The following is a 72,089-nucleotide window of genomic DNA, read 5'->3' as shown; positions in this document are numbered from 1 at the left end:
GGCAACTACTTTGAAGGCAGTAAGATTCACTAAGATGCCCATTCTGGTTTGACTATTGTCTCCTTTGGAAGTCCTGTAATGTTTACAATGTCTAAGTTTTATTGGTCTTGTTCTCTACTGTTTTGTCCAACTTTATAATATCTAATGAGATAGACAAATCTTTTTAAGGAAACAAGAGACAACGTTGATAACTATTGTTAATAACCGTATACTCTGTTCTACATCATGTGCTAAGTCTATCCTTGGTTTTCACTGACAGCTTTGTTCTGCCATATTTGACTTTATTCTCCCCCCCCCCCAAAAAGTAATAAGAACTAAGGAGTAATAAAATCTAAAATGTGTAAATTTTGTTGTAAAAAGAGAGGAAGGGGAAAAAAGAGCTCTAACGGATATAACAGCAAGTGTGTATAGGGATGTTGAATAGCTGACTATATTAATGTTTTTGGATCATTGAACACAGCTGTTTGTAGTCTCTCTGTTTGAATGTCTACTTTGTATTCTTTGATACTGTGATTTGAGCAACTATTTCCAAGATGATAATATGTAATCTATTAACAGGTGATTTCTTACTGTTATGCTTTTTTTGTAGTTCTGTATTATATGTAACCTTACACTGCTTTGTTTTGTTTTGTGTTTTTCTCTTTTTCCTCTTAAATAAAAAAAAAAAAAAAAGAGAGACTTGTATGAGTCCTTGTCTTGGGTTCTAGATCTCCAGCTGGACTCATGGGAGGCATGGTCATGGGCTCTAGGTCTTCAGCTGGACCCATGTGGGACATTACTGTGGACCCAAGCCCTCAGCTGGATTTTCTAGGTCTTAAGTATTGTGGATAGATTTTCTGTATCTTCTTGTGTTTAACTCTAGGTGACCATCATAAAATAATACTATAAATTCTGTGTCCTGTATGTAATTGTTCTCCTTGTAACCCCTGACTACAATACCTAGTTTCTGTATAATATTAAATGAGCCCAAACTGATGCAGAAATTATCTATTTTTTCTATTGGGTCCAGATGTCCTACAATGAAGAGAGACATAGACTGCCCAGGGAGACATTGGCTATTCCTTTTTAAAAGCTGACCTCTAGTCTGGTAACACAATAGGAATTATAACATAAGAAATTGGATGGCATTGCAAGATCCCTGTCTAGTTGCTTTGACTTCTACTTCCTAATACTAGCACCTTGATATTCCATTTAAAAAGTACCTCTCCACCAGTCATTCATATAGACTGAGTGGGATTGACCTCACTTGAAATCCCCTGGTGGGCTCTGATTATCTCATCAAAGTATTCTCTCTTTTGGGCTATTATAATTGGTTTAGAAATTGGTGCATGATTCAAGCTGGCCCAATCAGAGTGAAGCTCACCATCAGTAATGCAAATGCATGAATACTGTCTTGCCAATGAAAGGTGATCATGTGAGGAACCTAGCATGAAACTGCCTTCACAATGTGGGAAACACCTGTAACTGCTAGCTGGTCATGCTGAGGAGCTTGAAGATGGGGCTACCTAGACTTTATCCTGGATCCTAAAACCAGACTTATTCTTTGAATTATTTAGCATGTAAACAAACAAACAAACAAACAAACAAACAAAAAAGAACAACTCTCCTCCCAAAACCACAATAAATTCAGTGTGTGTGGATCTTTTTCCTGTTTGTTGTTTAAGCAGAGTTGGGGTCTCTATTGCTTGCCACAAATTGGTAGTTGACAGAAGCAGTTAACATAGTGGAGTATAAAGAAGATGTCAGTGGAATAATGAAATTGTGCTTTAAGATCTAGGATCCTATTATATGATGTCTGATTTGTGCTTCCCCAACTGAAGAAGGTGCTCATACAGTGCAATCCTCCTTATAGGACTGTTGTGAGGAGGAAGATACACTATTCCTGTGCTCTACGCTGATTTGAACTTGACTTCCTATAGACTAAAGTTCACGTTACTCTGTTCACTGTGGTACAGCAAACCCTTCAGAGATTTCTTAGTCTTTTTTCCTTGGCAATTGCACAATCCTCAGATAATGGAATTTGTGTATTGATTTGAGAGACATCTCACTTTATTAATTTTCAAGAGTAAGGATTCTTTGTATAGTTTTTCCAAGTATTTTTCTTTAGGCAGAAATGGAAGTCAAAGAGTAAGAAAGTGAACGAGGTGAATGTCATGAGTTTCATATGGAAGTGATCGGGTGGAGATGGATGATCACATATTAGAAATGCATTAGAAATGCTTGGAGAATATATCTATAGCTGCACCAGCATGAGCTCTATACTTATTTCCAGGTAGAAATTTTAGGTAATCAGCAGTGTTCTATTAGAATAGGAAGCAGCCAAGCTGTCTGAGTAATGATGGGCCAGTAATTAAATGAATTAAGTTTTTAAAAGTCTCACATTTTCTCATCTATTTAATGGGCATCTAGTACTTTCCCTGGCAAGCTCACATTGCTGATATGGGAATAAAATGAGAAAATGTCAGTGAAAATGCTTTGTGTTTGCAGAAAGCCCAAGTAAGATGCTAAATTTGCAAAAATTCAGAAGCTGCTCGTAGTTTTAAACCTGGTTTCCCACTCTCTGAACTATTTTGCAAAGGGAGTTCTTACTTGATGAATTACATTTTCCAGTGGCATGTCTCACAAAGTGTGATAACTGTTAAGCTCCTGAAGATGTTCTGTATTCAGTGTGTACATGTAGCTGTGTCTAGAGAAGGCCTGTGGATTGTTATCACCACCGTCATCATCTTATCTGTCTGAAACTGTACCAACATCAGTTTCATTCATCAAATGCCAAAGGCAGGTTTAACAGTTGATGCTTCACATACACACTTTAATTTAAATCTTACAAAACCTTTGCATGTTATTACTCTCTTTTTGCATATGAGAAAATCAAGATTCAGAAAGGTTGAGTTTTCAAAGCTCAGATAGTGGAGAACTTTGCCATAATCCAAGCCCTTGCTCTTTTTACTGTAGCGTATTGCCTCTACTAAGAGGAGTCTTGGAATTGGACCTGGAAGTTCTGATCTCATTCCATTGCTTTAGCAATTCAACACAAAGGCTCTGTCCCACCCTTTCCCTTTTGTGTCTCAGTAAGTAATATTTCATTCCTCTCCCCTCTGATCCCACCCTCCTTGCCAGATTCTGGAACTGTCTGTTTGTTTCTATTCTATAGTTCAGCTTCTCTCCCCAGGCATTTGAGAAAAGCACTCTCTACAAAAAAGGAAAACACATTTTATTAAAGCAAACATGCAGTCCTCAGCACTTTTACTTATCTTATTTATACACTGCGGTGCAGCTTTCTATGACCTAGTGATTACCATTTCCCAGAGCTATCATCATTTTAAAGCTACCTGTTCATCCTGCTTCAGCAGATGGTAGTATGCCAGGAGGACTGTAAGTGCTTTAAAGAAAGGAAAACAAATAAACAAAGGAAAGATGTGTGGCTGGGTCAGTGAGAGAACTCACTTCATTGTCTCCAGACACTCCTCCCTTTTAGCTGGGACCATGAGTGGTAAGACCTAGAGGTCTCTAATCACTGGGGAAGTTTATGTAGTTATATTGTCCCCATTGGGAATGCATGTCATAGAGAAGTGAATTTGAAAACATTTTTCAAAGCTATCCAAATCTTATGCAAAATGCAATATGTGACACTGACAAAAGTGATACTGCAGTCAATGAGAAAACAAGTTCATCTCTTAGTAATCTGCAAAAAAGTAAATATGAAATATAGACAACTTGACCCAGTTAAATCTTTACATTAGTCAGTTTTTTTTGTCTCTAGGACAAAATACTTGATTTCTGTAACTTGAAGGAAGAGAAGTTTATTTTGGCTCATAGTTTCAGAGGGTTCTGTCCATGGTTGACTGACTCCAATATGGAAACACCATGGTGGAAAGGTATCGTGGAAGAAAATGCTCAACCCATGGCAGCAAAGATATGGAGAGGAAGAAGATGGAGTTCAAGCCTCCTGTGATGTGCCTCTTCTAACCAGGCTCCACCTCTCCCAGCACATTCGATCACAAACTCATCAATCCATTAACGGTTGAAGAGCCCCTGAAATTCAGTCAACTTTCAAGAACCTCACTTCTATGAGATTTTGGAGACAGATTGAACCATGAAGTCGCTCCTTTATTCATTCACTCATTTCACTCACACTTTGTGAGTATTCGCTGAATGGAGGGTGCTGTTCTTGGTTTGAGTTCTGACTGACACAAATATTGCTAAGTCCTCAGATCCTTTGCTTCCCGGATCTCAAGTTTTCCTTCTATGAAATGAGTGGGCTGTCTCAGACTGCTAATCTCAGAAACAATGGGTTAGGAGTATGCAGACACCTTTTACAGATAGAAACTTTCAGAGTAGCAAACAAGTGAGGCTTATTCAATGGGGTGGAGTCCAAGGAGAATTCCCCACGGTGTGACAGTTCAGGTAGTGGGCAGCCCAGGCTAAAAAGGGACCAATATGTCTCTCTTCTGTACTTAAATTCTTTGAAATTCATAACACTCCAGAGCTATGTTTCAAAGCTTTTAAAAATTATCTCTCTCCATAAAAAATCTTTTAAAGAACCTTTCTTCTAATCTCTCTTTCATGAAGTTTTAATACCACAGAAACCCTGGATACCTGATTATATGGTATGACTTTTGTGGTAAGAATAACAAAACATTGTAATATCCAAATTTCACTCATTTCAGAATTACATTGTCCCCACTGAAAATGTATGTCCTAAAGTGGTGGTTTCTAAAACTCTTTCAAAACTACACAAATTCTATGCAAAGTGCAATATATGATATTGACAAAAGTAGTACCTTAATTAGTCAATAAGAAAAAAAGTTAATCTCCTGGTACTCTCCAAAAGGTTGACATGGAATATTGACAACTGGAACGCACCTGTTAATATTTTCATTGTAGTTTTAAAGTATATTTTGAGGATTGCAAAAATAAAACGCGTTTTTGAGAAAAAAAATTCAAATCGAACGTTTGAAGAAGCTCTACCAGTGGAAAAGTTTTAAAAAGCATTTCTATGCAATCTTCTGGGTCTTAGTTCTCTGGAATCAGAGTTTAAGTTTATTCCCACCTGTACCAACATGACCCCATGGGCCAGTCGTTGAGTCTGACTCTCATCATGGGAGAAATGGGTATAAGAATGAATGTCTACCTTATGTGCTCTTTCTGAGGACTGAAAGAGTAATCGGTGCAGTATAAACAGGCACCCCGCAAAAATTTAGCTTTATTTCACTTCACTGTTGTGTCTTGGTATTTTCTTCCATCGATCACAAACCCTTGTGTTTGAACACACAGCAAACAATAGCTGCTGAAGGAATTGTGGCCAAAGAAAACAAAGGACTCCAGTGTCACGCTGAGTAACTTTGCTTTCCTTTTCCTGGACATGAAACAGAGAAGAGTATTATTACTCTGCCTGACATGTTATAATCCTGTCATGAATCCTGACTCTTTTTAACAAAACTGGTGGACCCAGTTAACTCTCTATATTCTGAGCAAGGTAAATTTTGTTTTATAAAAATCATTTGTTAGGGGCTGGGGATTTAGCTCAGTGGCATAAGTGCCTACCTTGTAAGCAGGTAGTCATGAGTTCGATCCCTGGTACCGATAAAAAGGAAAAAGACAAAAAAAAACCCCGTTTGTTTAATTGATACTGTTAGTTTCTTTTGCTCACTGAAAAAAAAGTTTTGTCTTTTTGTTTTTTCTTTGTAAGAGAGATTTTTTTTGTCTGTTACTTGTACTCTGAATGACATTTTAGCTATTCTTTTGAGATCATGATATACCATATATTTCATTGTTATTTTCTGTTTATTATAAAAATTTCTTTTATTTTTTTCACAGACATGAGTGTTTTTATATTTCCTGTATTGATATCTGCTTGTATTACATTAAAATAAAAATCATTGAAAAATCACTTATCATATATAGTTTTATAGGTGGAAACATCAAATATTACTTTTCCTATTGTGGTACTACGAATCAAACCCTTAGCTTCATGCATGCTAAATAAGTGCTCTACCACTGAGCTACATCCCCAGGCCCAAACGATGTTTTATAATAAATGCAGTGTACTCCACTTTAATAGGATTTAATGATACATACTATTTTTTTCTTTAGACATAGGAGCAGTATATGGCTTTATGAGTTTGGTACATGTAGGATGTGACTATAACCATTAAGTATTAATATCCACATCCTCATAAAAGTTATAGTTGGAGTTGTTCTCTATAAATGTGGGAGATCTCTATCTACAGTTCACAGAAAGGGCTGCAAACTTGTCTTGTTTCCATTGCTTCTGGGATTTTGCTGTGATCATTAGCAGAAGAAATAATGGGGTTGATGTAATATGCCTTCTTTCTGATGTGTCAATATAAAAACCAGAAATTCTTATCCTGATGTCCTGTCTTTCTCCCACGAATCATGTTTTCAAGAGGAAGATGCTATAGAGGGAATGAGGTGCAAAGCATAACTGGTTCACTGGGTTAAATGTAAAATTTCTGCTGGGGGAAAATTGTCTTTTTTGTATGTATATTGACATCAACGGCTGATAAAACTGAAGTTCTACATCATAAATTCCCATTTGGACACTCAGTGCTGAGAACCTGTATCAAGCAGCCTTATCACTTTGAAGTGAAGTCGCAATCACTAATGGAATCTGCTAGCTTTTCGTATGCTGAAATTAACTTTGATTCTTCCCCCAAACATACGTTTAAAAGCCACATGCACGTTCTGTACACTGACCCATCAAAGCAATCCGTGCCTTGGAAGAGGTTTGTGGACTCATCTACTGGGGTTGAGGAAAAAAAATTATTTTCTTTTAGGTGTAGGAATAGAATTTCCTTAGTCCTCATTTGGCTCCAAAGAAGGAAGAGCCTCCCTACTTCCCTGTGAAAGAAGAGAAAGAAAATGCCATTTTCCTTTGTGACTGTGAATAATAATATTTATGCTCCAAGATCAGTTTGCTTCTTTAACATGAAAAATGATATTCTGTTCAGATGAGAGATTTCCTTGAATATTTAGCATAAATTGAGCCTGTAAGCTTTAAGCAAGAAATTCTGGGCTGTCTTGCATGAAAACTCTGGGTGGATCTTGGAAACACTGCAGGTTTTTGATATGGTACAAAAACTAGTCTTTTCCATGAGATTACTGATACACCTGGCTTGATATTCGGGAGGAATCATCCAAAATAACTGCCACTTATCCAGAGTAACTCTCTTCTTCTCTGTGATTCCATTGCCTGTTTCTTTTTCCCTCCTTCCATCCCTTCCTTCTTTCCTTCCTTCCTTAATTTCTTCCTTCCTTCCTTTCTTCATTATTTCCTCTCCTTTCCATTCTCTTTTCTCTTCCTTTCTTTTCCTGCTCTCTCTCTCCCCCCGACCACATACCACATGTTTATGTATATGCATATGCTGCTCTTTCTTTCTTTCTCTCTCTTTCTTTCTTTCTTTCTTTCTTTCTTTCTTTCTTTCTTTCTTTCTTTCCTTCTTTCTTTCTTTCATTAACATAAGGGACATGGGCCCTGTTAGGGATTACAAATTTGAAAGGTAAGCATGCTGAAGAAGGAAATACATTTTTGTTACTCACAATGACAATTAAAATGACACCAACAAGGGCAGGTTCCTCCATCACTGGTTTTAATACTGTCAGCACTAACTTTACTAGGATTATCTTATCTGATGCATGAAAGGATTTAAGTCATTTTCTACACTGTGTGATGGCAGGGCTGCAATATGAGTAAATAAGTCTCCATCTCATTTAAATAAGCATCCTAAAAATCTTTCCTGGTAACATATGACTTTATCCAAAGAACACAAATTTGGTGGACTTGGATGTGTTTACAGATATAAGAAAACCTTCTTTGTAGTACAGATGATGGTTTAAATTCTGCTGTGAAAGAGCAAAGGTATTTGGTGCACCACATTTTAGCTCCCTCGGAGTACTCAGTGAGTACCTTGTACCATTCACATTGGGATTCTAAAATTCTAGAGAGCACATAGAGAATGGCAGGGTCCTTCCAAGAAAATGTAAATGGTAGTTATTTCTCAGTCTTGTTTGTGCTCTAGGACCAGACAAACCTTTCCCTCTGTGGCCTGGGTTCTCTGCTGTGCTTCATTTTCTTGTCTAGTTGACTACAGACTGAGTGGAGTCCATCCAACAGGGACCTGTATCCAATGACTGCAGTTGCCAAAAACACGGAGAGTGTTATTCTTTGAGTGGTTTTCTGGAAAGGCATTGAGTGCAGAAATGACTGCCAGGCAGAGGACAAGGCCACTAAATCTAATGCAGGGAGACTGAAGTCTAAGCTTTTTTATGTTTAATCCTCCAAGATAGGCTCTGGTGTGATATAAATCAATTTTTGAGCAATAGAGAGTATGGATAATAGAAACCGAACAAATATGACCTGGTAAAGCTGACATATTTTTGTGTTCCTACAGGTAACTGTATTTTATAGTGCATTTATTATATTGTCTAGAGATTTTTCAGTTTAGGTCTTCTTTCTTTCTTTCTTTCTTTTTTTTTTTTTGTTCCTGTTTCTGCAATGGTTAATCTGTTTAAGGTTCAGCTCAGATGGCTATTTTTATTGACACCAGAGCTCCTGGGTGGTCTCCCCTTTACAATGATCTCTTTGTTTGCACTTACTATATTGTATTCTAGGTATTGTTTTTATTTCTGCCTTGTACAAGATGTTAGCTTTCTGAGAAGTAAGAATAATGTCTCCCTCATCTCTGTGTCTCAGTATCCAGCACAGTACTGGACTATTCTAGGTGCTGGTGAATGCTGAACACATTTTCCAGGACAAATTTGTGAAAAGATTTTAGGAAAAAGAAGTATGATTTCATGCTCTTGTGCTAAGCCTTTACCAGCCTTAATTTAGGTGTGCATTTGGAAAAATTCAGACACCATAGAAGGAAGAAGGGTTATAAATTATTTAAACAAAGTCAAAGGATGTTGAGCATCCCTGAGAACTCATCAATCCTAATTTAATAGGAGTGAGAGATGTTTCACGTTTCAAATTCTGGCTTTCTGGTTTTTGAGGGTAATGTCGTATTGACCAATTGTTCATGCTCAACATTTTTTCCCTCTTTTTCATCTGTGAACAACAATCTCATTGATGTTGGGAGATGTTCATGGACATTGAAAGCATTTCACTTTGTTGTTTAAAGAAGCTTTTGTCCTGAAGGCATGAGATTATTCTTTCACATGATGTGGAAAGGAAAATAAGAAAGCCTCCTTCTGTCCTTGGGTTCACATTGTAGGAACTCTTTCTTGCAGCAATAAAAGCCTTTGGAAGAGACCTTTCATTATAAGGGTTTCATGTTAAGTACTGCACATGGGGATGGAAGCTAAATCCCAATTTGCTCAGCTGTATTTCCCAAGATTTGTTCCCTTGCTGCACAGCTCTGTGTAAGCTCCATCAGGCCACTGCAGACCTAGCTGGAGGATTTGAATATTAATGCCATTCAGGTTTCCTTTTAGAGGAAGCCCACTTAGCCACAATAGTGAGACACTGCCTGCAAGTCTAGGACTGAACATGGAAATAAAGGGTTCAGAGTATATCCATAAAAGGAAGAACCAGGAAAATAAACACAAATCATGCCGACTGCCCAACCTGTTTCACCTTCTCTCTAGCAGGGTGGAGAGGGAGGTGTTCACTGCACAATGAAAATGTGTCATTTGAGAATCAAAATAAAATTTGTTTCTGGTGTAGTCAGATACATTCTTGATGAGATTCTGAGTCTCACAAAAGAATGTTGCAGATTCTTTGAATTCACACCAAGCATCTAAATGTTGATCTGGAAAAACAAAGAAATGGAAAAAGAATAATGAATTTGTTGTCAAATTGAAATACCACATTTTTGTATTGCTGGCTGATGTATCTGTAATTCTCATCTGCCATTTCTTCATTGTGTGTGTGTGTGCGTGTGTGCGTGTGTGCGTGTGTGTGTGTGTAATTTTCTCCTTCCAAACCTGCAAAACATTGCAAAACTAGATTTAAATATTTCAGGCGGACTTCATCCAGCATTTGCATTCCTCTGACTCATTCAGAGAAAAGACATCTGAGCAGAAATACTGCAGATAAAAGAGAAACCATTAATCCAAGGAAGATTACTGGCACAGAATCTTTATCCTGTATCCTTCCTGAAATGAGACAAAGATCTCACTATGTACATCCCTCTGGCTTAGCTTCAGATAGTAAGCAATATAGAAGTGTAGAGATGGTCCCTTTTAAAGGCACACTGCATTTGTCTGAATTCTGAAGCATCTTCTTTTTGTTACATATTTCCTTTCTTGAGTACCTCGCTTTTCCCCTCCAGATCTTCTGTCCTTATTCTTTCCCTGGTAGCTTTCTGATTGGGATCTCCTTCTTCCTCAGATTGTTAGGGACTTCTAAAATATCAGCACATACAGTTCAGGGTAACACTAAGTGCTCTGAACAATAAGGTTTTAGAGCCAGATGTAGGAATTGCAAGACTTTAGGTATAACATTACTTTCTGTGAAATGGGCAAATTCCTGGCCCTTACATTATTCTTGACACACAGAGATGTTCAGTTTATTTGAAAAGCTTTGGGACTAGAAATGTAAAGATACAAGCTATGATTTTTAAAAGTACAATGTTAAAAGTGTGTTGAATACAAAATTAGATCACATGGGACGTATTATCAATTTACTGAGGACATTTAAATTAGTCTTTCTTAAGAAGGACCTCGCTTTCCTTCCTGAATGAAGCCAAACACAACACACTAATAGTCATTACCATTACCATTTTTTGAGCATATACTGCATTTACCAGATGCTATTCAGGAATTACCTCACTTATTTCCTAAAACAACTCTTAAAATTATCTATTAGTATTCTATTTTGCAGTTGAAGCAACTGAAGCTTAAGGGAGTATAAGAAATTTGCCCGATGACACATAGATTATGGGTTTCAGAATTTGAACTCAGGTATGAGTCTAGGCTTAAATTATTTCCAATATACTATCTGCTCTTGCAGTGTCCACGAGTCCCATTAAGTTAATTTTCAACTTCGATGTTTATCCGCTTATATCTTTGCTCTCCAGATGGATGAGAATGTGTATGGTTATAAATGTATTGCACATAAAGTGTTTTAATAAGCAATTTCCAGGTTTAACAGTGCTCGCTGTCATTTACTAATGAGCCATCCGAGTCCATGGGTCAAGTTCAAGGCCTCTCATTCTTTCTGACAACCAGAAGCTGACTCTCTCTCTGCACATAAAGTGATAGCTTTACTCTAAGTGTCCTGTGATACATACAGTGCTGATTCCAAGTCTTCCATGAAGTGAAACTGGTTGGAGGCGCCTCTGTCCTTTATGAACAATAAAGGTGTTATCGAATATGTTAATATGTATTAATGCACTTAGACTCTCCATGCTTTATGCAAATGGAAGGGACAAAAGTGCTAAGTATGATGATAATTTAAAGAAAGGATTGATAAAATGAAGAACTAGAGAGTAACATTTTAAACTTTGCAGGCCACATGATCTCCATCTTTACTCAACTCTGTCATTTTATTGAAAAGCAAATATTATATATCATGTAGATAATACATATATGAATAAGAGTAACTGTTCCAATAAAGCTTTATTTAAAAACACAGTCAAGCACTAGATTTGGATGGGGGTATAATTTGCTGACCTTAGGTTTAAATATAGGTGAGGTATGTATTTTGGGCAGGAATGATCAGGAACTATTTATCTTATTTTTATTTCACTGGTCTTCTTTAACTTAAAGAAATATTAGGCAGCATATAGTATTCCTCTCTAGTTATTGTTCCTCTCTAACATCACCAGAAAAATATAGAACAGAGTGATGATGACGGTGATGATAATGATGGTAATTATAAACTAGTGATGCTATTTACAACTATCTGAAGTTGATGTGAGCAACTCTATCTCAAGAAATAATTGGAATTCAACTCTTCTCTGACCATTATGCCACTGAGCTGGCAGTAGTCTTGGGCTATTTTTACAATAACTTATTTTCATGTTGCAACAATAAGTAAAACCTACTGTGTCCAATTAAATCTTCACTTACAGCCACACAGGGGGTGTGGTTGCTTTCTGGAGATAGATCCGTGTCCCTGTGACCTAATCTCTCTATACTTTGCATTCAGTGATGAAATTAAATTGCAGGAAATGATTTAGTTTTGAATCATTCCATTGAAAAAGGCAGAACCTAAAAGTTCTCCTTATGAGTGACAAGCACATAGACAGCTTTCTGGACAGGAAACCCTAGGTACCTTAAGAGGGCTCTGTAAACTGGGCCGGGGGCTCTGGAATCTCTAGCCCTGGTGGGGCTATGTTTTTCTTATTCATTCCACCGAGATTTTATTTTCAGCAAAGGACCTTATTCAGGTAAAGGGCATTTGCCTTTCTTGTTTACTAGGAGGCTTTTTTTGGTTTTGTTTTGAAGTACCCTAGTAAAGAATATTCTTTTGAAGTATCCTTAATCTAACTTCAGGTTAGCAAAACTGAGGGACAGCATTACAAATGGAGCGGGTAGACAATGATGCCAACTAGTACAAAATTTTGCTTTACCCATAATTTAGAATCTAGGAGCCATTATGGCTCTGCCTGCTCCCCACTGCAAAGTTCAAATTATCTATTCAGAGTAATTTGATTTCAGTTTGAAGCTGGAGATCACAGTAATAATCTTTCTCAGTATGAAGCACTTATTTACCGAGTAGTCTTTGCCATTTTTAATTGCACTTTCCCCTCCTGCCCTTATTAATTATCTCTCTAGTTCCTCTTAGGTCTTGTCACTATGCCAAATATTGAAATAGAAAGGTTTATTTATTGCCAAAAAGCATACAGAACAGGACAGGTTTTACAACTTGCTGTTTTGACTCTCTAAGGGTTACACTTTGAGAAGGCAAATTGTATCTCCCTTCAGGACTTCCTGTTGGTAATGCAACCTTAGGACTATTACTTGCCTGGAGCATCCTTGGAAACATCACAAAACTGGGTGATTTGGGAACTTAGTAAAGATGCAATTTCCAGTTGTGAAACTTCTTTGTTTGATAATGGCAGTGGTGCTCAAATACTCCAGGGCTGAAGCACCATTTCCTCTAATAGGACTACAGCAGTTTTTCTCTCTACTTCCCTTTTCTCAGCTGAACAAATCTCTTGACTATGCCCACGATGGAACAAACACTTTTCTGTTTCAGTGTTCATGTTATTTCTTACGCTTGGAATGTCAACACATGCTTAGTGTTGTGCTGTCTTACACACAACCTTTCAAAGTTCATCAAATTTTACATTTTTATAGTATATTTGTAAACTAGTCTTTGATTCTGCATAGCACTTGGAGCATTTTTGTTTTGTGTTGTTATCTTGTCCAGCTCTATCTCATAACCACTGGTAATCTTGTTTTAACCATTGCAACTTGACTGTAATCTCTTTGAAGGTGAGATAATACTGATCCCTTTTTGCAGGCCTTTAGCACCTTGTAAGTTTGTGTTGTGTAGTATATTTCTCTCAAGTTAGATGAACTCGATTGGAATAGATCATTCCAGTTAAGTTCTTGTAGATCTGTTGTTCTAGGGAAGGTTGGAAATAAGAAAAGTCTTTTGAAAGAACAGGTCTGATGTCTTTTATGGGCTTTGAAAGCCCTAATCAATTAGATGAAATCTGAAGCCAGCTTGATCCCAAAACGTATTGGGAGCAGTAACACTAGGTTCAAAAATTCCTGTTCATCAGCTCTGGGTGACAGGAACACGAGGGAATGAGACAATCATTGACAGTAACCACTGTGACTTAGAAATAATGTGGGCTGAATATATGTGACAAAATCTTTTAATTTGAAATCTGTATAAATTATAGAAGAACTATTTTGAAGCTCTATCCGTATCTGTTAGAGATTGATTATGAATTTCTTGTATAAAAATATCTTTTGTTATGAGTGTTAAAGATGAGTGCTGCTCAGAGAAGCAGCTTTCATGTTTTGTTCTTTAAGAATCCTTCCCATTCTCAAATTTATCCTTCTCAAACTTGTAGGACAGTTGAATGTCTTCTAACTCAATTATCTCCATAGGACATTCTGAGCTTGTTAGGAGGTTAGCATTCTAGCAAATATTTAGCTTATAAAATTCTTAAAACAACATGTAGTGTGTCCTCTTTTATCTTAATCTCTTTCTTTCTTTTAATTTTTTAATAAAAAAAAGAAAACCAACATGTAGTGTGAAAGCATTTAAAATTTAGGAAGCCAGTAGAAGCAGTGGTGTGTGTTTGGTGTGTGTTGTGTGTGTACTAGTGTTCTCTCTAGAAATTTGCTTTTCTCTCTCATGCTGATTACACTCTCAGCCTCTATGTAGCAGAGTATGTATTACGTTGTTTTAAAGGAAACAGAATATTTCTTACCTCATGAGTTAGTTTCCTAGATTTGGTGTAGAAAGAAGTGGCCTCTCTGAAAAGCTGATGAAATGAAAAACAGTTTTTTAAATGGATTTAAGTTTTCTGCAATATTCTATGCTTGAATCATCAGCCGAGTAGCTTTCCTTTATATATGTGTATTTCAAAGTACCAGTCATGGTCGAATGTTAATAATCGATCTGGCCATTGATCTCTGAAGACATAGAGTACCTTTCAAAATGTGCTGACTGTTTTAATGCAATTTTGATTTTGTTCTTGATGTGGAGAGGAAAAAGAGGACAGTCACACATGTGCAGGATTTGTTTTTGGTATTTTGACACTTTGTTATCTCTTCTTAAGTATTTCTCTAAGCATCATCCTTCCATCTATTAAATATTTAATGAATACTGTGTGCCAAGCTTTGTGCTAGGAGCTAGGAAGTGTCTGTGAAAAAAAAAGAGAACTCACAAGAGACAAATAAAGAACAATTTCCAAGAAAGAAACAGCTTCAGCGGTCATCTGTTAGCTGCCCTTACAGAGCCACTGTTGCCTGCCACTGGCCTCATACAAACCTCCTTCCCTCCTTTTCTAACCCTTCAGTACCAAAGACCTTTGTGTGGCTCAGGGGTCAGCTCACAGATGTGGCCCTGGGACACGCTCCCCTTTGTCTATATTGGACTTACAAGAGGTAGAGGCACATGGATCTTTTATAATTTTTTCCCTTTTTTCCTTTTTGATTAGCATCTGCACAAATGGCCTCAGTTCATTGCTTTAAACTAACTAATCCGGCTTGTTAAGAAGGAGATTGTCACCCACAAGTTGTTATTTGCAGGCTTCTAAAGGAAGAGGGTCCCAGTCAAAGCAGGGCAGGCTTGGGTAAAGGTTATATAATATAATATGTTCTTCAGGCGCCGTAGGAGAGGGAGACAATGCTGCCTCCCAGGGCCTGTTCTCAAGTGCTACTTTACCGGCTTACATAGTCCTGCCTATTCTACCTCATGAAAAGGGAGACCCAATCATTGCTTTCTGGAAACTATTCTCCTCATCTCTTTGGCTGTCATATGTATTTAACAGTAGTGCCCTCAAGGACAATGGGGTGGGTAAGCGTGCTAGGGGGCTTCAGCCTCCAGCCTGTAGTTTTTCATTTCACGTTGCCAGGTTTGCTGAGAATGGTTGTCTTTGTTTCCATTTTGAGTCATGGCTGAATTCTTATATGTTGTCTGATCTTCAAGCTCAAAGACTCAAGGGACCAGGCAGCTGTGAATCAACCCTGTGTGTGTGTGTGTGTATTTGCTGGCAGGTACTATAGCAAAGAAGGCAGTATACTTTTCCTTATTTCTTTAAATCGATGGGGATTTGGAAGAAAATACTTTAATAAAATAGAATTGTGACTGATTATTTCCCTCTTTCTGAGCACTGCTGTAAAATCAGAAGGTTATGAATAGCACAAGGAAAAAATAATGAAAAAAATTCTCTTTTCCAATGTAGTCCTGTGGGTTTAAACCCAAACCTTAGATTTTTAATGAAAGCTCAGTGTCTATATACTCACCTCTACCGTCTGAGATGGATCTGCTTTCTGATTGTGGAGTATAAAGGAATCTTCCACATGCTTTCACTTACTAGGAGCATACACAGTTGCTTATCTGTTGTTTTTCTTCCACATAGTCTACATTATGATGTGGAAATTCGACATCATGCATTTTTCCCCAGGCCAGATGTTTTATTCTGCTATGTTAAGTCATCTTGACATGTTGCCATGAAATGAAAACAACTGCTAGTTTTAATATTGCTCCATATCTTTATTACAAGGTATGTCTCATGCATCTTAATTCCTCATATTCTTCCTGGCTGTCATTCTCTGATCTTCTTCATCCAAACCCCTCTTTCTACTGAAGAAGGCATATTGTAATTGTGTGACAGTCGTGTCCCAGTAGCGAAAGAGGTTCTAGATAGCATAATGAATATGCAGCGCATTATCTCCCAGGATGTGTGCCTGTGTCTTTAATCACAGCTGGAATGCAAAATCGGACTCCACCTTTCAACTCTATCTCCATCATGCTGAGAGAGTGAGAGAGAGTGAGACGGAGACTGCTAGACAGCTCGAAAGAGATTGCAGCTCAGATGTCCTGAAAAACAGCAAATCCCTCAGACCTGGCAGATTCCGTTACCATGAGAACTGCAGATATTTCCATTGTGATGGTTTGCTCCAGCAGCCATCTGTTACACCCATTTGATTAGGAAGTACAGTTCAGCTTGTATGGGATTTTCATCACACCTTATCCCAGGGCAGTATACAGAGGCGCTTGCTTTTTTATATGCTAAACTCCAAGGCTTTCAAAGTACTGTAATTTACCAAGGCAAAGAGGGCATTTAATGAAACCATATGAGAAGGTCACTGAAGACCAAAGCTTCGAGAAGAAATACACACAGAGGATGTAGGAAGGGATTTGACTCCACAACAGAAATGCAACCAAATCAGAAAATTAATGATATTTAGTAATCCCTTCTCTCAGTGGAGGAAGCTAAGAGGAGGAGCTAGACTTTGAGACCTTACATCCTGAATTCACATGTAGTCATAGCCTGATTACTGTCAGGAGAGTCATTGTTTCTCAGGACTGAAGGACATTCAAAAGGGTAACACCTCACACACTCTCAACTGATGAGAGGAATCTACTGTACAAAGATTACATGAGCTCTAAAAGTTTTATAATGCCATCTAATTTATCCATAGACACAAAATGACGTTAAAAGTTCCTTGAAGCAGTACAGTAATTTACAGATTTAAACTAGTTTTTTGGACTAGTTGCCCCTCTGTGTATTTTTTGGGGGGGGAAAGCTGATGGTACATCATATAGACATAAAAATAGAAATTTCTTTCAATTAAAACTCTCCAAATACCTGTTCCGGGTGGTAGGCATTCTATGTCCAAGAGGGCTGGTCTGGTTCAGAAATGACATAGGAGTGTCTTAAATTGATTAGAATTCCTGTAAACTTGGAAAGTTAGTTAAATGCTTACATACTGATGTGAATACGAGATTACTGCTCAGAGATCCTTGACATGAACTCTTTGTGTTTTCCAGCTTGCGCTTTCTAGAATGGACTCTGATAATCCATCACTCAGGTTGGGTGAGAACAGCCAAATTTTCTAAACTTGCTAAGTTTGCAAGTGCTGTTATGTCATGTTTTGTTTGTTGCTTTGGTTTCTGGGTGACTCTCATGGAACAAGAGAAAGATTTTCCTTATCTGATTGCGCTGAGGGATTGAGAACTTATACACACCCTCATTTCCTGCACTGGCATCGGGTTCTCATCCAGGTAGACTGAGATGTCAGGAGGAATCAGGGAGTTCATCCCCTGCTTCAATGCCAAAATTGTTTCTGGTATGAAAGAAAAAGATACTTATGACATTTGTTGAATACGGTAAGGCAGAATTTTCAGGAAGGGCCATGATAATAGGTAGAGGCCAGTGCAATGGGGATCTTGTAGAAGGGGGAAAAGATTAGGCTTGATGGGAATTTATAACCAGGGATCAGGGTGGAGGTCTGTGAATGGAAAAATTCTTAAAAGGAAACAATGGTAAGGAGCATTCTCAGTAGAATGATTCGATAGAATCCTGCTAAAGGCAGTTGAGGGTGAAAAGACTTGGAGGATGATGAGAATTTACTAGACTGATGTAGCAGGATTTTTTGCTCCTACTGGATTGTACAACTACAGAAAGTGAGGCCCAAACCAAAAAGACTTAGGGGAGGAAGTATCAAATTTGTTCAAAAGAGAGAGTCCATCATTTGCTAGTTAAAACCAGTGACCAGGATCAACCAGACTAAAAATCAGGATGCGATATCTCCCTCTCCTAAATATATTGGATTCTTTTATTTTTCTGCAGTGGAAAAGCTCAAACTTGGTAGATGAAGACCTGTGTTTTCTTTTAATGAAGAGCCAATTAGCTTAGCCAGCAAATGAAGGCAGAAAGAGTCCTGGGCCCTCCCTCTGAGGGGGGAGTTAGGAGACTGTCCTCTTCCATGACAGCAGGGAATGCTTCCCACTGCAGATTCTCCAGTGGCGTTGACTTTGCCAAGCTCTCAGTCCAGCACCCCAGAGACTGGCCTTTCGTGGAGGCTTTGGAGGCAGGGCTCTGGGTTTATGAACACAGTGTTTGTCTTGAAAGGCAGCAGATGCAAGGAGGGCCTGCCCAGAAACAATAAACACCATTCAGGTTTCCTGCACAGACCTTCTTATAGTGGTGCCTTTGTTCAAGAAAACGTGGACTGAAATGCCTTCTTCCTCTCCCCCCTCCCTTCTTTCCCCAGTTTCCCTCCACAGCTAGGGTCTCAATCACCTTTAGAAAGCAAAGGTTAAGCACCTATGGAACAAATCAGTCGACACACAAAAGAGAGCAGAGCAAATATGTCACTGACTTGCCAGCCGGAGAGTGGAGCTGAGAGCTACCGGGGAAGGGAATGAATTTTAGTTGAAGCCAGAAGATAAACAGCCGATGGAGGGGAGTGCTAGCTAGAAATACTCTCTTCTAAGCTGGGATGTTCACAGTGGCACCTTCTGACTTAATGTGGCGTCTTTCTTCATCGTTATCAATCTCATGAGAGTTCTCCTGCCATCTGTACCACTGCTGCTTCAGGCTTCCATATGAAAGTCCAATCTGGCAGCATAAATACTAGCTAATGAAGAGTAGGTGTCTGAGTGACTGGAAGAGAAGCAGTCCTCTGTCAATGATGGAACAGAATCCATTCATTTAAAAAAATCTGCATTATATAGCCACTCAAGAAGAAATTCTTTCCCCTTTTCTTCCCCCCCTCCATCCTCTCTTCCATCCACCTTTCTCATTTACTTTCTGTGTCATCTGATGTTAATAGAGTTCACACAAAAGTCAGCATAAAAATGGTCCTTGCCTAGAAAATTTTACCTGGGAGATTAAAAACAAGGACACGATGTGGACTTGCCGACATGTGGTGGGCTACTGTTTTTTTCTTCTTTTCAGCAGGAAAGCTATAACTACACAGATTAGCAAAACTTGTGCAAGAATGGGTGTAAAACAGATTTATCTCTATGTCAGCTTTATCTGATCCATTTGGTCCCGCACAGTTTGGATGGCTTCCTTTGTTATAATAACCAGCCTTCAAACATCCATATCCTTCGGGTATTAAATGTCAGTGTCGGAGGTAGCAGTCAAGGAGAGAAGGTTGACAGTCTGTGGGCTGGAGGAATATTGCTGGTTTGCCCAGGCTCACTCCTGGTGTGACCTACAGGAACTCCTCCCACTTCCCTGCATGGCAGCATTGTGATGGAGGGTGCTGAAGCTTGCACTAGGCTGGCCATTAATATCCTTTTACAAAGAATTCAAAAAGATTTCCTGTCACTGACAAGGACAGATTTGTTAGAGATCTTTCAAGGAAATGGACAATAACTAATTAATTGAGCTCTCCATGACTTTCTCTGCTGTCGTTTTTCATTTATCTGTTCTAGTTTCTCACCATGCAAGTCTAGCTCTTCTTTTTCTTTCTTTCCTTCCTGGGTTCACCTTACTTTATCTACCTCATTCATTAATTCTGTCACTCTTCTTTCCCTCTGGTTGCATTCTTCGCAGACCACTTCTCTCTTTCTTTTACAGAAACTCTCCTAAAAATGTCCCCAGGAAAGTACACACATACAAAGCCTTGGCGCCCGCCCCCCATTTCTTCTGTGTCTGAGAATTGTCATCTTTTAAGGTTCAGAAGGGGTCTCACAGGGTAGCGTATTAAGTTATTGTTGTACCTTTAGCTGATTTTTAACCTTCTTGAAGGCAGGGAGCCTACTTTATACCCTGAGTAAACTCCGAATGAACAAATAAATGATGAATGAAAGGTTTATAAGTGGGGGAAATAAGGCAGAGGGAATAAATAGATAAACGATGGACTAAAAGAATGCATGAGTGAATTAATAATTGTTTTGTGTTTATTAATAAGCTACATGCATTGCTACTCTTGGGTTGGCCATACCATGAATCTTTTGTGTACCTAAATCATTTATCAATCCTAGGTCCTCTGTCTTCCTCCTCAGCTTCAGCTGCCACATTGTATTCCTAATACCCAATGACTCAGTTTACTCTGGGAGTAGTACCCACCATTCGATGGCTGGAAGAATATAATACTTTTTCCCTTGAAGTTTTACATATGAATTTGAAAACTAAAGTAAAACTTGTTTATGAGAAACAGAAAAGAAATTCAAACTACTCACGAGTCTAAAATAAAAAGTAGAATTCTCTCTTATCTGTTTTTCCCTCCTGTATCCTAATTGAATCCCTGTGAAATCTAAGTTTCATTTTTTAGATATTGCTAACTGTAATTAAAATTCTAAACAATAGAATGTTATGGTTTTATTTATCATCATTTGGGTTTGACATTTTCTTTTATGGAAATTTTGGGTGTTTGGCAGGTTTCAATATCATTTACCTCCTTACCCCTCTTACCTCCTAAGATTTTACTTAATACATTATTATTTTTAGAAATTCTAATGGTTATGCTTATGCCTTTACAAATTCTCTGTTCTTTGGTTGTTGACTTATATTTTCCATTATATAGCACACACATTATTTCTACATCTCCTTTTTGTTCTTGATTTTGTCATCACTTATTTTTATGTTTTTAAGTTTAAAAATATGTATCTTCATTTCATTTGTCTTCTTTTATGCTTTAAGATCAGTCAATTCTAAATATTAACCAAAGAATAATAGTGTTATAGAAGTCATGCTAACAAGGTGACTGGATCCAGAGAGAGTAACACGTAATCCTAAACCACTAAAACACGGAGGTCAAAGGTTCTGTTCTTAATTTCTTTTGCAGCTTGCTTTGTTCTAAATCATGCTCAGATATTATTTCTCTTAATATCTTTGTCTTATCTCATTGTTTTATCTTATATTCCAGTTTTGTTTTACTGGAGCTTGTCATCAAGACCTTTTGTCTTCTGGTATGGAACATATGGGAAGAACATTTTAAAAGCTTTGTATCTAAAAAAGTCTTTAGTTTTACTGTACTTTTGATTGATAGTTTGGCTGGGTATAGATTTTAAATTTCAAATGTTTCCCTCAGAACTTTGAAAGAATTATTTTCTTTCAAAATATGTCATTCTGTTTTGTTCTAGATAGCTTTCTTTCTCTTGATTTGTTTTTTTAATGATTTTTGAGATTTTATGAAAATTTGTTCAGATTGGTATTATTTCTATTTAGTTTGCTTTTAACTTGACAAGACTTTCCATTATAAACAATTATCTTTTTACCTCTAGGACTCACTGCACCATTATTTATTTAATTATTTTTATCTGTCCTGCCTAATTTCTATTTCTTGGATTTAGATGTGTATCGACTTCCTCACTTATCATCTACGTCTCCTATTTTCTATTTTCCTTTCAAGGGAAACCTTTCTCTATCATCACTGCAGTAATCTGTTCCATACACTGATTATATTTAAAAACTGATAATCATATTTTTAATCTCTAAGAAATACCCTTGTTCTCTGATTACCCTATTTCATAGCAGCTATTACGGTCTTTTTATTTACCTATTTATTTTGAAGCAGGGGAATAAATTTGGTGTTTAACTTTAAAAAAATCACAGTAAAAGTTGCATTATCATTAAGCTTCCTCAAAATTTTCTTCCTTGCTTTGAGGACAATTATCCTATGTTTTCTTGCCACTTTCTGAAGCCATTCTGGAAGTTCTCTTTTATGACATCATGGCTGTATGGATGTCCTGAATTGATTAGAAACATTTACTTTTCATGTGTTGTTTTTTTTTTTTTTTTTTTACTTTGTTAAAGAGTCAAAAATCTTAAGGAGCTAGATCCATTTAATAAGGTGAATGAGGGCAATGACAATATTTCTATTTGACAAAAATTGCCATATAAGTAAGTAAATATATACTTTCATCAGTCATTTTTATTTCTTCTGATGTCACACTGAGTCTGTCTCTTTAAAATGACAATTGATTTTCCTCAAATGTCTTGAGATGTTGACTGGAAATGAAAGGATGACTAGATTCATGTATGTAGCTCGCATGAAGTCCTTTCTATTGTTTTGAAAATTGTTTTCCCTCAGTAGCTCTCTCCCTCTATTAGAGCTCCAAAAATGTAAATGAATGGGCAGATTACCATAGAGTTCATAAACAAGGAAGATGCAGGAGGGTTGGGGGCCTCCCACCATCTCAAAAGTAGTAGAACTTTGTCCTGGGACTGGTGTGGTGGTGAACCTACGGCACAAATGCTGCCCTGGCCTGTTTGTTATCACTGAAAGCTCTAAAATGTTCATCATCCCTGGATAGTGTTTTAGTTTATTTTACTCCTAAATGATGTTAAGATCTCTAACCACCCTTTTTCCTGGTCTAACACTGTATATGGAAGTCCACAGTCATTTATTACAACTTTTCCAGGCCCTATTTCTTACCCTAACTTCCTTTCCAGTCACATCTCCTATACTCGTAGATAGAAATTGTCATGCTTTATCCTCAGGGCAAAAAATACTGCTGCTAGTCTTCTAGGCCCTGTAAGCCTGGGGGAAGAGCAAAGGTCTGGTTGACAATATTGTTCCCTTGCTGTCCTGATGAAGATGAGCCCGCTGGGAAAGCGCTGTCATACCCTTGGGAAACAGTGCTTTGATAGTTTGTCTTTTGGGCTGTGTTTTTCCAATACTTTATTGATTTCATCCTAAATATTTTCTATTACAGATGTTCTTCAGTGTTTCTGGTTCCACCTGGCTTCCTTTGTTGTCAAACAAAACAGTAAAACAAACAACCCAACTTTCTCCTGCCATCAGTATGACAGTAAATGAGGAGGTGATTTAGACAGCTAAGTGAAGTAGACATAGGCAGTCAGACAGGGATGAGCTCTCGGGGAAGTCATTGCAGAAGATAAGAAAACATCAGAACTGTGGGTGGACCACATATGGGGAGGACAAGGCCTCAAAACAAAGTCAGAATGGCTAGACTTGCATAATTCCCTAAAGAATGAATAGAAACTTGAGACTATATTGTAATTGATACCACCCAGTTCATTAAGTCCAGATTTGCCTCAGATGCTTGGGTGGGTGACCAGAACATCTGGATCCATTCCTTTCTCAAATTGTTCCTGTTTTATGGGTCATAGATAAGCCCAGGTTAATGGCTAGCTATAAGAGCTTGCTAGGTGCCCCACTTCCTTATTAGATCAATATTAGCTAAGGAGCTATACTGTGATCTTACTGGTTGTTTAAAGTTTGACCCATGTTGTTCCCGCATTATGACTTTGCTGTATAAATTACTCCTGACAAAGGACCTTGAGGGAACCCACTCAGCCCCCCTTCTGTCTCTCAGGAGCTATCTCTCAATAAACCTTTCCTACTCTTAACCGCTGTTGTCCTTTGGAATTTGTTCTTCAGTTTCAGGGGATGTAAACTTGGTACATCTGACATCTAGTAGGTTGGGAGTTGTATTTCTCCTGTATCAGTGATACATGTGCTGCGTTTATTGGCTAGCAATGTGACGCACAGTAGAATTCCCGAGAAAGTGTGCGTATCAGGAGTGATGTGGTGACGAGTTTAAAGCCCCCAGTGCTTTATTTAAATGACTTGTTCCCTTTGGCCAAACACAAAACTTCTTCAGTGTTTGGTTTCCTCTGCCATCTACTAAAAAGACCCAGAAGGCTTTGAATTTTCTCTTTTAAACTTTTCTGACTTCTCTAGCTGTCCTGAAGTCTTTATTCTTGGAATTGCAGAAGTACCTCCAGTCAGGAGCAGAGAGGTGAAGGCATAAGACATTTCATTGCTTTTGCCTGTTGGCTTCCTACACCTAAATCTATGGCAAAGTAAAATCCCAGGGGTGGGGCAGGATAGGAAGTAGGTGGGATTTAGTAAGTGAAAGGGGTGGATAACCAGTCTTACAAAACGCTGTACTAAACATTTGTTGATAGATTGAAAAAATGAGAATCTGTTCTCTCAGAACTCTTGACTGTGCAATGTTTCTTTTTTCCAATTTTTTTTTTTTTTAGGAATTTGCTAGAACTATGCCTTAGAAACCTTGATAAAAACTGAAATTTTTAGTCTCAGTGATTTTAAAAAACATTTTAAAGTTGCCCATTAGTGCCTGAGAGGTTTAGGTTGTAATATGTAATTAGGCCCTTCTCCCCCAGTAAGTCAGAAATCACATATTCTCGGCAGTCCAACATCTCTGCAATCTTACTCTTTTTTCCTTGCACAGGTAGGTTGAAATATTAATTGCTGCATCAGCCGCTTTAAGACTTAATATTTTTTCCCTTTCTAGGGGCTTTCTAGTCACACCTCCTGTGTGACTTCTGTCTATTCTCACAGCTGTCTGAGAGATAAGCAATGGTATGTCTCTGGAAGTAATCTATAAATCATATTCAAATTCATGTGACCAACTAATTCTTCCCTTAATCTCTAAAATGACTCTACTGGAGGCTTGCTAGTGAACTTCAACTGGAAACATTGTGTTTTCCACCTCCTCATATCCTGTCAAATATGTTAGTGTTTGAAAAGGAAGAATAGAACTGGTGAAATAGGACTTCAAACCCTGCCAGCTTGAGAGGATGCCTGAGTACAATGGGGCACCTGGTTCATATCACTTTTTTTTGTAAGAAAATTAGACAAAAGACAGTGAAATAACTTGGTCATTGCTAGAAGAAACATTCCTTTTAACTTCTATTTGTCATGGCATTGCTATCAGAGAAAGAGACAAAAATGTCTAAATTCTAATCGTGTTTAATGTTTTAAAAATATGCCACAGAGAGGGTATAAAGGCTGGGCCATCATTTAGTGTCACAGGCATCCATTTATTAAAAGCTGACTGAGTAGTTCCTGCAGTTCTGTATCACCTGGCATATTCTACAATGCAGCCCTTACTGCCAGCCCTTATTCCTGGTGGCTGAGTCTTCACCATTCTCAGCATCTGCCATGATCTCCTCATTGTCACCTCTCTGCCTTTCCACTGATCACTCCTCTGCCTTTATTAATTCTTTTTTTTTTAATCTCTAAAGCTTTTCTAATGAGCAAGTAACCTCTCCAAGATATCCCTTAATATCAAAGAACTAAGTAATTTCTCACTGAGATCCTGCTGGGTTCCTCATGCTCTGTTAGGAACAGTTAGGTAGGATATAGAGGAAGAGATATAATTATGCCTGCCAAGCATTAGAGTAGGTCATATGTGTGAAGCATTAGTCATTTCAGCTCTCATTCAGTGCACAATTTCTAGTTTGTAAATAAAGAAATAGCAGTTACCCGCTTACTAAGTAGAACTATTACTGGAATTGCAGTTCTACCTGCTTTTGCTTTTACACCATGCTTTTGATTTCATTTAGGTGGGGGTGAAACATAGAAATATGTAGAGTCATTAAATATTATAATTTCAAAAGTTGTGGCTTTTTGACATATATTTCAACATTTTCTTAGATATTGAATATTTTGTGTAATATCATAAGTATAAGAAAATAGCTTCTATCAGAAAGACTTTGTGATAAGAATTTCCTACTTGTCATGTTGGATGAGTGAGCCTGTGTCACTTCTGTAGATTTGTTGCTATTGAATGTCATCTTGTTTCTCTTTCTAGCCACTCAGACAATTTTACAACTTTACGTGGTCATTCAGTATTATTCTTTTCTCCCAGTTGTATATTTTCCCAAGTACAGTATGTCATAAATATTACCATCCTGGCATTGAAAAAAATGTTCCTTGTATGGACCGAAAAGGATACCACTAGATCCCTCCTAACGGAGTGACAGCAATATAGACTGAGCGTGGTCATCTGATGATCTAGAAGAATCATCAAGCATATTACTGTCCTGAAATCTGAAGCAAGGATTGACTTTGTTAAACTCTTCACGAAATTTGTTACTGTTCTTCAGAGCACTGTACATGTTCCATTTTCCTATTTAACTTTCTAAAGTACCAGAACAAAAAGAATCAAACTCCTCTGGTGTGGTCCGTTCTTGCAGGGATCAGCTTAGCCTCACTTTTTCCCAAGTCTGTGGAAGCTGCCTATTTGATAATATGGTCTAGAATTTGTCCAGAGATGATACAGATGACTTCTGACACACCAATTCTTGAAATTTGGTAAAAAAAAGAGAGAAAAGGACACTGAAAAACAGTGAAGCAGTGACTTGGTTATAAACAGTCTATAATGTTTGCAATGAAACCCAAACTGTTTGACATTGGATGCTGTGTACTTGTGGGAGAACAAAAGGGGACAGTGTCAAAGAAGTCCTCACAGAAGAGCTGAACACTGGAGGATGTTTGGAATTGAGTTAGGAAGTGAGAAGATGAAAGAGAATTCCAAATGATGACACAGGATGAGCAAAGCCATGGAGGTGCAAGAAATGAATGAATTTGACATCTTGTGCCCCAAAAGACATTGATTTAGCTGGAATGGTGAGTATACGTTGGAGAATACCAAGTCAACAGCAGGCTAGGCACGGTGAAACTTGTCTGTGGGATAGTGCTAGATAATACAAATGGCATTGATTGTGAATACTGTGCTAGGATAAAAGGCACTGAAGATTGTTTTGAGCAGAAAAGTGACCTGGCAGGGTGGCACTGAAAGATGAGCCTGTCATGTGTAGGAGTGCATAATGTCAGGCTGCTGCTAGAATCTAGGAGCTTAAATGGAACTGACGCAGAGATCCGAGCCTGAGGATGGAAGAATCTTGCTTACTGTAGGGATACTGGAACCACATAAGAGTAGACCCCAAAGCCACCTCAGTGGAAATTAGGCCACAATGCCTAGTTTACAAACCCAGTGACAGAATGGCTGAATAAGTAGATATGATGAGTGATAGAGAGTATGAACAAAAGAAGTTAAACTTTTCCAGTCTTAGAGCCTGGGAGGATCTTGTTATCATTAAGAGAAATAGGATGAGTGTGTGTACTTTGATTATAAAACTGGGTTAAGTGAAGATAAAATCCTGTGCAAAATTGTTACTTTCATGGGCATTCCAAATACCTCTCCATCAAAAGTTACATTTGGAGGTGAGTCCATTGTAGCTATCTCTTTAAATATATATGCAGGGGCAGCAAAATAACCTCCCACCTAAGATCTTTAGAGGAAATAAGAGGCTCTGTAACTATTGAGGAAAAATACATTCACCTTTAAATTATATTGTTTTAGAGGTTAAAAGTATATAATTTCTCAAGGAACACATTGCGAGTCAGCCTGCTGGGAGGCTATTACTCAATTACTCTCAGCAGTGGTGAAGGTCCCTACAGTTCCTTTAGCTTTGTTTAAGCTGGTGGGAGCAGAGGTCTTGTCCAGGCTGCAGGATGACAGGGCAAATTTAGGCCAACAGGATATGTGGTCCTGCCCCTGGTGTCATGATCCCTCTACCCTGGTATGTTAGAATCCTGCCTAATCACAGGTGTCCTGCACAGGTGGTCCTGGCCTCTGCTCTTCAGGGCAGTTAGCTGATTTGTTTGGCTGGCATGCCCTGAACTTGTTCAGGTACCAGGCACCATCTCATACCTGTGACCAGGTAGAAAGATCTGTGGATTTTCTTGTATGTGTAAAAAGAGACCAAATCAGGGATTAGCTGGTTAGAGGAGTGAGGATGACTGCTGGGGAAAGCCTGCATTTGTAGGTGTAGACCCTGTTACCTTCAAGCTGTGAAAGCAAGATGAGCTTCAGAGAGACTCAGCAGGCTCCAGGCTTAATGCTGAAGAAGCATCTTATGGACTTGGTTAGTTGTTACTGGGCATCGCGTGGGTCTGTGGTCATTTTAAATTTTTGTTATTTTTATAATTTAATAATTTAAAATTTGATGGTATCACATGGCATAAAGGATCATCTTATGTTTTTATAACAACACATGAAGATCAATACACATAATTTGGTTTTATATGTATTTTTTCTAGGTGTACCTCTTGATGTTTGGAAAAACAGAATTGTTGAAATTCACTTATCTGGATTTTAAGTCTCTTTCTTCCCATGCCTCTTCCTTAATTTTGTCAGGTTGAATGTCACTTGGTATGAGCAGAAACAGTGCTTGACAGGGGTCAAGTGTGGAGAAAAAGTATCAGAGAGAAGAAAACAATCCTACTAGGAAAGCCGTGGTCACTGTGGGGGCCTGGAAAGCCCCATTCTCTCACATCAATTGTTTTATGTTAGTCATCCTCCCAATAGCAATCCCAAAAGATCACTTGTTAAAATTCTGAAGAAATGTGTAACCCAAACAAATCCACTGTAATTAATTCAAAGGTGATTCTGGCCTGCAGTGTAGATTTTAAGAAAAGATCACTGGTCCCTGTTAAAAATTTGTAAACAGATCTCAATGTCACTCAAAGGCAGAGCCTCTAGAAAGGAAAAGCTAGAATCTTTGACTTTTCAAAGAACATATTCCAGCTCTCTTCTCTCTTTTTATTGTCTCTCTTGGTAACAAGCAGAGTTTGGAAATTGTTTTTTAGCAAATGCATTAGAGGAGAGGTGGAAGGGAAGTGACACATTGACAGCTGATGCAAGGAACAAGGCTAGGAAGGATTTTTTAAAAAATCTGCTGAACACGAGGGCCACCTGAAATCCTTTGAGGTTTAATTGTAGGTGTGCAGCTGACCCGTGTAAGCTAGAAAGTGCAGAGAAAATGTCCACATATTTTCATATCCCTGTGAAAGCCAAACAAGTCTTAAAACAACCCAGGAACCGGAGCAGCAACCCAGCCTGAATTATTCAGGGCTGATCTTGACAATTTTGGTTGTCTGCAACCCATCTGCAGCAGTTGTACATCTCTACCTGCCAGCTTTGTGCAGGTTTTCTCTGTCATCATCATCATCACCAGCAGCATCTTCATCATAGTAGCAGGTAACAGCATCAGGGCTAAGTCTGTGCCAGCCACAGTGCTCAGATAGTGTTTCTTCCAGGAAGTCAACCTTTAGGGTAGTTACTATAATTATTTCCGTTTTAGAGAAGGGAAAATGTGTAGTACTTTCATTTCAGGAAACCTGCCACCAGAGCCATTATGTTCCAAATGAATACAAGAGTGAATGAATGGGTGTGCATAAATGAACAAATGGATGTGTACTCTCAGTAGGCTCTTGGGCTGTGTTCTCTTTTTCCTACCTTTAAAACTCACAAGATTGAGGGGAATGTTTGTGGGATCCCTACCTGTGGTACCATTATTCTCTAGTTGAAGCGTGTACCCTCTTTTTTGGGGCAGGTTACAGATGCCTCAAGTTACCTACATGAGCTGTGGGCAGGCTCTGAGATTTCCTAGGAACTCCAGGGGAGGGGAACACCCTCAAATTCAGGTTCTTTGAGTTTCTCGGTGGAACCTACATTCAGAGGGACCAGATCAAGCATTCTTTCATGGGTAGCTACAGCAAGAAGGGGGAAGGACCAAGAGCCAAATCTGTTCTCTTGAATCACCAAACTTTTCTCTGAAGACATCCTTTGTAGTGGGTTGAATTGTGTCTTTCTCACCAGATATTCTCCAAGTCTTAACCCTCAGGACCTATCAATGAGATTTTATTTGGAAATAGGGCTTTTTCTTTGTACATATTAAGAAGAGGTCACAGTGGATTAGGGTGGATCCCACATCCAGTGTTGTTATAGGAAGAAGAGAAGATACATGAAACACACAGGCAGGAAGGTTGTGTGAAAATGGGGTACAGATTGGCGTGATGCAGCTACAAACTAAGGATTGGCAAGGAGTCCTCGAAGCTGGAAGAAGCGGAGAAGGTTTCTTTTCTACAGCCTCTGGAGGGAGCAGGATTCTGCAACAAATGACTCTAAGTTTCTAGATTTCACTTTGATTCTGGGATAGAATATATTTCTGTCATTGTAAGATCTCAGTAAACATTAATTTATCATAGCCCTAGGAAACTTATATCCATTCCTGGTACCTTCTGTTCTCCTCTCACACTTGCTTTTTATGGTAGGAAACAAAGAATCAGTCTCTTTTTTAGGTATTTTCATCTCTGTGTGTTCCATCTGTATAAATTACCCTCAATTTATACAGAGACTGCAGCAAGGTCTTCACTGGGTGTAGCCTTTGATGAACTACGTTGGAAAATAATCTGGAGAAAAAGAAGAAAGTTTAATGTTTCACCTTGGTGGCATAAGAAAACATATCACATCACCCATTCACACTTGGTGTTATATAGGTGCTCAGAAGTTGTCTAGTGAATCAAAGAAAGACTGAAAAAACATTCATCTCATGGGGCATAGCTTTCTAGCTCTGGCTTTGCTTCTCACTCAGAGGAGAGGATTTTCATGAAATAAAATGATGGCTTGTTTCAGGTCTACTTTGAAGTATAGATTTGCTTACTCTGGAGTTTAAGCCAAGAAGCAAGTACTCAGTGCAAGTACATTAGTGTTAATTGCCTATATTCACTAAGATAAATGTGTACCAGGGATTATGCTAGGTTCTGACATGCATTGTCTTGTTTACTTACTATAACCCAATAAAGTATCTACATATTATTATTTAATTGAGGATAGAACTAAGAACCAGAGATAATTAATTAAAATATTAAATAATAATCCAGGCATAATTTAGTACATGCTCATAATCCCTATATTCTGGGCAGCTGAGTCAGGAAAAGAACACATTTAATAAAGCAAATACATTTTGAGTCCTTGTGCTATATTCTAGGGATATTCCATACATCATTTCTTACTGTGGTTCATTCTATTATTTCTCTCAATTTTATACAGAGTCTGGAGACCCATACCATGTTGCTAGTGCCATGTCTGTAGTAGTACACACACACACACGTACACACACATGCATACACACACCACACACGCACACACAGTGTCTTAAAAATGTGATTTCTGTACTCTTAGGGTTCACAGTTCAGGTGGAAAACTAGGTTCTCTAGTGGACAGAGGCCCAGGCTGGCTTTGACAAGGAAAGAGAGAGAGTTAGTGAAATGGCTCAATTTAATTGTGTTAGAGGTTTATGAAAAGACATAGGGCCTGGCAGTGGTATTTCCTTAAGATTTATAAGAAGATTCTCTTCTGGGGATAGTTGAATATATCAGTGCAGTATTGGCTATCTCTGTATGGAAAGAACTGAAGGGAAGGACCCCAGATTTGTCTACTTAATGTCCACTTAGAAATGTTCAAGTTGGTTGAGAAGGTCAATTTACGACATCAGGTGTATTAGGAATCCATTGTTTGCACATTTTACTTGGGATAGTATAGTTCACAAGGCTACAGCCTGAAGATTTACTCCTAAGATTTTCTAGAAGTGGAGCCTATGTCATTCTGTGCAGGCCAGCTCAAGAGTTACATCTCTCAGAGGACTCTAACACCCCAGCATGCAGGAAGAGTCTCTTCTCTATTACTCTAACATTTCCTGCTTACCTTTGTCCTAATGATTGTTATCCTATTTTGCAATTATTTGTTTATTTTTCCATCTTGCATACTGTCATCAAGTAGGTACAGGGACCTTGTAGTCTTATTTGCAGTATTTTCATCCAGAACATCCAGATTGTGTCGTCCTTAACACAATCTCAGCGTGTATTTGTTGAATTTTAAAATGGCCATTTAGTTTTGCCTACTTTTACTGTGAACCTAAAATTGCTTTAAGGATAAATTAAAAATCAAAAAGCCTTTTAGCATGTGAGATCCATTGGGACATCAGTTTGTTGAGAACCCAAGGTGCATTTGCAAAACCATATCTTCAGGCCTAAACGGCTCAGAGATACCAGGCCAGCGAGGTCCTGCTGATGGCAGTCAGCTCTTTTTGACATTCTCATTTTTTAAATTTAGTGGGCTTTGAGGCTGCCTCTGTCCTCTTGGTCTGTGGAATTGCAGATGTGCTGGCGGATGCTCAAACTGGTGCTTCCTCTCAATGCTTCTTGTTCCTCTGCAGGCAGCCACTGCTGACAGACCTAGGGCTGGCAGAGGGCTGAGAGCCTGGGGAGAAGTCTGACTCCCCTGGGGGACATATTGACCCTCTTTGAATCGCCTGTGTAGCAATGGTTGTGGCACCGCAAGTGCCTTCTGACCCTGTGGAAATGATTGTGGGCACAGGACTCTTGGCTTTACTCATTTTCCATCTCCAGGGTAGAAACATCTCTTGCTCCTGCCCTCGGAACCTTTCTCTAAGCTTCTTTGTGAGACATTTCTGAGAAGCGCCTGCATCTCTTTCTGGTGGTGAATTGATTTGGAAGATCCTTTGTTGATAGTCCAGCTTCAAAAGTGCTCAAGCCTGCTGTTTATCTTCTTTCCCCTCCCAACCAGGGAAATGCTTCTGCCAGGGAGAGAGGAAGGATAAAAATGCCCTTTTTATTGACTTATAAACTCATTAAGCCCTTTCCACTCTGTTAAATGGAGGGTAATGGTAAATCAAACGGGGCTGTCTGCAAAGAGTGAATTTTACATTAAATGTTTACAGTTTTCTTTTGTTCCAGATGTTTATTTAATTTTATTTCATCAGTCAATGAGCTTTTAATGTGTTAAATGTAGATAAAGTGAGAGCCACAGTTTTGAGAAAGCTCCTGGGCTACTAGAAGAGAGAAGTAAACAAACATTTGCAGTTTTGAAGGTCACTTCGGATGCCAAACATTTCCCTCTTTACTTTGGAGGTCATGTTTCCTTAAGAGCACTATGAGGGTGTAAATTATTTTCACATGCTCTCAGATCTCATGTATTTTCTGCATTAAATCAACATTTATTGAATAGATAAATAGGCTAATGAATTATACCTTGAATCCTATCATTCTCATATTCTTTCCTGCTTTTTCCTGATGGGATAAGGATGACATGTTTTCATGGACTCCTTGGAAAATATAACGCCTCCCCACTTAAGGAAGTCTGTTCAATTTAATATTGGTTGGAGTTTTAAAGAAAGCACATAGTGTTATACGAACTATGCTTAGCAGAGCAACAGAGGGTGAAATTTACCTTGGGGAATTTTCTATGGCTGCAGGGTTGGATTTTGAGGAGTTAGATATTTCAATGCTCAGCAGGCAGCATGCTCAGAAGAAGCACTTGAAGGGTGAAGTGGAAGCCAAGAGGAGAAGATAGATTCTAAAAATAACCCCAATTCTCAGCTCTCATGCCCTTAACAATGTGATCTTTTAGCTGTTTCTATGGGGGCTGAGCATGCTTGCCCATTTCTTGAATTTGGTTGGTCTTGTGATTTGCTTTGGCAATTTGAATGAGGTGACAGTGGTGGTATTCCAGGTCAAGCCTAGGCTTCAATGAGCTGATACACCCATGCTTTCTGAGATTCTTGCTGTCACGTGAAAAGTTCTGACCAGCCTACTGATGAGTCACACCCAACATCAGAGCCGGCAGCCAGCCAGTTTCTAGAAACTGATGAGCATTAGCCACATGAGCGAACCACTCATCCCTCAGCTGATCTACCAGCAGATTGTAGACTACACAAACAAGCCCAGGCAAGTCTGCCCTAGATCAGTAGAACCACCCAGCTGACCTGTGGAGCTGTATGCAATAATCAGCACAGCTTGTTTTAGGTCACTGACTTTTAGAATAGTTAGTATATAAAGATAACCAAATTATACAGTAGAATTTCCAGTTATTCATCTATGTGTGAGAAAAGACTGAGTTACCCTGGCAATTCACTCATGTTCATTGGCTGAACCAGAAGATTCTGTCCCCTTACTAGCTCTTGGGGGCCTCAGAACAAGCACAGCTTCATGCATCAGGGCTCAAGACAACGGGAGGTACTTGATGGGAAGATTCCAGTGCTCAGAGGCTTTCAGCTTGGATGCACCCAATTAGTGATGTTGAAAGTTCAGTGTTACACAGTGGCAGAATTCCATTTCAGATCCTTGCCTAGAGTCTCAGAAAAAGAATAATACATCAAAACAGCCACCTCGAGTGTGTTAGGTTTAGAGCCATAGCCAGGGATAAGCAGATATTTGAGATGATGTCCATTTAAAAGAAAATTTCTGATCCTATTATCTTTTAATTTTTACATTTTTCTCCCAAAACTGTAATGTCATCAGTGCATAAAGTCAAATCTTGGTCTCATCTAGGAGCAGTCAGCATGTGTAGGAACGACACATTTGGATTGTGATTTTTATTGACTTATGAATGAACTTCTTTTTGCTCATCACTGTAATCTTTCCAGTCCTGGAAATAATGTCTGGGATGTTTATTCACTCCTGGGCCAGATGCTCCTAGACATCACTTCATGAGATGTACGTAAGTGAATAGTGAGGATTTAGGTACTTTTATACCAACTTGATAATGCTGTAGATCTAATCTCTTGACATCGCGTATTGTGAGGAGTATGCAAAAGGAGTTGTTGAATTCGTACAGCGGTTGCAAACTGTATCCTAGTCAAGTTTGAGAGTTAAGGACTATGAACCAGTGTAAGTAAGATGTATACATATGCACATACACACACACACACAGCCCAATACAAAACAAGATTTTGTGTAGGGACTTTAGGAAGAATTGTTTTGGAAAACTGCTCAATTTTTAAGTCTTAGTTTAAATTCCTTGAAGGCCTGAAAGATGTCCTTTATGCTTTATGTATATTGTTCATATTTTTTAAAATTAATTTTATTTTGAAGTTAGTAAAAATACAACAGAACAAGACATAAGAAAGCCAATTGAGACAATGCAGTGAAATTGGTACAGAACTTCACAGCAGGATACTGGGATAGTAGTAATAGGTACTATAGTATATCTCATTATCTTCACAATAGTTGTCCAGATAATTAGGTATAGTGAAATCAAACCAAGAATAGAACATTATACAATCAATTGAATAGAGGAAAACAAACATAACAAAACAGTGAAAACAACCTTTGACTTCAAACAGAATATAGAAGGAAATCCCCCATATTTGCTATATTGCATATGGTCATTCTCCCAAGAGATGGTGAGACATCTATCCCCAGTTGCTATGGGGGGTGGTGTTTCATTCTCACACGGTGTCCCATTAGGCTCACGGGACATGCTGGTTCTCCTCCTGGCCCATGCCAGAGGCGCTTACCAAGAGGGCAGAAGAATAAGCTGCCTAAGTTCCATATGGCCGGATCTCAGGAAATTATTCATATCTTTATTAGTGAAATTATTTTATCATTTCTAATTTACTTTTTCTCCATATCTGATTTGAGTGATATTTATTTTTTCATATTTATTGGTGTATACTATGAAATAGGAAAATTAATCTTGGCATATTGGTACATGCATATGACATATTTTGATTATTTCCTCTATTCCAGCTCCTTTCTTGACCTCTAAAAATCTAGCATCTAGTTTCTTGTCATCTCTCTTATTAATTAATAATATTTTAATAACTAGTTTTAGATAAGAGAAAATGTAATATTTAATTTAATATGATGCTATTCATTCACATTCAGTTTCCTGCAAAGGACATATTTCATTCTTCTTTTAATAGTGTTGTCCATTCATTTGTTGATGAGTATCTAGACTGTTTCTACATCTTAGCTATTATGAACTACCCTGCTGCAAAATGAACCTGTGTGTGTTATAAGGGTACGCTGTCTTTAATTCTTTCAGACATATAGCAAGAAGTCTAGGCCAAGTATAGTTGGATCAAATGATACATCTATTTTTAGTTTTTTGATGAATTTACATGCAATTATCCTAGTCAAATAGTTCTCTTTTCCCCACAATTTTACCTGGAATCATTGTTTTTGAATTCTTGCTAATAACTATTCTAACTGGAATGAAATGAAATCTTGATTTAGTTTTGATTTGCATTCCCTGAATATCTAAAGAGGCTGAACACTTTTTTCACATACCTCTAGCTTGCTTTGTTACCTGCTGCCCACCATAAACTGTTTCTCCTCTGTGATGCCCCTCTGTTAGGCTACTCTGCCTTGGAACCAGCCCATTATGGACTGAAACCTCTACAACCTCTGTGGGCTAAATAAACCTTTATTCCCTTAATTTGTGAGTGTTGGGTATTTTGTTTAGCAATGAGACAAGTAACTAAGACAACATTTATCAATCTCATTTAGTTTTTCTAAGAACAAAGTCTTTGATTTATTGATTCTCTGTATTGTTCTTTTAGTCTATTTCATTAACTTCTGTTCTGATCTTTATTACTTTTTCTATTCTTCTAGACTTGGGTTTGTTTTTGTTTTTCTAGGACTCTGAGATCCATCATTAAGTTTATTTGGGACCACTAGACTTTTCTGATAAGGGCACTCAGAGCTATAAACTTTCCTCTTATAGTTCTTTTCATTGTGTCTCATAGATTTTGATATGCTGTATTTCCATTATCAATTGAAGGTAGGAAGTTAAAAAACTTGTCCTTTGATATACTCAATTCACTGATTATTTGAAAGTGTATCATTTAATGTCCATGTATTTGTGTAGCTGTTGATTTCTACCTTCATTCTATTGTGATCTGATAGAATCCATTAGGGATTATTTCAATTTTTTTCTATTTATTAAGATTGTTTTATGGTCCAAAATATGGGTCTGTTTTATTTTATGTAAATTTTTTTATGGTCTCCTTGTGAAGAAAGTTCTATGTGATGCTGAAAAGGAAGTATATTTTGCTGTGTTGTATAGAGCATTCTGTAGAAGTCTTTTAAGTCTATTTGATCTATATTACTTTTGCTGTTTATTGATATGATATTTGATCCACTGATCATTTTAATTATCTATTTTAAAATTCTTTGCTTAGAAAGAATTTTCATCCACTTCAATATCTATAGACTAAATTTTTGCAGTGTTACAAAACTTTTGGAAGCATTTTTTTTTCTCATGATTCTTATATTTGTGTGTGAGGTTTGTAGATCAAGTTGTGTGGATGTCCATACCAGTATTGTGTGGAGATCTTTTTAGTAAGTGGTTTTCTCTTTGTGACATGCTCTTAAATGTTAGTGTATCTTAGCATAAAATCACCTATACCTATTCAATGTACTAGTTTCAATCCCTAGAACTCTTTTACTAGGAGAGAATAACTATCAATAATATCAATGTCTAAAGAATGAAAATCATATCAGCATATAGCCTAAAACTTATTTAAAAAGCTCTTTACTATTTTACTAACCCAAGAAAAGAAAGAGAGAGTAATAATGTAGTACAGGCTATGAAAATAATAGGTTTATGAAAACAGTAATTTTGAGAAGGTAGGAAAAAGGAAAAAAAGGAGAAGGTAGAGGAGAAGAGGAATATAAAAGGAGTTAGCTAAGGTGTAGGGATATCAAATCCAATTATTGAAGTAGAAACACAAAGTTAGAAAACCTTATGAGACAACTCTTAGTGTGAGAAAACAGGATAAACACAGTAAGATATAATAGAGATGATAACATTGGCTAACATGTATATATATTTGGATACACACACACACTCATGCACACATATGCACACACACACACACACACACACACACACACACACACACACACACCAGGTCTGATATTCCTTTTTGTGAGGTTGTATGCATTGGAGAGACAATTATTTTTCCTGGACTTCTACTTTTAGAATCCATCTGATAAAAGGGAGGAGGTAAAAATCTTTTGTCTCAGAGAGGAAAAGAAAGTGCTCTAAAGTACATAACTGCATGTATATTTAAGTGTATAAGATAGATAACCATATTACTGAGTTCTGTTGGATCATTGAACAGAACTGTTTGCAGTCTCATTGTTTGAATGTCCCCTCTATATGCTTTAATTTTGTAACTTGAACAACTATTTCTAAGCTGACAATATGTAATCTATTAACTAGTGATTTCCTACTGTTTATTTTTTCTGAAATTCTGGATAACTTGTACTCTTTTTCTGTTTTTATTTTCTTTTTTCTCCTTAAATAAAATTAAAAAAAATCTTTTGTCTCTTTTCTTTTTAGTTCAGAGTTCTACTTCTTTACCTTTGTACAAGTAGGAGAAGTCATTTAAATCAATTCAGTGGCCAACATCTGCTCTTCTGCGGTTGTACAATGGGTACATGGGCAGATCTGTGGGCCAAAGTTCTGTAAATTACTAGACTGTGTTCTTGGAGGCATGACTGGCCCCTATCTGCAGTTTCCATGTTCACTCTGACTTCCTGCGTGCAAAGCCGAAGGTTTCAGGTCTACATTAAGATTAGAAGCCTTCGAGTTCATTCAGTGGCACCCCCAGAATCAGACCAGTTCCCACTACAAAGCTCAACACTTTCAATTCTTTTCCTGCCACAGTACAAAGCTGGAGTCACCAATGTTTCCTGCTTCCTGTGTTCCCCTTCTTGGGATTTCCCTCCACCTGGCTGGTTGTGCTAACGGAGTTTCATGCCACTCGTTCTGGAGTTTGGTCTCCCACAAGCCAGGTTCTGGGCCCATTTTACCCAAACCCTTTGGTTTTAGTTTTTCTGTGTTACTCTTACTATTCTTCTGAGCCCACACTAACTAATCAGGTGGGCGCCCACTGCCTTCAAGGAGCAAGGTGGCTCTTGCATCCTGGAGATATTAAACGTGTGGAGGTTTTCTGTTTGCCCATGCCATCTCCTGAGGACAAGGGAACTGGTTAGGATGACTTCTCACCCCAGTTCTTTCCAATTCTGTCTACTCTTGTTCTATCCAGGAGGGGGTGGGGTAATTTCTAAGGTGGCTGAATCTGTCTAGATCTGGAAAGAAAATCTGGGAATTGGCACCCATATCCTTGTTCATGTGGCTGAACCCAGATCTCTTTTCGGCTCAGGCTGTATCTCTCTCCAGTAGCAAAGAACTTTCAAGTGAATGGTGAGGTTTTACTTTTACTGTCCCAGGGGAGGGGAAGTTCCTTTACTGTTCTTGTTACTTCTATTTTTTCTAAATACCAATATTCTTGCATTTTGTCTGACTGCTAGCTTACTCAAGTTGAAATCCAGTGATTTCCTATGCTTCCCCTATCTCCACACATGGTGGTGTATCCATTTATTCAGACAAATCTTCCAGAGTGACTTGTGAGTGCTGGCTACTCTAGTCTTCCATCATGCCCTTCCAAGATTTCTAAATTTCATGTTGATCTTTGGACCATGAAGGTAGGGACCATGTTGAATTTTCTTGGATCAATGCATTGATGATGGTAAAGGTTTGTAATGATTGTTTAATGAGTAACTAAAGGAATAAAGAAATGAGGAAATGCTCTTTCCTCACCACCAAAGTCTTTCTCACGGACATTTCTCTTATTCTGCACCCTCAAGAAGTAGAAGAGGGTGGTCTTGAATTTTGGTCGTCCCTTAGTAAGATGAATGATCACTATGTTGGTCAGCAAAGTTGGAAATAAGAGACCAACTTAACTGGCATAGGCAGAAAGGAAAATATTGATTCTGATAATCAAATTGTAAGATGAGTGGGTGGGCTGCAGCTGGCCTCAGGGATGTCTGAAACCAAAAATTAAAGTTTCACAAGGCTCTTGTTTTTGCTTCCTTTTGTTCCTATTTCACTCTACACATCAGTTTCTTTTGCTAAGATCTGTTTTCACCAGGAGACTTTAGTTTTGAGCACAGTTGGTTGTAGGCTATATCTTTTTAGCATTGACACCTAGGCAGAAAAGGCTGTCTTCTTTGGGTTCTGGTTTGGAAAATCCTGAGGAAAGATTCTGATTAATCTTACCAGTCACATGGTCACTGAGTTGGCATGGATAAGTGTGGCTAGTCAATAACACTAGAGCTGGATAGATATGGAAGAGGCACAATATGCTTATTAAAAAGGGAAATGCTATCCTTATTAGGATGGAGATGTGCTAGAAACAGCAGCTTTCCATGAAAGCTGAGAAGTACTGATCAACAGTTATTTATATTCATTCACTTTAGATGTCTTTAGCCAGTTACCCTTTCTGGTTTGGGATATTACACGCTACCCTCATGCTGATCTCCATGACATTTATTTAGTGAGCAACTGTTACATCCTAGGTGCCAGATCAGGTGCATGAGGTATATTATCTTCTTTATTTTTGCAACAATCTAATAAGTCAGAAATTATTTACCTACTTTGCTGAAGTTTAGCCACATTTGGTGATTTATCCATAGTCATACAACCCAGTAAGCAGAGGAGAGAGGATTTGGATTCTAATCTCTCTGAATTTAATACATCTCTTCTTTCTGGTATCCTATTACTATTGGAAATTGTGCATCTCTAGGACAGTACATAACAGAACTCAGAGGCTTTCAGCATCCACTCATGGCTTCTAAACTCCCCACTGGAAATTCTTCATGATGGTTCACATTCCTGTCTTTATCAAGGCTGAAGGTAATAGGAAGCTTGTTTGGAACAGGCTTGGTGCAAACAGCTCTTCTAGCACATTCAGTAGCTCAGATCTGCAAGTGACAATGGTTAGCCAACTGGCAAAGAGTGACTTCATCGGTGACTGATTGTTGAAATCAATTATAGTATCCAGGATTACTACTTTTATAGAGTGTTTGGGAAAATAGGCCAAAGAAGTGCCATAAAAATGTGTTATGTTCCCAAGTGATGATGTTTAGCCCTAGGCCACCGCAGGGACTCAATTTTGGCTGACAATGCAATAGTTATAACAATAATAGCAATAGTAAATGTGCATAGTCTACTGTTGGTTCCTGTTTTCCTCAAATAATCAAGAACTTAAAAATAAAGTAAATTTCAGTCTTATTTTGAATAATAGTATCAGGATATCCTAAATCTTCTTAGCATGATGTGGAAAGGTTAGTTTAGCTTTCTTTCTTGAAAATGAATGAAGTTCATCCACATAATAACATTGATGGTAAAGATGAAGGGAGCATACACCTTTCTAACATTTTCCAGCCCCCCTCCACCAGAAGAGGTATGTCCCACTATGCAAGGAGAAAAGGGAAAACTCACATGAAGCGGGTTGCCTTCATTATTATTTGTTAAGAGCTGACTATGTGTTGATTAAATTAAACTATGGAATTTTACAGTTTCTAAGTCCTTTGTATACATCGCTTTTTTCAACTTCTGTAGTCTTATAGTTGGTGGGGAACAGATTATTATTCCTGCTTTAAAACGAAAAGAATAGCACTGAGGTATTTGATGACTTGCTTAAGGTCACATAGCTAATAACTATAAGGTGTTAATTTAGAATTCAAGATTTTGTTTCCCTTTGGATGCTCAAGTTACTGGATAAGCGGCACCAAGTTTTAGCTTTCATAGACCAACTAAAACATTGGGGGAAATTATGCAGGTTGTGGTAGACTGACTAATGGTCAACTTTTAACACCCAGCTGAACAGAATCAGTGTGGTGCTGGATGTGGAAGGCCCATCTGAGAATTGTTTCCAGCAGCATAAAAAAGAGAACTACAAGGGAAGATAGTGTGATGTTGATTCTCCTGGAGAAGCTTGTGCCATGGTTTATGTCAGTGACCCCCCAGGCCTCAGGTGTTTGCATTGTACATCTGTGATTGATTCATTGCCTAGCACTTGTATTGATGGTGTCAGTGCTACACTCACCTAGGGGTGGAGCCAGCGTACAATGTAATGGCAGGAAGAAGGTGTGTCATTATCCCTTGCCGTTTCCACCTTGCTGGTTGTAACTGCCGTGAGCTGAGATCCCACCATGCCTCCCTGCCTTGGAGCCAACTGAGTATGGACTGAAACCTCCAAAAACTGTAAGAAATAAACCTTTCCATTCTCAACTTTGGGTATCAGGTATTTTGTCTCAGTGACAAGTAAAAAGTAACTAAGACAGCTTGTCATGCTGGCTCTCTTAATATGAACTCAGTTGTTCTCATCACTGGAGGAGCTTGGGTCCTTGCTGTAATTGAGGATGGCTGTGGTTCTTTTTGGAGGAGCACTGGTCCTTACCTTGAGTGTTACTTCCTAGCTCTAATGCAGATCCTTCAGCCTGTTGGCACTACCCTTCATCCTACTGGTGAAGAATTTCTAGCTTTTACCACTGACCTTTGGTCTTTCCCAGTGCAGATCCTCGATATAGACTTGCATGAGACATTGTTGTGGGCTCTAGGCCTCTAGTTGGACTCAAGAGGCCATTGTCATGAGTTGTAGGTCTTTATCTGGACTCATGCAGGACATTGCCATGAGATCTAGGCCCTCAGTTGCATTCTTTGGGTCTCTATCACATGGACAGATCTCTTGCCCTCCTTTGCATTTGACTCTTTGGATGAATATTATTAAATAGTCTTATAATTATGGGTTTTATATTAAATTTTTTCTCTTGTAAACCCTGATTACCATACAGGTCATTCTATATTTCTTCCCTTCCCCCAATCCATTGTGCTCATTGTGTTCTGTGCCCAGGAAGTTGACCCTAATTGGTTACACATTTACCGTTGAACTTCCAGTTGGTTTGGACCAATGGGAGTTACTGGCAGAAGGCTGAGGAGTGACAACAGAGATCTTGCTTTGGTACTGCATTTGGGGAATTGTGATGTCCTTCCAAAGCTGTAGCTTTTGCTGGTGGCCTCTTCTCTCACCATTTTCCCTCTTGATCCCTCTGGGCATCTTACCTCCCTTGTTTATTCTTCTTACTCTTTCAGCCTTGTGAATGGTCCCTTCATTTTGTTTAAATCATCCAGAGTGAATTCTGTTTCCAGCTGAGATCCTATTACAGACCCTGACCAATATGGACTCACTTATTTTTAAATTGTCAAGTAAGAGTAAAAGACAAAAGGGCTATTTACTCTGACTCCATTTATCTTATTAAACAAAGATAATTTAAGACAGAGAGGGAGCTGAAGGACAAAGAAGGATGGGGAAGAGAAAGAAGAGAAGGAGGAGGAGGAGGAGAAGGAGGAGGAGGAGAAACAGATGAATTATAGAAAAACTCACTATATTACTTTTTTCCTATTTTGTTATGACCTAGTAATTTTATTTTTATCAGAAACTATATGTAATCTATGGGTCAATGTATGGGAGCAAATGGGTGAGTTCATTTTAGCAGAGTAATAATCTGTTTCTTGATATTTAACACTTAGAAAAGGATTCTAATGCTTTAAATATGCAGTTCCTAATACTCTGCAATATACTTATGGAGTTTCATAAATCTGTCATGTGCTATTTCCAACAAACCTCATGGTTATTCTATGCTCTCCTACACTCCCAAACTGAGGATGTAAAGGTATATAAAAGACATGATTCTTGTTATCACAGTCCAGTTGGAGTGGCAGACAGGAGAAGAGGCAATTGTAATATATTGAAGACAATGCTAGAAAAGGTCAGCATAGAGCTGTGAAAGCAGAATGCAAAGATAGCAACTAATTTTCCTGGAATGGGGATGGATTGTTGATGTCTGGACCAGGGGGCATTTGAACTGAAACTCTGAAGCATTCTAGGAGTTTGTCTAATGGACAAAGGAAAAGGGCATTTCAAGCAGAAAACCCAGCTTGAATAAATGCCTGGGGACATGCAAGAATATGTTACTCCTAGATTATGTCCTGAAATTAACTTGGTGCAGCTGAATTGTAGGATTCAGGGTAAGAGAGAGATTAGTGCCAAAGGATGCCGAATTTTGGATTAAGCATGAAGAGGTATAGACATTATCCTGTGGTCAGCTGCTATTTATTAGAAGACAAAAAATTACTGAAAAATGTGACACGGTCAGATTGGTGTTTTACAAAAAATCATTCTCCTTATCATTTAAGACATAGATCGGAGGAGACTGAAACTAGAGGCTCAGTGTCTGGTTGCTGATGTGGCTTAGGAAATTTTAAAATTCTTAATAGACTAGATATGAAATTCCCACTGCAGATCACCTCAAATCCATCTGCTGATTCAAGGAGTGACCAAGAAAAGAGGCTTCCTTTAGTTTTTTCTCTTAGCATTAGCCTCTCTGCCATCCATTACTCTTAAACCTTGCCAAGGTTATGAAAAGCAGCAACTGAGCAGTTTCCACCGTCTCATAAGTTTTTGGACTTCCGTGGAGTGAGGAATCTCATGAATGCTATAATTTTACAAAGTGGTGCACTGGTGAAATAAAAGGCACACTGTATATCCCAGGAAATATCCCCAGGCCAGTGACACTTCCTTTGATTTGTGACTACTTTGCCTGTGTGTTTATACAATTAGGGCCTGAGGGTGCTGGGCGATCTCTGCTCTGTGTGTGTGTGTCCCGTTGTCCCTGTGCCCGCTTGCCCACTGTCACCTCAGAAAATGAAACCTTATTTGCTGCTTGCCCAGGAGCAAATCTCCTAATTGCAAAGTTGGGCTCAGTGTTTTCACATACTTTTGTGTGATTGGGGCTACATTTCTCTGGTCTTTTTGTCAGGTTTTCCATTCTAAAACAATGAAAATTTTATACACATACACTAATCATTTTCATGAGCTCTGTAGCATGGGGAGTTTCATTTTATTTATCACATGCATCAATATATATATATATATATATATATATATATATATATATATATATAAAATTTTCTCACTAGTTACACAGGAAACCAGGAAACCTGCTTTACACACTCTAATCCAAGCGTGCCTGTCTTACTGGGCTGTGAAGCAATGGACAGGTTACTTAACCTCTCTGAGACTCAGTGTTATCACTATTAAAATTACAAGTCTATGATAAATTCTAAAGCAACTATCAGTGCTGATATTAGTTTTAATAACACAGTTTGAATGTGTTATAAATGTCAGATTTTCTTTCTGACCTTGGTGTGGTTGTCAGAGATTTCAGATCTGGTGTCTTTTATAGGTGAATATAAGAAACACTAATCTTTTATAAGAGGACTAGACTATTTGTTTAGTTACATGACTAATTCTAGAGAAACTTCCATGGGTCTTGTTGCCCTAAAGTTGGATGCTATTATTAATAATTTACTATAAGACACTCGTTAAAGTTCCTGGTAGCTGATACTGCATCTTCATATGAACCTCCTCATTTGCCACATAGATTAATTTAGACGACCTTCATTATCCCCATTTTACAGACAGGGAAGTTACGTTGAATTCCACTCACAGTTAACTGTCTTGGGAACTTAGCCCCGTTGCTGACAGCCCCTTCTCGAGGCTGCTGTCACAATGTTCAGCCTCTTGAAATCTGTGACTTTTGATTGTACACCATATTACAGATCAGGAGTAGGGAGAGATAGGGAGTCAAATGAAATTTGAGGTACAGAGGGGGTTGCTGAGATGTACACAAAGCACTGCCTAGATGCCAAGAGGAGTTACCCTGGCCTAAGAGAGGCCTGGACTGTATCATTGAGAAGGTGACTCTTAAATAGAATATTAAGTGTAGGTAGGTGCTTTCTGGATAATTGAGCTTGTGGTGGTACTGAAGATCCCAGAAGTGAGAGTCACAGAGGTGAAGATTCAAATACACGAGAAATATGGACCCCCTCAAATGGTTTTGGTGAGAGTTTCTAGGTGTTTGAGTTGAGAAGTGGATGATAGGGTGTCAGTACAGTGAAACAGAGTGACTTTGTAGATACTGTCATGTGCATGTAGCATTTCAGTCAACAATTGACCACACATGTGGTAGTGTGAAATTCTAGTAGAGCTGGAAAATTTCCACTGCCTAGTAGTGTTAGATGCAGTATAGAACACTCCTTAGCTATTTATGGGGATACAGGTAAAACAAGCCCACTATACTGCCAGTCATAAAAAAGTATAGCACATATAACACTCGATAATGATAGTAAATGACTATGTTACTGGTTTTTATATTCACTATCCTGCACTTTAAGACATCATTTTTGAGTATACACCTCCTATTTATATAAAGGAAGTTTGCTGTCAAAAAGTTTGCTGCCGTGAGCCCACAGCAGCCTCATACATCTGCTGTTTACCACATCTCTCACTTGCATCAAGGGAAGATCTGGCATGGTTGACTGGTACCAAGTAGGTTTGTCCAATACTCCATGATGTGTACACAATGATGAAGTCGTTGTGGCCCAATCGTTAAGCTATTTGTGAGGATACTGTTTCTGAATAAGAAGGCGAGGGCAGTAGCTACTAGACAGGAATATAGGGATGGGAAAGGACACTAAAGCTAGGAGACACTTGGTCATATTTCCCAGTGGTGGAGGGAGGATCCAGAAGACAGGGAGAATTTGAGCTATCAGAGTTGAAGGACCAGGGATGAGAAAGGATAAGATAAAGGGCAGTAAGGAATGTGTGTCTGGAGTAGGAAGAGGGACAACTCTTCCTTGATTATTAGAGGAAAAAGATCAGTGTGAGCCTGTAGGTTGGTTGCTGGTGTAAAATAAAGAAGATAAGCGAGGGATTGCAGGCTGGGTCATCTGTTCTATCTGTGAAATAATTTTCCATGAGTTCATCTGAAGAAGAGGGATGCAGGGAAAATGTAGGGGGTTGAAATGAGTACTGAGTTTGGAGCTGTTGCAGAGGATGGAGAGGGATCTGGTCATACTAGACCAGTAAGGGGGTGTCAGATAAGGCATGTTGAGGGCTCAGCTCATATTAAAGAGCCCAGGCCTCCCCAGCACTGCTACAAGGGCCTGTGGTCTATCTTGGGCTCTGTCTTGGGTGGTGTCTGGTATGAAATGGTATTTTGTTGTGTTACAATGTCTATAAAGTTGTGTGATTTGTTTAGGATTTTGTTAATGTTCTGTTCTAAGCATTTGATTCTTCATCTTTTGGGTTAGCTACTCCAATTGCTTCTTTGGTTGTGTAAATGAGGGCAAAGGATAATAAGAAATTCCCCAAATTCCCCCAAAAGCCACAAAACCTGATTAGTACTTATATGGGAATACCACAGTCCTAATAAAAATAAGACCCAGAAACTGCAAAATTGGCACTAGAAGTAGAAATCCTTTAAAAGGATGGATCAAACACTGCCAGCCCTTCTCCTTGGGCTTCACCTTTTGCTGCTGCTCCTCCTGTCTGACTGCTGCTTCTGGGATGCTGCCTTCTAAGGAACCCAATCTACCTTTGCCATCTGTGGTACCCGCATTGTAGAGGTGAAAGGCTGACCCACCAGTCTAGCTGAGGTGGCAACAAAATTTGCTTGAAGATGCCAGTGGGAAAACTATTGGAGAGTTTGTGAAGTCTAGATCTTCATTTTGGCTATTCATCGCTCACTTGAGGTCCCCAAAGGAACGCTTGTTGTGTCACCCCTGCGCAGAGGAGTCAGCCTTCAGTTGTCCACCTTTTAGAAGAATAGCTGCAGAGACCTTTAGTGCTCAATATTAGATCAAAGACAGAAGCAGATCTCGGTCCTGCTTACTTAGGACCACCCTCACAGCTCTTTGTTTTCTGAGCAACTTCTTACTTCTCTAGTGGCTCAGCTTCAGGGACATGTCTATCCTGAGGTACAGATCACCAGCCTTCTTTGTGGTGTTAATCAGATAGAGGTAGCAACTTATATCAGAGTGACCTCAATAATCAGAGGACAAGTACACACAGAACTTTCCTTGCAGGAAGTGTGGTGAGATGTAGCCGGAGGTACAAGACTAACACAATTGCTTTTAGTATCATTTGTTAAATGCCTACTACGTGATTTATGGTGTTTGCTTCAGCAGCACATATGTGGTGTTCTATGACTTACATTTATTAGTTTTAATCTTATGTGTATCTTGTGGAAAGGAGTAGCATCATTTCAGTTTACAGATGTTAAAAAATGAAGCTCAAGGAGATGAATTGTCAAAGTTACTGAGCCAGTAAGTAGAGGAGTTAATTTGCTAATCAGGTCTGCCTAATCCTAAATTCCTGTCCTTACTTGGCTCTTCTCATTTATACCCCAGGTTTAGGGTCTATATCTGAAGGAATAATGAGAAAATTAGGGGTGAGTCTGTCTTTGGTAAGTGGAAATGAGACCAGGCATCATGCAGGGGCCATTGGGAGGCCTGTCCTGCAGAGGACACTGGAGGAAGAAAGAAGTGCTTATTCCCAATTCTTGCCTGGGTTACTCCAGGTAGGATGTTGTTAGTCTCTTCTGCCAGTTTTTCCAGATTTTCTGTTAGATTGATTTTGCTGGATTCTGAAAGGGTTTCAGATCTGCATTTGTGTTGATGTGGACTGAAATATTAATGTGCTTGGGACTGAGGAGCTGGAGGGCCAGGGGAAAACAGACTTTGGGGACATATATGTATTAGGAAAGATTATCCTTGTCACAGTACAAGGTGGGGGTGGGGAGAAGGAGGAGAGGAACAGGGAGAAGAAGAGGGTGAGGAAAAGATATAAGACCTTGACTGCTTGTTTAAATGATCAAATGAAGAGTGTTTCTGAGGTGGATCAAAAAATTCTTGGTCATTTAGGATGAGAAAAAGGATGGAGTCAAAGTTAACTCCAAAGTATAGGGACTGTGCGTTTGCTGAATTTACATAAGTGCTGAAGAAAAGAAAGATCAAGCCTCCCCCCCCCCAAAAAAAAGTGGGTTAGTCTGCACTGGAAAACAAAACAGGAAAAGAAGGCTTTCGTACAAATTCTGGTAGCTAGAGCAATGGTTTTCATAGTTATTGAAGCCTTTGACTCAGACTCCTTTCCTCACAAGACAGTTTAGCCCAGTAAGTGTCTGGTGCAGTCGCTGTGACTGAAGATTGGGAGGGGCCAGCCTGTGACCATCAATTTTGACATGTCAGCTGAGTTTCATGAAGAAACATCTTGCAGATTTGCAGAGCACACTTTTGGATGTGTCAGGGAGGGTCATAGGGCACGACCTTGGGTACTGTATGTGGGCAGCGGATCCTAACTCCTTTCCCGTGGATCCCGTTCCTCTGCTGTGTTTCTGTGCTGCCATGAACTAAGCAGGCTTGCTCTGCCTGCCTTTCTGCCATTGTGTTTCTGCTTGGAGCCAGCTGACCTGGACTGAATCTCCTGAAAACATATGCCAAATTAAACTTCTCTTTTGAGTTATGGATGTCAGGTGCTATGTTCCATAAAAGGGAAAATCAACAAATAGTTTCAGCCACTGTTCATTCTATGCCCTTTGTGGGGTTCTCAGGAGTTCCCACTAAATCTCAGAGCATAGCTTGAAAAATCAGCAAATAGACAATAAAAAGGCCGAGTCTCCCTGTTAGGGTACAGAAATAAATGAGAATTAAAGAGATAGTTACTAAGTATTGTGTATAACTGTTGGGTTTTCAGGCTCTATAGCAAAGGCTTTAGAGTCAGAGGGATAATTATAAGTCGGAAGGAAAAAAGAATCACCAGCAGTCGTCACCAAGAGAGATTTTATGGAATCTTATTGGAAACAAAGGTGAAGGTAACAAAAATCCACAAGCAAAAGATATGGACTCTCTGGGACATCAGCAAAGTAAAACCTACAAATGTGTCAAAATGTTGCCGAAATGAAGTTCATGATGGGCAGGATGAACAAAGACAAGAGGAAAAACACAGAAGTGTAAAGCAGGGATTTTATATAACAGGACACAGAATTATGGAGAAGTTTTGTCAGTTTGGGGCAGGGAAATAATATGCAAATATGTGTTTTCATAATAAAGCATTTAACTTTTATAAACTCCTCTGAGGTTAAAATGAGAAAAATCTATGAAAATATTTTTTAAAAAGCCAAAGATATGCGGTAGGTTACTGGTATTATTATTGCAATTACATTTTCTTCATTTTTCTGTTTCTGGTCATACGAATGCTGACAACATTGTTTGGCAAGAAATCTTCTTATAGTCAGCGGCCAGAGGGATCCAGCGAGTGCAGTGAGGGAGAAGCCGCACCCCGGGGCTCCAGGCCGCTGGGGGAGCATTGGAACCACTGCCCCTGCCTCTCCACCACTCCAGGAGCCCGGCATCTGAGGAACCCAACTGCCTAGTCCAAGCCACTACACTGAGGACTGGCAGTCGATACAGGAATCACCCAGGATGCAGCAAGGGGCTGATTCGGAGGAACACAGGAAAATGTCAAGACGACGGAGTAAAATACAGTCTCAGTCCCCAGCCCACAGAGAACAAGTTCAAGAGATACAGACAGAGTAGGAATTAGAGAACACACACCTGAAATTTCTGAAAAGATAACAGCTGAAGTAAAGAACCAACTTAGTTCTTGAATTATTTAGTTAATTTTTCATATCTATGTCTGGTGGTAGGGGCAGCTATTTTAAAGGTAATAAGACATATTGTAATAACCATTGTTGATTTTCTATTATCGTTTTTGAAGTTCTGTACCATTTTCATTGTTTTATTTTGATTGTATTTGTTTTATTTTGTTTGGTTTTATTGTCTTTAAAACAAAACAAAAAATCTTGCAGACAGGATGTTCCATCCTGAACAGAAGGAAGTGCTGCTCCTCTTAAGGAACTTGAAGGGTAGTTGGGGAGACAGTGGAGGAACTGGGTGCTGTGTGCCAGGTCATCAGTAGGTAAGCACCTGGCATGCTGTGAGCTCAGAGAAAGTGTGGACCTAACTGGGTTTGGGGGCTGGAAGTGACACTTGATTGGAGATTTCCTAGATGATAGGATGTAGCCAGCAGACAAAGGTAATGGATACAGGAAGCATATCCATGAATGAGGGAAGGGTGAGAGGGAGACGTGACCCCTAGAAGAACCATGGAGTTGTGGATGCGACTGAGTGTGGGAGGATATGACAGGATGTGAGACTAGAGGGTTTATACAAGGCCAGTGTGTGGAGAGCCTGTGACACTGCTGAAAGGCTTGAATTTTATCCTTGAAGAAATAAGAATCACTTAAAAGCAAGTCTTACCCTGTAGCGTCAACCGTATCACCAACCCTGTATCATCGATTGTAGGCTGCACTGTCAAATCAGCCGGAGTGACACTTGGAGTATATGTCACTTCCATGCTTTTGCCTTAGTTTCCTCATCCATACAATGAGATTTGCAGGGCTAGAGTTGGTGTGACATGAAGGAAGAGTGCTATAAACTTGCTATTATTAAAGCAAATTAATTTATTTCTGTTTTTACTTCCTTTTTCTCTTTTAAGTTCTCGGGATTGAACTCAGGGCCTTTGCACAAGCCTGTCCTCCTAGCTCTTTTCATTTTTAAATTTTGAGACAAGGTGTATTAAATTGCTGTTTTCCAGGCTAGACTTGACCTTGTGATCCTCCTGCTTTAGCCTCCCAGAGTACTCTGATTACAAGTATGCACCACTCTACCTAGCTCTGTTTTGCTTTTTTAATTACCTTGTTTCTAGTGATAAGAATCATGCAGAAAATACTTTGAATGTTGTTTTAGGTGCAAGTATTTTGGTCTAGGAACACATTAAGGAAAGGTATCTCTTTTGCCTTCGTTTTGCCATTTTACAGAATCTGGGAAAACGAGGGGTGATTGAAAAATACAGTAAAGGTTTAAATTTTAAAACTGTATTAAAGTAAAAAGCTCATTGCCATCAATCTCCCTCAGAGCATTGCCTCTCACTTCAAACATACTTGCTACGTTCTCAGTTAAGTTGTGAATTTCCTCTTTTGTGTCTTTAACAGTTGTGATGAAAAGCATGTGAACAACGCTACTAAATGTCATCCAATAGGAAAGTGTGCGTATAAAACCATTATGGTGAGTCCCAATCACCTTACCAATGAGAACTGACTCCATGGAAGTTTTGACACTTCCAGAAAGTCACAATGGCCACGAAAAGTAAATGTTTTCCATTAATTCAGTACATCAAATCAGCCATAACAGTGCAGCTAAAGATGCAAAAGAAGACTTCCAGAGCTATTTCAGAAAGTGGAAACAATGGTGGGATAAGAGTGTTTGAAGGAAGAAGGGAGTATTTGAGTGGAATTAATGACAATGTATCTTTTACTATAATACATTTTTAAAATTTAAACACACATGGTGTTTTCCCATCACATTTGATACTTGGGGTGAGCAAAAATCTCTGAGGTCGAGTTTTTGGAAACAGATGGCACAATAGTGAGGGAAGAGAGCTGATCCTCCCCTTAAATTAGGACAAGTAGTTGGAGTTTTTAGTTTATCTATGTGTCATTTAATTGCATAGATGTTTAATTATCATTCTGATTTAAAGGCGAGGACGGTGAGACATAATCCATATTCCCGAATGGGCAATCCTTGGCGTAGATGCTCTGATTCCATATCCTGTGCTCTTTCCACTCTCCCCCATTGGGTACGAATTAAATGGGTAGCAAAATTTTCCTTTGAGGTCATGAAGGCACAAACTGTCAGCTCTCTGAATTCCTTATCAGGGAGCTGAGGGAAGTGCTGGCCCATGGGAAGCTTCTTCCTGAACATTTTTCTAAACCAAACACGAAGATGGATGAAATACAGCCTAATCTATTATCTAAAATCCAGCAAATTTCCAGTTAACACTATAAGTTTTCTTGAATTTTCCAAGCATGTAGATTTCTGGTGAGTTGGATGAAGTGGTCTTGGTTTTTAAAAAGAAAATTTCCTCTCTTCTACTGCCTTTCTATTCATTCTTAAACCTCCTGATCTTGTGTCATCAATTATTTGTCTTGTATATAACCACATCTAGTCAGTTTTAATGCTTTGGATATAAATTCCTAGGACACTGGCTAAAGAGAAGGGGAGAGAGCACAGTGGGAGAAATGAGACTGTGCTAGGGGGAGCTTGTAAATCATCATGGGGAAACTTGGGCAGGGCATCACGGGCAGGTGCTCTCGTATTTACATCCCCAAAAATAGTTGGGAAGAATAAGCAACAATTTCCTGCTAAGCCGATTATTCAAAGACAGAACATCTGTAGAACTTCATACTTTCTATTTTCCTTTGCAACACTCTTCTTTCTCCACTTCTTCCCTTCTTTTAACCCGTCTCCTCCACCTTGGATATTGAGATTTTTTTTCCTTCCAGGAGTATTTATTTCAGAAAAAGAATCCAAGATCTAACAAGTAGCTATAAAAGAAATAAAATTGCTGAGGAAGAAGGAGAAGGAGAAGGAGAAGGAGAAAGAAGGAGAAGGAGAAGGAAACCATAGAACCTCTTCTTAGAGGAAGTAGTGATTTGTTTCTCTTTGAGGAATTACAGACAAAGGAGGAGGAGGAGGAGAAGACAAAGAAGAAGAAGAAAAAGAAGAAGAAGAAGAAGAAGAAGAAGAGGAAGAAGAAGAGGAAGAAGAACAAGAACAAGAAGAAGATCATAGCACTTCTTTGCAAAGTTGCAGATCAAGGTTGTGTTGCTACTTACAGATAATTTGGAAGAAACATGCAGGCTTGACAAATGAACCCTTCCCTCATGGATGAAATTTAGCTTATCCCCTTTTATCATAATTATTGACAGATTTAGATTGAAGTGATTGTGGAATGGATTATCCTTAAAAATATTCAGGGCTGTGACCACGATGGAAATGATGGAAAACAGTGTAGTTCATCATTGCAGCCCCCGAAATGGCTGAGATATGCAGAAGTGTTGGTTTTGATCTGAAAGGTATAAATAGCACTTGAAGGGAGGAGGCTGAGCAGGGCTTGCAGACTGCTGTGTTTGAGGAACAATTTGACAGAGACAGAGCAAGATGATGATAACTTGGAAAAAGGATAATTTGTCATGATTACCTCTTCTCCCCTCCTCCCTAGAGACAATAGTTTGTATCCACTGGAATTCATGTGTAAGGTGGGAAAAAAAGCAAATTGGCACTGAAACAAAGAAAATATCATTTTACTTTTTCCTTTTCTGTGCCAACGTTTGTGTGCATTTGATGGTGGCATCAAACTGTGAAGATACTACTAACGAGACGTGGCATGCTGATTGGTTCCCTGTAAGGCTTTGGACAATTTAGCTTGAGTAGCTTCTTCCTTAGTAAGAGCTGCTCCTGAATGCAAGCGCTTCTGGTTTATTAGCACTTATTTAGAGTCATCGCGAAAAGCAGTCTCCGCAACCAATTTGCTGCAAATGCATCTTCTCCATAAATGCAAAGGGTGCTACCTGCTATCATTGGTTTGAAGATAAATCTTAAAATTTTGTAGCAAATTTTTGAATAGCCTTTCTTGTTATCCTTTGTAAGATAAGGTTTGGTAGTTTTAAAACTAAAAAGTAGCTCTTACTCAGCATAGCACCTTTAGAAATATGGAAATGTATGAAGGTTAAGAAATAGAATAATACTGGTAATTACATTACTTGAGTGTGGATGTGTTGGGAGTCTTTGGAGTCTTTCACCTGACACTTAACCTATGGGATGTTCTTTGATCTGCCTCCTCCTCTTCTTTCTCTACATTTGCTTTCTGTCCTGTTCTCTCCAGTTCTGTGTTTGGGACTTGGGGCCACTGGCTTATGAAGGGTATGGCTATATTATTCTTACACAGTTGCTTTATGCCAAAACTTGTTTTGTTATAAGATTACTAGAAGAAAAAGACTCCACTGATTTACCAATGGAAGGTTGCTCTATTTGAGTGGATCCCTACCTTGGGGTAAGATAAAGTTTTCTACCTCCTAGGAATTATGAAAAGATTAAATCCCTTACTCCTGGGAGATGTGGTGAGTAACAGTAGAGAGCCTTGGAGGAGGCGCGGGGACTGAAACCAGGGCTGCCATCTTGGCAAATAGGGGTAAAAGGTGGACATTCTTAAATTAAACATAATTGTGGTTGATATGAAATTCAGATGAACTAGGCATCCTATATTTTCTGTGGCAGACTCTACTGGAAACAGTAGTTCAAGCTTTAGAAAGGTCAAGAGATTGGAAAAAAAGAAAAGAGAAGTGACCTAGGAAGGAAGGTGGTCTCATCTTGCTGCACTGGGTTCACCAAAGCCCTACTCATTTCAGTAGTGAATGGCTCTGTGTCTTGATCTAAGTGTGGCCTGCTCCCCTCTCTGAAATGGTTTCCTGTCATGGTGATTCTGTCATCTAAAAACTTCATCTGCGATCCTATCACCACGTACCATTCAGTTCCTACCAGTGGATCCTATACCACGGAGCTGCTTTTTTGCTTCTTAAGTATGCTTTCTACCAATCCAGTTCTTACTCATTTTTCTTGCCAAGAAAGGTATCATCTAGTCAATTCCCCTTGGTTAAACCCTTCATAATATTCCCATGCCCTTGGGCAAGTATCATTCCAGAAAATCCAGCTAGAGCTTCCTGATTTGACCTTTACTTTCCTCTTGATCATATTATCAGGATTTTACTCCTTTCTTTACATTCATCCTAACCACACCTCCCCACTAATTATTGGAATTAATTGTGCTCTTCTTAGGCTTTAGCCACTGGACACCTTTGAAACTTTCACTCTAAAACATTTTCTTCTCTAATGAGTGCTAAAAACTATACCTGATGTTGAATCCAGAGAAGCAAGTAGATGTGATTCCCACTCTCATGAAATCTAGACCAGGACCTTAGCCGTCAAAGCCATTCACATGCTGGGCCAGCCATTCATTCAAAGAGCAGGGTACAGCATGGCTTTCTTGTTCTACCTTATCTTTTCCACTTGGGCAGCAGCTTAGATATATAAAACCTTTCGGTTTTTCTTGAACTATGCTATCAGGACACAAAAGCACAAGCTTGATCAAAAATGACAACTAACCTCAGCTTCACTGCTGGGGGCTGTCTCATTCCATTCTGGCTGCTATAACAGAATACCTTAGACCAGGCCATTTAAAAACCACCAGAATTAATGCTCATCATTCTGGAAGCACAGAAGTTCAAGACCAAGATGGCAGCTAACCTGGAATCTGGTGAGGGACTCTTCTTCCTCATGGTTCTCGATGTTTCCTTCTCATGGCAGAAAGCTCAGGCGCTGCATCTTCACAGGGCTTCTTTTATGAGGGTGCTAATCTCATTCATTATTATTCCACCCTCACAGTTTATTTATTTTATGTTTTATTTTAAAGATAGTGAAATACAACAAAGCAAGACAAAGCAAAGCCAATCAAGACAATGCAGCAAAATTCAGAGCAGGATACCGAGAAAACAAGAGCTATCATAGTATATTTATCTTGTTATCTTCACAGTAGTTGTCCATTCCATCAGGTAGAGCCAAATCAACTCCAAAACAAAACACAATGAAACCAATCAAAACAGAATATTGAATAAAGCAAAACAATCAATCAGAACAAAGCAAAATGTGAAAACAATATTGGTCTTCCAAGACAAGATAGAAGGAAATCCCCTATATTTGCTATATTGTATACTGTCATCCTCCAGAAAGACGCTCAGACCGCTGGACCCAGGCCTGTGTAAACAACCAAACAATACAAGCATTTAGTTGCTTTATGTGCCTTAGTTGCTACCAACTCAGGCTGTCCTGATATCCATTCGGTTGCTAATGGGGTTGGGTGCTGTCAATTCTCAGCCTGGGTGCCTATAGGCTTGTGCTGCTTACGAGGAAGGCTGGATTGTTGCTTTCTTGGTGGGTCCCCCAAGATCCGGCAGGGAGGGTTCTTGGGAAATGCTGGCTTTTCTTTTCCTGGCATGGACACAGCTTGCACTGTTTACCAGGAAAGCTGGATCATTGATTTCTTGGTTGGTCCCACACTCACTGCTTAGTCACTTCCTAAAAGTTCTTCCTCTTAATGTTATCACACTGGCAATCATATATCATGTACACATTTTGAGGGAATCCATTCAGACCATAGCAGGTTACAGGAAGGAGTGATACACTGGGGAAAGTTTTCCCTGCTCAAAGAGGCAATGACTTCTTAATTCCATGAACTGTTACTACAAAGGAATTTAAAGATAAATCAGAAATCTACACTCTATCTGTCTATCTCTTATCTGTCTGTCTGTCTGTCGACCTATTTTTTTGGTACCAGGGATCAAACTCATGACACTGCACTTGCCAGGCAGGTGCTTATGCAGCTGAGCTAAATCACTGACCCAGAAGTCTGAATTTTAAAGTAAAAATCTTCCCATTAATCAGTAATTAAAAAGTGGTAACAACTACAGCAAACAGAAAACTCTGTAAGACAACATATATCACTCAGTTTATTTTTTCTCTTGGGCTTCTGGGATGAGAACTCTGTTCCATCTGCCCAATTTGCCTTCCTCATTCTTGAAAATATATGAACACCACATTGTACCCTAAAAATGCATATAATTATTATTTGTCAATTTACAGTGCAGGGAACATCACAGGGAGCCTTTCTTTCTCCATCATAACACTTATCCATATTTGCCCATTTTATTTGTCCCTTAGTCCATAATAACTGCCATGCTGCCAGTGGTTCTGTCTCCTTGTTGACTTCTGTTCTCACAGTAGGAGATGCTGGAGCCTCACAGGTGCTTAGAAGTCTGTGGCACAGAGTGAACATGGTCAGGAGGGATATTTGTGCTCTCCCTCATGCATAGGCATGAGCCTGCTTCATTTTCCCTGTTCCCTAACGATTATGGTTTTTTGGTCATTTGCAGGATTCTGTCCCTTTGGTCTCTTCCTCATCTTTATGCTGTGAGTTTGCCCAACCTCTGTAGTGTTTCTTTCTCACCACAGAGTTTGTGTGTGTGTGTGTGTGTGTGTGTGTGTGTGTGTGTGTGTGTGTGTGTGTGTGAGTAGGTTGGGGGGCATGCAGTGGGGGAGGTGGGTTGGGAATTGAATCCTACTTGCCCCTTGCCAGAAAATCAGAGAGTGAATTAAGAGCAGATCCCTCGGGTGGGATCATGAATACATTGCTACTTCTTGTGAAAGACCACCCTAACGCCTGTCCCACCAACTCAGCATTAGTGTTTGCCCATTCTGTACCCAGAAGCAGTAGCTCCACTGATGCTCCTCAGCGTTCAGTGAAATGTGCAAAACATTGTTGATCAGAAGGACACACTGTTGATCAGAAGGACGGTGCACTCAGAAGGAAGTTTATTACAGTAAGAACTCTAGGCAAGACCTTGACATTACTCTAAGTCAGCTCTTCAGAGTAAATATTCTATTGTGTTTGTTTAGAGGCCAAATATTTTTATCTTTAAAAATTTGTTGTTGCCTCAGCAGTTCAGCTTCTGAGATGAAGTCTCAGATGTCCTTTACACTTAGGTAAAGGGGTAAGAGAGTGTTGTATTGTGTGTGGGTGTGTATTTCCAATCTTAATGGAAGATCTTATGCTGATTCTACCTACTCTCATCTTGGACAAACAAAGGAATAACCTCCTGCTCCCAGTCTTTAAGGCTGGGCAAACTCAAGGCAGAGTGGAGGAGACCATCTTGCTCAGGCACCTCCTGGACAACACTGAGGGAACCAGGCTTCCATCCAAGTCCCAGGATGACTGACACAGCTGTCTGCTCTTTCCATCTCAGTCTGCATCTTTCTGTGTGACCCTTCCTCTTCCTTTCCTTCAGTCCATGGGGTTTTTGTCTATTGGCAGCCATAAGTCTATTTTCAGCCTTTCTGTTTCACCCTTTGACCAATGGCCTTTGAATTTAACCTTTAATAATAACCTCTTAGTCTTCTGGCTCCCTTTACATCCGAGGAGTAGGTGACTCACATTTATTGTCTGGGCAAAAGGATTAGTAGTGAAGAAATTTTGTGAGAGAAGATATGAAGGAAGAACTTTTCTGTTTACTTCAAAACATGTTAAACCACACAAGTATATGTTCTATCCCACTTGTTTGTGAATCTCCTTAGGATTTTAATAGAGTACTATCGCTGGGTAGTAGACTTTTGAAAACCTTCAAGTATACTTGTTAAGCTAACCTGAAAAAGTAAACTAAAGGTGGTAACTGGCATCAGCCTTAGTTTGCAAAGTGCTTTTGCATGGGATTTATCCTCATTCCCAGTCTGTGAAGCTGGTAAAATGGATAGTGTTTTATTGTGCAGTAGAAAAACTCAGTTGCAAAGTGAATAAATATCAAATATCAAATATCCCTTCCCAGGAGATGCCCACCTATGTTAGAATATCACCTGACACACCATCCTACATCCTGTGTACATTGAGTTTTAGGCAAATGACCCCACCCATAGTGACCCTTCATGAAGAATTCCTGGACTCCTTTGCTAATGTGGCTTATATAAAGGACTGCTCATATCTCTGAACTTTTCTTAGGTAATTATATAATTAATTGGTTGATTTACCCTTCAACTACTTATTGATTCCTAGTCTTGGATTAAGCTGTGAGCAATGAGCAGAGGAAGGAGACTCTCTTCCAATATATGATCAACAGCTTTGTCTAGTGATACAGGTGATTCTGTGGTTTTGTGGGAAGACAGAGGTGGGATCATCAACTAGAACCAGGGTCAGAGCATTCTGTCATTGAGTGAAACTGATATGTTGTTAGGTCCAAACAAGAGAAGGACATCTCAGCATTGGGGTCAGCTGAAGAAAATCAGGGAATCCAAGACTAAGAATGTTGTTGCAACTGGTATTGAGTTTAGAGGGGTGAGTGAAGGGAGAGGAACCATGGGGAATGGGCAGAAGTCAGATCCTGAGAGATCCCAGAACTTCACCAAGTCTAGACTTGGTGCTGGGGGTGGATAAGGGGTAGGTCATTTGAGGATGGTAATGAAGAAGATGATGACAGCAATTTTAAAAACCCTTCTTACTAGAGTATACTGAAGGAGTCTGAGGGAAATGTAACTTGAGCCTGTAGCATCAGTTAGGAGATAAGAATCCTATATCTAGACACCTTAGATCTGGGGGCTAGGAGCATACAAACCTAAGGGATACACTTGCCAGGTGGTTAGGAAAGAATTGACATCAGTGGAAGTGGAGTAGTGGTGTGTAATGAAGGAAAATTTTAGATTCATCATCCCCTGGTGAGGAAGCAGGTTGCCAGGGGGGACATGGGTCTCTTTTGGTGAGATATATGCAAGGGTCAGTGGTGGTGTCCAGTGGGCAGGAGGGAATAGAGATCCAGCATCTCAGAGATGGGGCAAGCAGAAGTGCAAACAGTATTTCCAGCCCCAAGGAGTTCACCTGGGAAAGCCCTTGCTATGTTTTCCCCGGCAGCAGGGCCCACCTGAGTTCCAAGAAATAGTCCGGATTGGTACTGAGGAGGAGGAAGAGGAGGAGGGTGCTCTCGGCTATGCTCACACACCAAGCAGACCTTTATCTCACATGGCTGCTAGGCAGCAAGGAGAGAAGAAGGAGAGGGAGAAGATTGTGGTTAAAACCAAGAATTTTTAAAAAATGGGGGCTGTGGGACAAGAGCATTAAATCAGTTCTCAGTTGATCATGATCTGAAGTAAATTTAAACCAGTCTTACCAAAAGATGGGCATTTATTTAGTTAGTTTAAAAAAAAAAAATCAAACCATTGTTTCAGGTTCTCTTTGTTAAAGAAATGCCCTTACTTGTTAGAACACCAAAACCTCATTAAATTGCAAACACTGGACTCTGAAAGATGGAGAATGAGCAATTCCACTTAAACTGTGACTCTCCACATGTTCCCCCAGAAGGACAATGAGTTCTAAAGGTCAGGGCTACACTTGGCATGGTAAGTGCTTTTCTCCCTTCTAATGCCCAGTGGGCTTGGAAAATGGAGAGGGAAGGAGGGAGAAAGGTGAAAAAGGGAGAGAGAGAGAGAGAGAGAGACAGAGACAGAGACAGAGACAGAGAGACAGAGACAGAGACAGACAGAGAGAGACAGAGAGAGAGAGACAGAGAGAGACAGAGAGACAGAGAGAGAGACAGAGAGAGACAGAGAGAGACAGAGAGACAGAGAAGAGAAACTACAGTCAGTCTCCTTCAAGAATGAAAAATAAAGTTTTTCCCTCCTGCAGGAAAAGAAAAAAAAAAAAAAAAAAAAAAACCTGAAGAAAAGCCGAAAGCTGCTAACTAGTTGTCTAGCTGTCTATTTGTGGACACTTCCTTTCATCTTGTCATATCTTTTGTGCTGTTTGAAATATTTGGAGCTTAAGAGTGGAAGAACACTCAGTGGAATCCAAACTTTTATTAAAAGAAAGGGAAAAGGAGACAGCGAAGTTCTGACAACAAATGTGTGTTTAGATGTCAGGGCCATATTCTGCCCAAACACCAAGCAGAGGAGTGGTTTATTTTTAGCTAAATGAAGCAAAAACCTCCCATACTTCTATTAAAAATGCACACAAGAAGATATCATGTAGGAAACCAAACTGTTTTGTGGGGAGGCTGCAGATTGACAAATGGACCTTTAGAAGGGGCCAGGAGGAGAGCAGCCTACTTCCCAGGCTTGGCCAGGGTCCCTTTGTGCTGGCCCATTGGAATGCTAATTTCTGCTCCTTTGTCCCAGAGAAGCCACTCTGCTTTCTGTCCCTGGAAGCCTGGTTCTCACTCTCTTGTCCTTGGTGGTCTTCACCAGCTGCGACTATTAGCTTAGAGCCTCAGGAGATTTTCATTCCATGACTGTTGTTTTGCCCAGATCTCTTTTTTATTTGATCAGTTCTTCAATTTGATTTTCATTCTTTCTTGCATTCTTCGTCAGGGGTTAAATCACCAGATTATGGTTTCCTTGTCAAAATTAGAAACCTAAAGTGGATTGTCACGAGGATCCTGGGGTTTCTGCCTTTGACATCTATTTTGGAGGAAACAGAGATTGAAATCTTAGCAGGAGAATCTCTTCAGGGACTCTGATTTTCCTTTAAAAGGAACTAAGTTTTGAATTAAAATGAATACCTAGACTTCAGATGAGACATCAGGGAGAATCAACAGAGAGGCTAAGTCTTTGTTTCTCTGGCTGTCTCTGTGCACCATAATTAGGAGGAAAGAGCTCAGGGAATTATCCACCACTCTGTTTTCATAGCCAGTTTTCTTTTCAAATTGGATACTTAGCATAACGCTCAGAAAATGCATTTGAAAGACTACTCTGGGTGCCCATGTTACGGTGGCACTAACAGATGGGCAGAAGCTGGAGAGGCAGATGGGCCTTGCTTGTTCTCATCCTGAAATACCAGTCGCGTTTGGTCTGCACATCTCTGTGCTTCTTATGGATTTTTACCTGACCCTACAGTGTTATGCTCTTCTCTCATTTCTTCTGTGTATTAAGTGACAGCTGGTACAAGGTGGCAGGGAAGCCTGGTGGAAGGACCAGAGCAGGGTCAGCTAGATCTGACTTCTGCTGTGCATCTTCTCTGAGTCTCTGTTTTCTCATCTGTAGGACAAATCTTACTCTAACAGACAGCTTTTCCCAGAAAAAATAGCGCTCACATTATTTAATAAGCTCCACCAACCTGTTCTTTTCTTATAATGCAGGCATTCTAGGACTAGATATATAATTACAGTTTGCAATAACATATAATTTGTTTATGATTTAGTGATTGATGCATATCTCTTTCATGAGACTATTGTGTTATTAACTGCCATGTACCTAGTACTTGATATGTGGTTTGACCAGAGCAGGTACATGAACAAGTCTGTTGCACAAATGCAGGATTTCAGTCATTACCTTGAAACAGCTTTGATAAATCTGACTATGATACATTCGCCATTGTTGCACACTCAGGGTAGCATGGACAGAGGGACTATCTCTGTACACAGATGTCATCTCTCATCTGATAAAGTCAGGGGCCCACTTGCTAAGGACTTTCAGGCCTTTTCCTTCACTTAATGTCTATACAATGCTGAGAACTTCAAAGAGCCCCTGGCTGCAGGCTTGTAGTTTTGTCCTTGTGAAATGGAGACTTGAGACTCAGAGGGTTTTTCAGACATACCAAGGGCTGGCCGATTTAAGCACAATTATTTTATCCTTAAGTTGGGATTTACATAAATAGACTTGAGTTTGACTCTACCCTCAAGTCGCTTTGATTTCAATTAAGAAATTTAGCTTCCTCAGTTTCCAGTCTAATGGCTCTTTTGATATTGACAGTAGCTCATAGGCCTTTACAAGCCGTCTCCAGGCTTAACAATGTCTCTGACATGTATTTTTCTGCTATGGCTTTGAGTCTTCTTACCTTGTCAGTGCTCTCAGCTGAACACAGCTGGTTTTTCACTCTTTTTCTGGGAGTGTGGACTCCAGAGCTGAGAGCAGTCAGCACTCAGGGTGTGGTTAGAGATGAACAAGGCAGTTTTGCCCTTGTTGACAGGTTCAGGTCTGTCATTACACACCGGGGTCCTGGTAGCATTTGTAGTAGTCATATGACCCCCTTCCTTACCAAATCCACGACTCCTTTTTCTCATTTTAGCCATTATACTTTTATTGTTATTTTTACAATTCAATTTTAAGTCCTTCAGACATGCTGGCTGGTCTAGAGTTACAGTTATTTCCCTAATAGTTCTGAACTTACGGCCACTGGTGAAATTAATCTTGTTTTTCAGGAAAAAAAAAAAGTCCAAACCACCTAATTGTGTTATTTCTCATTCTCCACCTCCTCACCTCTGTGGGAGAATCCTCAGTGCAGGAGGATTTAGGGTCCCTCCTAAGTTGTTACTGCATCACCCTTGGAAAGTTGGAGAACTGTAAGATTACACTGCAGCACAAGGAAGTCATCTGTAGGGCCATAAGGAGCAGAAAACCAAACCACGGGGAGCAGTGGTCAGGGCAGCAGTGCAGTGTCCGGGAGGAAGGGTATTCAGGCTTGGTCCTTGGGGAATTAGTGTCTAGTTCTTTGAATTCTTTGCACTTTCCTGTCTTTCGGTGCCATACAGTGGGCATTATAAAAAGAACTGCACATACTGATGATCCATTTATTTGTCCTTTTATTCAGTGAATACTGGAGGACTTTCCTGGTGTGGCATTAAATAAGGAAATAAAAGATATAACATCTCTGTCATGGAGACAGTGCTTATGTCTATGATCTGCTTGCTTTAGGCCATTTTATTGCTTGCTTTTAACCTGGATTCTGATCACTTGGTTGTTTCTTGATTGCTTCAGTTTAATGGTACAACAGGGCCTTGACATTGTTTCTCTGGAGTGTTCTCATTGCTGTGACCCAGACCTTTTTCTCTGAGGAATGAGTATCTATCTATCTATCTATCTATCTATCTATCTATCTATCTTGAAAAAAATACTCTTCTCAGCTTGATCATGCCTGGACCACAAGTGCTACCTTCACACATGTGCCTCTGTTGTTTCTCAATGCAAGATCTCTTTGGGTTTGCTTTAGCCACACAAGCCAAAATTAGAGATATGAAAGCTGAGTGAGTCCAATCAGGTGTGATATTTGATATCAGAGTGCATTGTGATTCATAACAGAACTCCATCCAGGACTGAGAATAAAGAAAATTCATGGTACTTCTTCTTGTCTAGGACTTAGTGAGATGGGCTGAGATTTTGAGAAAGGACCTGGGTTCAGGAGCAGTAACAAGCACAGAGCCCCTCAAGTAGCTCATGGGAAGTGGAAGAATATGATGAGGATCATGATGATGATGCTGCTGATGAAGAAAAGTATATGTATCATTCTTTACAATGGACTGAAAACCTCTAAACATTTAGCATACATGAACTAATTTAATCTTCAGAGGAAGATATCCCAGTTTTAAAGATGCAGCTTCTGAGGAACAGAGAGGTTAAATCACCTGAAGTTGTCACTCAGGTAGGCTAAGACTTGAATGTCCAGGTCCATTTTGGAGAGACCTCTGGACCTTAGAGCTGAAGATGCTGAATTATCTGGGCAAGTGGCAATCTTGCTGCCTTCAGCTGGGAATGACTGGTTGTTGGGGGAAGGTTAAAAGGTGGGTCCTGAATGGGAAGCCCAGTGAAATATACTGGGGCTTAGGTAAGGTCTGAAATCCAAACTGCTGTGGTCACTTTTGTCCATCTTCTCCAGATTAATTATTAATACCATACTCCAACAGTCTCCATATTCTAATCTATAGATGGGGCCACCTATTATGATCTGCACTCTCTTTAGCCTTGAAATATTTGCAACTCCAGATTCCTTGAATTTTGTTACGATGAGTTATGTATAAATGTGGTGATTGTCAAATCCAGTTGATGGTGCATATAGAGATATATAGATTCAAATGATATGTCTGGGATTATAAAGCTATTTTAGTTGCATCCTTCTTCTGGTAAATTCTTTTGTTTAGTGTAGCATATTCCCAGGGATCCTATACAGGTGCAATTAATTCATCACAAGGTGCCATGACCCCCTAGAAGAAGCTAAGATTCCTACATGGTATAACTGAGGACAGACTCTGTACACTGAGCACAATATCCTCTCTGTCTCTTCTGAAAGTACATTTATGCTTGTCATGCTTGAGTCTTTTCATGGCTGCATGCTGAATTATAAGTCAAAATATGCTGGGAGTTACCTTGCTTAAGTAATATTACTTACTTTCAGGGTTTTCTAATGATGGGGAGTCCTACATTAGTCTGGCAGACAATTTGCACAGTCCAAAGGTCTGTCTGGGTGCCTGGCTTGAAAGGATATGTGATTTCCTTGGAAGGGTGCTCATTACACTTGGGGAGCCTGCAAAAATGGCTAGACCAGTGCATCAGCACAGTACTACTGCAGAAAAAGAAGACTCACATATAGGCTGCCCACAAAGCCCTATTTTTCCTCCTCTTTCATTGTCTCCATGCTTCCTGACATGTGAGAAGCATAAGGTGAATCCATAATCAGCTCTTTATTCACAGATCCACAAACTCTTCCATCAATGGATAATTATCCTTAATCTATTATGGTCAAGATGTTTGGACATGAGCTACACATACATGAGTCTAGCATGTTGTGACTTTGATCCAGTTCTCATTTCTAAGTTTTATGATCTCTAAAAGCAAAAAACACCAACTTATTGGATTGCTCTGAATTGAAAAGAGGAAACGTGCAATACTGGGCATCAGGTAGGCACACAAAAAATATTTGTCCCTCCCTTCTTTGTGGCTGCTTTAATTTTTGTTTCCTACTCTGCCATTCTGTTTCTTTGTCACTCTTGTCAGAGCTGAGCGTAATGAGCCTGTGTAAAGCCTTCTTGCCCTGTCTTTGTTTTGCCTCCCCCACCCCATAAATGAAGCATCACCTCCTGGTTCCTTGTTGGTTTTCAGAGACATGACTGTTTGACAAACCATTTCAGGTGCTGTCTGCAGGCTGCCTAACGAGCCCTCATCTTTCACATCACTGACTGTTCAACTGATTTAGGGAAAAGTGCCCCCCGCTGCTGTGTAAGAAACAGATGCAGCATAATTGTTCTGCATCCTCCTTCTTTTGCTTTTCCTCCATCTTCACTTACATATAAGCTTTCTCAGGAGAACTGATAGTTTGCCTTACTCTACTGGGAATAATGCAATTCATTGGTAATTGCGGTATCATATTAATTCATATTTTTGAGTCTAAAAAGCTCTGTTTGTTGCTGGTTTAGCTAGCATTGAGTATTTAATGCTCAGCTTCCCATTTCTAGATTACATTTTTTGCCTGCCTTGAGCACCACTTTTATTTCTTCAAGGTTTGGTGGCTCTCCTCTTCTTGCCGTTCCTTATAAAGATGGTAAATAGAATGCTTGTGTGCCTCTCGTTAAAAGTAGCTTTAACAAACTTTCCTGGATGTGTGATTCAAAGTAGCAGCACCAGAATAGAATTTACACTTTTTCCCATCAATCCCATTCTCTCTGGCCCCCCGCCCCCAGTTGGAGTTTAAACCTTGGACTGGCAAAGCACGCACCTGAATTATGGGCTCCCAGGGCTGTGTCGGTCTGGAAAAATCCTATGCAAATTCTATTTGATGCTTTGCTTGACTTCCTAAGGTAACACAGAGATCTCAGAACCTCTCATCTGCCTATGTGTACTGGATAGGCTGGGAAAAAAAATAGCTAAGGTACTGAATTTGGCAGACAGTTTCCATTTTGGGGAGTATATTGTGGTTGTGTTAGTTTCAGAGCATTAGACATTTTTTGTTGTTGTTGTTGCTAAGTCAGACTGTGTTGTCTGTATGAGTTCATGAGAATTGATTGTCCCTTGCTGATTTATGGATAAAGCCTTAATACTCTTTTCTAGATGCATTATTTCCCTATGGTAGCAGTCTTTAGAGTCTTCCCAGGGCTGGGGGAGGAACTTGGTCAAAGTGATTCCTTAAATTCTGTTTTGTATCTAGGATGGAAAAATTCAAGGAAGACTCAGTTGCTACTGCCAAATTCCAGAAACTCGATGCTAAGGAGCTGCTTAATTGTGGTAGTTATTTTAGGTGCCATTATTTCAAGCAGGGATTCCCATCTTCTTTGAAATAAATTTATATCCTGACCTCTTCCACAAAGAATTTGAGGCAACTCAAATATTTTGTTTCATTACACAGCAACCATTTTCCTCAAAGAGTTGAATGGAATATATTTGGTTTTTTGAATTAACATAAATTAAACTAAATTGTGTTTTGAACATTTTTCAAAAGTTAGGGTGATGTAGTAGGAAAAAAATCTAGAAATGGAATCAGAGGACCTGGGTTCTTCTACCAGATTCATAGCTGTATGGTCTTGGAAAAGTCATTTTGGTTTTGTATTTGTAAAATAAGAAAATATCAAAGATGTAATAGTAACAGTTTCTATTTATTATTGATAGGGATCAGGTACATATTTAAGTTCTAAATCCCTCTATTTTTCTGTGCAGTTTGTTTAATGTCTTCTGTCTTAAAGACAGAGAAAAACACAGGCCGGAGTGATGGCATTGTGCCACAATGAGCAAGTAAGAGATAGAACTTAGGTTTTCATGTTTCTTTTTGCAATGCTGGACTATGTCTGGGTAGACAGAGGGGACAAGTACATCTGATTTTGTTCATTGTATGTTTCTCCATCTCAAGGAAGGATGGTCAATGATGGGACATGAGGGGTCCCAGGTGATGGGATAGTCATCTCAGTGAGGCTGCTGAGTGGCACCTCAGTTAGGGTCACATTTCATAAGTTACATTTACTTCAATTCTTACTCATGCAACTGAAGAATAAATAGTTTGTGATAGGATAACCTAAATTTAAGTCTCATTCTGTATTTACTATTTTAGTACAGTAGCTTAAGACAATGAACATTTATTATAATATAGATTTGAAGGTCAGAAATCTAGGCATGTCTCGGTTAGGGTCCCTCCTCAGGATCTCAAAGGCTACAATCAAAAGGTGTGCCAGGCTGCATCCTCACTGGGAGATTGAACTGGAGAAGAGCACTCTTCCAAGCTTGTTGAGGTTGTTGACAGAATTTGTTTCTTCACAGCCTATAAGAGTTTAGGGTCTTGGATTTTCAATGGCTTTGACTGAAGGATGCAGCTTGCCCTAGGCATCACCTACAGTTCCCTACCACTGGACCCTTTCTCTAGGCAGTTTACTTCTTTAATTCTGGCAGGAGAGAATGACTGGGTTTACTAACAAGGTGGATAGAGCCTTACATAAAACAACAGATCACAGGTGTGACCTTCCATCCCTTTGTTGTATACTATAAGTTAGAAGAAAATCACAGTTCCTAACCACCCTTGAGGGACTCCCAGATTTGGAATTTTCGGTGGGAGCTGTAGTTATCCTTTTTACCACTAAAAATAGTGGTCTTTGACTGGGAAATTTTAACCATGGGTGGCCATAGCTTCAGCGCAGACTAGTAATGGGTGAATGTGATCACATTGGCCAAATCAATTTGGGATATCCATATTGAAGTCAAATCTTGTTATGTAGAACTGACACTGGCAAATCACTAATACTTTCTCAGTTCTCTTAATTGTTAAGTTGCAGTCTTAATTATTTACCTTATAGGATAATGGTGAGGTGGCAGGTAACAAAAGTTATGTGTAAAAGGTAACCCAACATACCTTACCAGTCACCTCCTGGATCCTCATCCACATCAGCTTCTGAGAGATGGCACGATGCCAGCATCTTTTCTAGGAATTCATTTGTTCCTACTCCACAAAAATAAAAATTCAAACATTTTCTGGCATGATGAAAAATAATGCAAAGATTTGCACATTTTGAGTGTTTAAAAATCAACATGGGCCATTGTAAGGAGTCTTCCAAACATCTTTGAAAAGGATTGGCCTGTCATCATTTTGCTGGGAGTTTTCATCTCTTTTTCATTCCACCTTATAATTTTCCTTCTGGACCAGTTAGAAAAAAATGAAATTTAAAAAGCAGTAGCAAAAGAAAGCCTTAAGAAAACACTCCTATGTCCCACACTTATCCAGAGCTTTCTGAAATGGTTACTTCCTGCCTAATCCTGGCCTTGCATCCTTATTCAAGTGTCTGGGTTGGGAATCTTTGGTTAAGAAAACAGGGCCATAATGATATCTTGTGTAAACATATGCTCACTTTTAAAGTGATTCTTATGATTACCAGGACATTTATAATTTTCATCTCAAGGATTGATTGAATTGGGTGGTTTAGTTTTTGATGGTTCCAAATCTCAACATGTTTCTGACAAATGGTAAATGGAGTTGCCTTTAGCAGTTACTCCTTACACCTGAAAAATTAGGCGGTGTAGCTCAAATTTGATTATAAAATTTTCTATATTCCTTTTGGGGTTCCCATTAACAATGTCTAGATATTAAAAAAAATTTTATTGTATTTTGTTGTGTAATATGAGGTAACTTTTATAATTTTTGGTATATTACATTCAAATTAGTCACTTTTGAGGAAGACATTGACGCCTGCACTTTGCTTCTGCATTTCCTTTGTAATCCATAGATTTACTGGTCTTATTTCCCTGTGCACTGATCACTGTTAATGACCAATTCAGTTGTTTAATTGCGGATTTGATTTCTTTAGAAGAATCTTAACAATACAGTCATTAAATTAGGAGAAGTACCAAACAAACACAACAGTATTTTAAATGAACCTCTTAATAAGGATTTGCATTTGGAAACTATTCTCTTAGGAGGAAGCCTTTCCAATAGCCTATTCTGTGCCAAGCATTCTCTTGGTGTTAGAATACAAGAATAAATGTAGTCAAAGTCGTACTGGCCACCTTTGAGGGCAATGGTTGTGTTTTACTCATCCTTACACATATCAAATACAAGCATAATGCTATGTACTAGTTGCTTTTCCATCTCTGGGGCAAAATGGCTTATACCTACAATTTAAAAGATGAGAGGTTTATCTTGACTCACGATCTCCCTGAATTCAGTTCACTGTCTGCTGGTTCCAAGGCAGAAATAGCATGGCAGAAGGCTTTGGTGGAGGAAAGTTGTTCAACCCCAAGTGACTGGAGAGAATAAAAGAGGAACTGGGGACAAGAATGCATTCTTCCTGGTGATGACCCCAGGATCCACCTTTTCAGGAGGACCCACCTCCTAGGAGCACATTTAGCAATAATCTCATCAATGGATCAGTCCACTCAGGAAGACTGTGGTCACACAATCTGTCACCTCTAAAATCCCCACATCTGAACACATAAGATTTCCTGGGGAAAATTTTAGATACAAAGTATAACATGACACTTTTTATTAGTAAAAAGCCCTGGAGCCAAATGGTTTTTGCAATGTCTTATTTCAGATTTTAAAAGATCAATTACATAAATTATTTTCTATAGCACAGCAAATGAAGGAATTCTTTATGTAGGAAGAAATTTTTTGTTGTGAGTAGGGTGACTCCTCTGAAATCCTTTCCAATGTTTGTGTGCAGCACCCTTGTTGTTTAATACAAACTGCTTGAACCCCCAAAACAGTCCTTGTGCAATCTACCACCCTAGAGTTTTCTAATGAGTGAGTGAAGTGCAGAAGCAACCATATTTAGAATGAATATCCTCTAGTATTCTGGAACAGAGGAGGTGGGGCCAGGGCCGAATGATGGCAGTGCTGGTGCTCATAACAAGACATGGGCTATATCCTTGCATACCTTGTTTCCCTTAGTTTATTAGCGTGGTTTCCTAGCTTTGTTGTTAATCCCATGAGCTGCATACTGTCCTGCTAATCCAACCATTCTTAGGTTTCTCAGCGCTGGCTTCTGTTAGTTGTGTTTGACAATACCTCTCTAATGCATTTAAATCTTCTACCAATTTCTTCAAGTGTTTCTCTTATATCTTAGATTTGAATTCACTTTTCTTTCTAGTTGTTCTCTTTTTTATTTTAAAGAGAAAAAATAAAACAAAATTTCAAAACTGAAAGAGTAATAAGATCCAAAATGTATAATAGATACTGTAATATTGAAGGGAAAGAAAGTGCTCTAAAGGATATAACTGTATGTATGTTTAAGTGTGCAAGATATATAACCATGCTACTAAGTTTTTGTTAGTTCATCAAACAGAATGGTTTGTACTATCATTGTTTGATTGTCAACTGACATACTACTTCTAACATAAAAATATGTAATTTATCAGCTAGTGATTTCTTACTTTTTTTGAAATTCAACACTATTTTTATCCTTTTTTCTCTAAAAAAAATTCGAAACATGGTAATCAGAGGGTAACAATGGTTAACACATTGTATATTGTTATCTTTAAATTAGTTACTCAGAGTATAAGATGTGTGCATTTAATTATTTGAACAATATTAGCACAAACCTTTCTTTTCAATGAACTCAGAGAAATTAGTAGTATACTATTTTAACTATCATATATATATATATATATAATTTCTTTCAGCTTCTTATACTAGAGAAACAATTTGATGTTTACACATATAAGTCTGATTTATTTTGCTTATAAGTATGGTCTCTAGCTGCATCCATTTACCTATAAAAGTCTCAGGTTTATCCTTCCTTATGGCCGAGTAGTGTTCCATTGTATAAAAATGCTACATCTTTTTTATCCATTCCTCAGTTGATATGCATTTGGGTTGTTTCCAAGATCTGGAGATTATAAATTGTGCTGCTATAAACATGAGTGTACATATATCACTGTGGTATGCTGTTTTTAATTCTTCTGGGAAGATATCCAGTAGGGAAATAGCTGAGTCAAATGGGACCTCCAATCCTAATTTTTTGAGGAATCTCCATGCTGATTTTCAGACTGGTTGCACCAGTCTTAGTTGTTCTCAGATGGAACTTCTTCTCTTGTTTCATCCAAGAACTGTAAGGGTGCAAAACCTGTGCTAGTACAGAACTGCAAATGAACTATCTTCAGAAAGTAGGGAAGCATGTGTGCATGTGTATGTGCATACACATGTATACATACTCATGTGCACCTGGGATTCTTTACCCATCATACTTAGGAATAAACATGGTGAAAATCCAAATAGCAGTCAGAGAAATGTGGTAACTAGAGTGCATTTATAAAACCCAAATAATTATATCACTGTGGCTACCAGAATAGAGTACCCGGTGGAGATTTCTTGAGGTCAAGTGGCCATCACTGCAAAATAACTGGGCATGGAGAGGGCAAGAAATGCACGAATTATCAGAGGGATTTGAGTAGCTTAAAAGAA

This window comes from Cavia porcellus, unplaced genomic scaffold, assembly GCF_034190915.1.
Source record: "Cavia porcellus strain 051 isolate PalLab524CR breed Dunkin Hartley unplaced genomic scaffold, mCavPor4.1 scaffold_1, whole genome shotgun sequence".
Lineage (NCBI taxonomy): Eukaryota > Metazoa > Chordata > Mammalia > Rodentia > Caviidae > Cavia > Cavia porcellus.
The sequence above is the reverse complement of the archived record's forward strand: the minus strand, read 5'-3'. Positions refer to the sequence as shown.